General features: G+C 42.7%; 4 protein-coding genes across 4 annotated transcripts in view; all 4 read left to right on the forward strand.

Moving 5' to 3' along the window:
• Positions 1-22,849: 22,849 nt before the first annotated feature.
• LOC149275396 (plexin-B1-like) lies at positions 22,850-45,482 on the forward strand. The gene is made up of 35 exons (XM_089504802.1): positions 22,850-23,983; positions 24,071-24,253; positions 27,119-27,247; positions 27,342-27,442; positions 28,081-28,213; positions 29,961-30,117; positions 30,945-31,053; positions 31,361-31,469; positions 34,538-34,666; positions 35,088-35,210; positions 35,513-35,606; positions 35,690-35,856; positions 36,411-36,562; positions 36,879-36,984; positions 37,893-38,029; positions 38,255-38,431; positions 38,541-38,712; positions 38,827-39,069; positions 39,201-39,377; positions 39,581-39,729; positions 39,990-40,090; positions 40,281-40,498; positions 40,590-40,768; positions 41,191-41,257; positions 41,626-41,772; positions 41,913-42,090; positions 42,380-42,483; positions 42,737-42,821; positions 43,362-43,528; positions 43,835-43,995; positions 44,223-44,370; positions 44,652-44,716; positions 44,808-44,883; positions 45,212-45,286; positions 45,378-45,482. Exons 1-35 carry the CDS (start codon positions 22,850-22,852, stop codon positions 45,480-45,482), a joined length of 5,757 nt encoding a protein of 1,918 aa, XP_089360928.1.
• A 4,500-nt stretch (positions 45,483-49,982) lies between these two features.
• LOC149275397 (ankyrin repeat and SOCS box protein 5-like) lies at positions 49,983-51,652 on the forward strand. The gene is made up of 4 exons (XM_089504790.1): positions 49,983-50,142; positions 50,656-50,849; positions 51,063-51,191; positions 51,431-51,652. The coding sequence occupies exons 1-4, from the start codon at positions 49,983-49,985 to the stop codon at positions 51,650-51,652; spliced, it is 705 nt and encodes a 234-aa protein (XP_089360916.1).
• A 12,577-nt stretch (positions 51,653-64,229) lies between these two features.
• On the forward strand, positions 64,230-68,023 carry LOC149275398 (SRSF protein kinase 3-like). The gene is made up of 7 exons (XM_089504791.1): positions 64,230-64,259; positions 65,353-65,515; positions 65,876-65,970; positions 66,360-66,467; positions 66,725-66,794; positions 67,270-67,362; positions 67,839-68,023. Exons 1-7 carry the CDS (start codon positions 64,230-64,232, stop codon positions 68,021-68,023), a joined length of 744 nt encoding a protein of 247 aa, XP_089360917.1.
• Positions 68,024-69,833: 1,810 nt separating this feature from the next.
• The window catches only part of LOC149275399 (putative peptidyl-tRNA hydrolase 2), a 2,319-nt gene continuing 607 nt past the window's right edge, over positions 69,834-71,545 (forward strand). Inside the window, exons 1-4 of the mRNA XM_089504792.1 lie at positions 69,834-69,902; positions 69,996-70,077; positions 70,606-70,670; positions 71,152-71,249. Of these exons, the coding sequence (XP_089360918.1) occupies positions 69,834-69,902; positions 69,996-70,077; positions 70,606-70,670; positions 71,152-71,249 (314 nt within the window). The remainder of the gene's footprint in view (positions 69,903-69,995; positions 70,078-70,605; positions 70,671-71,151; positions 71,250-71,545) is intronic.

Below are 71,545 nucleotides of genomic sequence, written 5' to 3' on the forward strand. Positions count from 1 at the left end.
AATCAGGGACAGGATTTTTCAGTAAAAGAAATATAGACCGTCAGGACACGCTTAATCTCCTTTTCACTGCTCACTTTTAACCCATTAATGGCCAAAGGACACAAAGAAATCCGTTTCTATTCTTATTCTATGATCATTTTTTTTATTTCCCAATTTGCAGGAGTGATTTTTTATTTTATTTTTTTTTTTCCTGTTTTCTATTTTTTTTAATAGATTCTCAAACGTTGCACAACAATTATGTGCTTGTTACGTTTGTATGCCGGGCTCGTTTTGTTTAACAAGCGTCCATCGGTAACAACAACTTTGAGTAAATGTACACATCGTTTCAACTAATTCCTTATATTCTCTGGATTAGTGCGGAATTCCAAAGAATCCGATTGTATTTCTAGCTCAGTGGCATCTCATGGAATTATGAAGAATGTGTAGTTCCTTTGTTGTCTGCTATTTGTTTGGTGGCATCATCTTGTCTCCTCCATGGGCATGTTATGTGCTATCAGCAGGGTTGGGGTGGAAGGAGAGCAAATCATTATGAACAAGAGCTTGGGTGAAGGCTTGGCATGGGCTGAAGGAGCCTTGCAGATGTCTGGATTGGGGTGAGGAGAGGTCAGCGTTGAGCAGAATACAATGTCCTGGAAGCACAGAAGGAAGAAGTTCCCGTTCAGGAAGGGTGACAGCAGTAGTTCCAGCATCCCGGCTAGCAATGGTTCACTTTGTGTTAACATCGCAATGTTGTCATAGTGTGTCAATTTCAGAAGATCTGGCCCAGTTGGACTACTTTCCAGGTTGTTCACCCTACAGATATCCTTTGAAATAGAGCCTTTTGCGCTGGGAATGCGTCAGACAGACTCTGATCCAGATATGAGACTCCTCACACTTTTTTGGGGGGATGCTTGAGTCCTGTCCTGTCCAGTACAATATGGCTTCCACTCGGGTGCCGATGTAGTTTTGTGCTGAAAATAAAAGATATTAATCGATAGGACCTCAATTCTTTAAATTAAGTTGCCCCTCTCCATTTTCTACCCTCTTCTTCAAAAGGAAAGTATTAAGCTTGGCTGATGACTTAATGTCACCCCCTTTATGGAACAGACATAACAAAAGTCTAACTGACGTGGAGCCCCGCCCCCTATGATCCAATATCCTTATAAGGAAATGTCACCTCATTCTTCATCTGCCATAGAAGGGGTACAATTGGGGCAAAAAACACGGATTCTTCATCTGGTTATCATATTCTTTTACCTATAGTAACAAAGGCTGCCGAAGTGTGTATTGAAGGTAACAAAGTTTGGGTTTTTTTATTTTATTTTTTTGCACATTCTCTGCTTCTTGCGATTTTCATTACATATTTTAACACATTTATCATGAGTATAAAAAAACTGCTCCTTTTTTTTTTTTTCTATAATGTTGCATGAAATCGTCATGGCCACAAATGAAAGCAGGGAAAAATGAAGAGCCAAGGCACATAATTGTGTATTCCTTCCTTGTTACCTTCATACCCCTTCCCACACCCCTTCCTCTCACGCAAGCCCCCTTTTTTAAATAGGGCTTTTCTTTCAAGAGCCTGCTGTCTGTTTAAAAGCGACGGTCTCATGGACACAGTTTACCCTTCTGTGGTGCGGAGATGCAGTCCTCCTCTGTGTACTTTGGCTTTTGGTGCAGAAACGCCATTCCTGGTGATTTCTTCTGACACAGAGAGCTGTGTTTTTAGGACTCAAAATGACTCCTTTCTTCTGCTGCTCTGCATGGCGCACAATCCCACCCTTCCTCCTTGACCTTTCCAGTAAACCCAAAATAGGTAGAATACAGAATAACCGCTAAATGTCTGGAAATAGCGGCAAATCCCTTATTGGTTACCCTAGTGTTTATACAAAAGTATTAGGACTCATAAAATAGATACAATGTATAATAATTTGATATATTACAGCAAGGATCTGGGAAATAGTATGTGATATGTCCTTATTTTCTTAAAAAAATAAAGAATAAACCCACTTACCACGCTAAATAAAAAACTAGCCAATTATTAATCTCGCTCCGTTCTTCAATTTGACAAAATTCTCAAAATCCAGCTCTAGGTCCTGAAGAAAAAAACAAAAAACTAATAAATGAATAGTAACAATTTGTAAGAAATTTTATTCATCTTATGAGGATCTTATTATTATCCGTAATATAAATCCTATGTTCAGAATGTTCTGCTTAGAAAAAAATACATATATTAATGTAAACAGAGAGCATTAAAAAAAATAGTATATTAAAATGATTAAATTTGATATTAAATGCTTCTTAACGATCTCAATGGTGGGAAGTTATATGTAGAAATGGCTTCGTGAATTTGGGGGTCCTGTCCTTTCTGCAACCCACGACAACCCACACATCCACCATTATTTAAGATGAGGATATCTCGCAACAGAAAGAACGAATGTAGCAATAGCAGTCTTATGATTCTTGGATGTTTGGCTGGGATCCACCATAAGGTCCTCCATGTTCATTTATTTTTGTGCTCGTTCTGAGTTCACTTTGATGGCTTGAAGACCAGCTGTGACAATGAGGAGCTCAAAAAAAATAAACGTTTAAGGAGAACACAAGAAGTTCCAAAGCAGGAAAAGTTATTTTGGGGCGTGGATGGCTTTATTTAGACTTCTCGGCTCTCTTAGGGTAGATGTTTTTGAAATCCAACCAGCAATGATGTGCTGAAGAGTGCGATCTATACTGCAGCTTCTCCACTAAGACTCAGGGATAAGCAGAAGTCTTTGTAAAACAATGGATGAAAAACCTGGGGTCTGGCAAATCCCGTTGGCTGAACTACTCATCACAGCTGTGATGCCAAAGCACATAAAACATTCCATTACAGAAGCCAAGGTAATTGGGGGAGGAATGAGTGAATATTAGAGTTCTTTGACAAGCACCTTGATCCTTGGAGCTTAAGTTTGTCAGAAAGGCCTACATTGTATTAATATTTGTCATCTATATTCTAAAGAAGAAAAAACTTGACGTACGGACAAGATCTATAGGGAAGCTTCACTGAATATCTCCTAAAGTGTGTTTCACAGTTCTTCTTTGCCTTTTCTTGTGGCGTTACTGGTTGATAGATCGAAAAGTTTCTTATATGAACTTAGGTTGGATTTTTTTTCTTAGAGGAGCATTTATATCCCGTGGGTCATTTTCCCCATATGCCCAGCTGAAGAAGAACATGACAGGTAGAAACCCTACTTTGATAGGTACCCCTGGTCGTTTCTAACCAACAATGCAACCATGATGGGGCATTATTACATCCACAAAGCAGCTTTAGTGGTTACAAAAAGCTCTGTGATGAATCCAGGGCCAAGTACTTATGTTCCTCCTGTCTGTACGGCCAAATTTCCAATTCTCTAGGTTGCCAACTCGACTTATGATCTTTACAGCCTGTTGTATTGGTTTACTTATAGCTAGTTTTGTAAAACACAGGGAAAAAAATGTCACCAACGAATGTATATTACCTATTGATTGATCTATGGGGCAAGTAAAAAAATACATGCATGGTTCTACGTGGATGTTTGACTCTACCTGTGGATTACATGCACTTATTAAATTATCCTTTGACCTTGTCCTGGCTCCTTGAGTTCCACACACTTTAAATCATGCCCTTTTATACGCGGCAGCCTTCGACTATCACTGTCCATTTTGTAATTGAACCTGGCTTCCAACATAATGAAATTGGCATTTATTAAAGGCTGGAATCTCTCACATTCCCTCGCGACCTCAGTAATGATTTGCCGTTTTTTTTTTACAGATGTTGCGGGTTGATAAAGTACTCATCACTCTGATTAAAAACTAAGCTGATTTGACTTTTTAGGAGGATGAGCCAATTCTAGAGGGCAGAGAGTATTTAAAAGACGGCAGATATTAACCTTTTGATAAGAGATGGGGTGGTTTAGTTGAACTCCTTTTGGAAGCATCGTTGTAGGGAAGAAGATGTTCATGTTCAACATACCTCGGAATTCTAATAGTTTCATCTTGGGTCCTAAATGTTCTGGTCGAATTGTTTGATACATGGTCCATCCAGTTGGTTCTTGTCTACAAACCTGCCATACATAATCCCTGCTTGAATAAAGTTGACCTATTTGAGGACATCTTTCTTTGAAGTTTAGAACCTTTTGGCAGCCGTAATTTGCAAGTTCATTCATTCCATATGTTTGCTTTAACAATGAAAGCTTTATAGTTTTGGAGAGGCTCAGGTTCGGAAGGATCCATGGTATGGTGAAGGACACCTGGAAAAACCAACTCCGACTTCATAGAATCTTGCATCCTTCTAGGTTCTACAATTGTTCTTCTTGGCACATTAGAATAGCTTGAAAAGGGATTTTAAAAGGATTCTCGGGTGATATTACTTGTCAATCTGTGCTAACACCCATGCCACCAGCTAACTATGCGCAGCCCGGAGACTGAAGACTGAAGGACTTCAAAGGTCTTCTTCTAAAGCTGATAGGATCTACAAAGAAAACCCATGGGTACAAGTAATTTATATAAAAGGAAAAAAAAACCCGTAATATTGTACCCTCTAGAATACCAGCCACTTAGGAGGTCATCACATTCGATTTCCACTGCAGATAAGATTTCCATAAGCATGGAAGAGTTAAATTCACCCATAGATGTCAGCCAGTTAGTTCACATGGCGTTGAGATGAATTCACATGAATTGACGTTTCTATGGACATTAAAACGCAGAGTTTGTCTAATGATGTAGATTTTGTTAACAAAGAGAGATATTCAGTATTAAGAATGCGCTTTGGATATATTCAGTTTTTATCGCCATATTTCCTTTTCTTTTCCTATTTTAGCTCCGGGATTCCTTTGATCAAAGAGAAGGAATAAAAGCAGTTACCAGAAAAGACAAATGGTATGTGACGTTTTATCCTGATGATCCTCGTATATTATATATTAAAAATGGTCTCAAGGAACGGAAACCATAGGGTGCCCCTTTTTTTTTTTAGCATCTTTGAAGAATATCATTTTCTGATACTTATAACATCGTTGGTTACTTTCACTCATAGTGACAGTTCTGCATTGTGCGACCTGCTTCCCGCTGGGGCTTACAGACGGTTATAGAGATAATGAAATCTCCATTGGTGCAGAGGGTTTTTTCTCTTATATATAAGGGTATAGAGTATAGAAACCTTGTGTTTGATGCAGAGAAGGGGTTAATACGAACTCCTGTATTATTTAGGAATTTTCTTTCAGTACATGAAATTCCACCTTTTGTAGCTCCTTTCTTAGAACAAGATGTGATTGCTGTGTTCAGTTCCCCAGGTCTTGTCTGTAATTTTTATCCATTAGAAACCCACATCCGCCGGCTCTCTTTGCTCTGCTGGAGGCAGCTTGGTTTTCTCTCTCTCTCTCTCCTCCATTCATCGTCTGCCCATCTTACGGCGTAGAACAAAGAAGCGAAAGATAATACGTTATTTGACTTCATTTTGGGAGGGGGGGTGCACATTTTAGTGTTAAAAGTGGATTCTCTCTTAGACTTACAAGAACCTCATGAGTTCGTACAATTTGTGATTTGCAGGCGAGGACATGTTTTCCCAGCAGCCTGCATGGCGCGGGATGCGACTCTAAAGGGAAAGCCTGCAATAAGTTACATGGTTACACATCACAAATATCAGTGTTGTGTTTCTCTATACACTAAAACGCAGTTACAATGTTGCGACTGTTCACATTAATGATACATTTTGCCACAATGTGTTTTAACCCGCTAATAGCTGAGTCTCAGTCTCAGCCGTCCTTGATGGGCAACATTTTCTGCAAGTATCTTGCCTCCTGCGGAAATTCTCCCTTCCAAAAAATGCTTTTTTGTTTAAAGACCTCGCAATGCATTGTGAAGGGCCAATCCTGACGAGCTTCTTCTGTGAGGAGGGATGGGGTGGCCCTGTATAATGCATAGGTAATGTTTAAAGTTACCTCGCAAAGGGGTTTATTCACTAAAGAAGTACTCTGCAGGAGTTTGTTATAAGGGGCAGGGTTTTTTTTCCAGCAAGAAGGGCTGAGCTGGCCCCGTATAATGCATAATTTAATGTATTAAGAGGCTTTGAAGAAATCTCACTGATTTACCTATTCATTATACAGGGCCAGCCAAGCTATTCCTGCAGCAGAAACTCACTGGGGATGGACTTGCAGAACATATATTGAGCTGAAGCCAAAACACCGGATATCTCTCCCTTTAATGAATAAACCCCAATACATCAATACACTTTACGGCCCAGCTCAGCCCTTGCTGGAGACGTCCGCTGGGATCAGACATTTACTTTGCAAAATGTTATTAGGTTTAGGCAAATATCATGGATTGGGGGATTTTTCACAATCCTGCCCATCTAGTCTGCCCGTTTTTTTTTCTGCTATAAAGACTCAAACCTTAATCAGTCGTTGGTCTCGTCTTAGATTCAGGAGCCGTATGTCTGTCCCATGCATGTTTAATACCCTCACTGTATTACCCTCTACCATGTCTGCTGGGAGGCTGTTTCATTTATCTACCACTCTCTCACCCTAAGATTGCAACTAAACCCCTGACCCTCTAGTGTCAGATTCTGGACTCTTGTTCTAACATTTCTCCTCCTTTGAAACAAACTTCCCTCCTGTACTTTGTTAAACCCCTTTATACTGTAAGTTTCTATGCCTCTCTCTCATCCCCTCTCTCTCTCTTTTCTCTCCTCCAAGCCGGATATATTGAGATCCTTTAGTCTTTCCTGATACTTTTTTATCCTGCAAACCATTCACCATTTATAATCTTTTGTAGACAATAATCCACAAATTAATCTCTTGTGGAATTATTTCAAAATATACATTATTTTTGAGAAATAGAGACTCTGTTTTGTTTGGGGGTTTTTTTTGGGGGGGGGGTTGGAGCTCCCCGGGCAGCTGCCGCAGCACCATGGGAAATGTAGCCGCTGATACACACTTTTTTTTTTCCTCTTTTCTACTCACTTTTTGTTCCAAAGGCAGAGTTAAGCTACTCAGCTGGGATCCCAGATCCTCTTTACACTCTCATGCATACACACACACACTACTGCATGACACATTCCTGCACCCAGGGAAACAAGTGCTTTATATAGAGGAGTCTTCACGCCTGGTCGCTTCCCAGCCTACAAAACCTTTGACTTCTACACAAGGGAGAGAATTACATCTTAACAGCAACCCATTCAGCTCCCCAAAAAAGCTCATTTCTCTCCTTTCTCAGGACGTCTTAAAGGAGCAGCTCCGACTTTGCTAAGGAGATTTAGCTACAATTTTGTTTTAAAAATAAATATTTTTACTAAAAACAAACAAACAAAGATTTTGAATTGTATCTGTAACTCCGGGTGATAATAATTGTGCAGAATAATAAAAAAAAAGGGGGGGTTACGATGAACCCCCCCCCTTTTTATTATTAAAGGGAATTTTGGTCTGGATTTGTGATTTTGTGGCATGCTGTTCCTTTAAGGTGGAATCCAGAACGGATCCCGGTCTTTAGCTGGATAACAGATGTTCAAGAAGAAAGCAGAGGCCGCGCAGGTCTCCAGCTTCATTTCTCAGGGGGTCTCTAATAAGACATATTTTTAAAGCTCCTCCGTTTGGGAAGCAGGTGGGAAGCAGATCATCTGTCACCTGAAAGAAAGAAAAAAAAGTTACAGTTCAGCATTTTCATCAGAAACCTTTAATATCACATTTGTTCTTCTATTAGATGTCTGTTGTACTTAGTGAGGGTTATAAATAAGAAACCGTTTTTAGTTTCTGCTGATTCGACCGTTTCATGGCTTTGGTGATAAAAACACTTTTAATAACTTCTTTGTTTCCCATCATTCACCTGGTCACCTGCTCCTAATAGGCTTTTAATTCCGTATCTTTATATATATATATATATATATCAGCAGTTATAAAGGGGTAAGAAAGTAAAAGAGGAAAATTGTAACTAGTTTTTTTTTTTTATTAGTCTTATGCCAAACAGTGACATTTGGGTAAGAATATAAGAATATACATAATAATTATGCTTTATTCATGAAATATGTAGTAGTAGTGGTAATAATAATAATAGTTATAAACACTAATAATAATCATAATAACAATAGTAATAATACTAATAATAATAATAATAATAATAATAATGTTTATAAAGCAGAAGAAGAATGGTAATAATAATGTTTTTAGTATTAATAATAATAATAATAATAATAATATAAAACTGTATTTTGTACCATAAAATATATCTCTCATACTCCCGATCTGCCGCTCCGGAGCTCGCTCGGGTAATGTAGTGTTTAGCTGCCGGCAGCATGCTACATAAGCATAAAAATGTAACATGCTGCCTTTCATATCCAGCCGTCGGCCGCAGTTACATCATTAGGTGTCCTCTGGCCTTAAAGTGACGGAGCCGCCTGATTATGGACCGGATTACATCAATTATCGTCCTACAGAATCTGTAAATATGCGTTGCCTCCATCGTAGCCGAGGATTCTGGGAAATCGCACCCATCCACCCTCTCTGTATGTTAACGTTACGATATAGTTTAGCTTTCCTCCACTCATCAGACCAGATATACCCAGCCATATGAATCACTTGCCCCAGGATCCTCATTTTCATTCCTAAATCTCCAAACCCCTGGTAACATTGTTACTTTCCACTCATTTGTTTACACAACAAAAGATCTTGTCGAGTATAAAACAAACCAAAAAATGTCATTTTTTATTTTTTTAGTGATCTGACCCATTTTCACATCCTCGTGAGGAGGAATTAGTCGGCTGTTGTGAAGCCGCGAAAGAGTTACGAGAGAGCAGAGCTCTGCCAGAGCCTTTCAAAGAGATTCTGCTCGCCGTGGCTTGTAATCTTATGTTTAAACATCAGACAGTTATTCCCTAACGAGACATCTTTACAAGCCGAGAGACGAGATGCATTACCATTTCCAAGCTAAAGTGCCTGTAGTCCTAATATTGATGGGTGACTCTGACTCCAGCGAACAAGCGGTTTATTTTTATAGAAAAGGTGCCCTCTGCTAGAGATTACCGCAGGAAACCGCATTAGAACCCTGAGCGCGGAACGCCGCTCTAATCCGGATTGCTTTCAAGACACTCAGGTTACTAAACACAATATCCGACATTCCAGAGATATTCATTATTAACTAGATGTTTAGCGGTAATGTAAGGAAGTTTTACTTTACTAAGAGGGTGGTAGATAAATGGAACAGTCTCCCAGCAGAAGTGGTAGAGGGTAATAGAGTGAGGGGATTAAACATGCATGGGATAGACATACGGCTCCGAAATCTAAGACGAGACCAACGACCGATTAAGGTTGGAGTCTTAACAGTAGGAGAAACGGGCGACTAGACGGGGGCCGAATGGGGCCGACCTGGTGTAAATGCCAATGTAAAATGGATCTTCCATGTAACCGGGGCATTGTGCAGCAGCACACCGGCAGGCTTGATTGCCCATGAGGGTGATCTGCCCCCAATTTTTGCAGCTGGGTGATTTCTGCCCCCCTGGATCTGCCGCCCTAAGCCAGGAACCATTCCTGAACGTCACAAGTTGCCCCCGTTTCCGAAAAATAATGGCAAAATGGGATTGACCTGTCTAGGACCCATGCCGTACTTAAGTGTATGGCACTTAATTCATGGAGTTAATGGGAAGATATCGAAAAAGCGCTGGTATGGCAACCATATAAGCTGGTGTGTTAAATCATGGATAGAAAGCCGCTGCTGTATCTTCCCATAAATACAGCCGGGGGAAAAAAAAATCTGAGACTGAATGATGATCAGAAGGCTTTAGAAAAACGGAAAGGAGGGAACGCTGAAGGACGAGCGAGTACGGCCAACGAAACACGTCAATAGCTGAGAGGGAATAACTGGAAGCGACTTAATCCTGCGGCCGACCGAGGGGCTTTCCTGCCAGTAGCGCAGTTGGCTGCCACGGGCATTAAGGGGTTAATACCGGAGAGGGCTGCTGGGAATACAAGAAGAGCGTTAGGGGGGTCTCTGGGAAAAAAAAGAAAGAAAAAAAAAGCAGGAAGTCAGCTGGAATAGAGAGACCCATTTAGTGGGGCTGGAGATGAATAACCCCTTTTATATATATATGTATATTTTTATGAATCATTAACCCTTCAGTGCCAGGAACACAATCACTATTCTATATACAGCTGATGGAGGTCACCCTACTAAATTTAATCATATTCACTTTAAAAACTGGATTTAATCAAATTAAAATTCAACCTTGCAAAGAAAATCTACTGAAATTTTATCTGACTATAATTCTGTTTGGAATCAAAACTATTTTATAATATAAACATATGTATAAAATAAACCGGGCGGAACAATTTAAAGCCTGGATATCACAGGGTTAAATAGTGTAAATTATATATCTGAAAAGCCACCAGCGCTGGGGACTCATTCAGATCCAAATCCGATCACCTTTAGCCGCCTGCTAAAAAAAACCCCGCTAAAACTCAGCGGGGCGCTTTCTCCCATCACAAAAATCATGAGTCATTTCTAACTTCTAGGCAAACAAAAAATGATAGAATAAAAAAATACAATAACTCGACATTTTCTACAGAATAATCATTTCTCGTTCCACCTTTTCCCATAAAAAGGATAATAAAGTATTACAAGCCATTTACTGAAAGGGAGTCATTTTACCGTATTAACACTTTCTTAACCCCGGATCATGTAATGTCCTAAAAGGTGAATCAACTAATTCCTTGTAAAAGTAATACCTACTATTTAAAAAAAAAAAAAAAATATATATATATATATATATTTATATATAAAATAAAAATGAATAAATAAAAAAATATATTTATATATAATACAAAAAATGAATAAATAAAAAAATATATTTATATATAATATAAAAAATGAATAGATAAAAAAAAAAAAAAAAAAGCCCTTACAATCTCTACGACAATTTTAGAAAGAGGAGATTTCTGCAAATCATGGGGAAAAAATTCAATAAAATATATATTTAGGGTGGCCTTTTAAACGGGCGCTTTCATTATGCGTGGAAAGCTATGAGAATAAGTTTGTCCCTCACAGGCGTAACTGGAGACATTATTTTTATTTCTTTCCGATTACAGTTCCTGACATAATCTAGCATTTAATATGAGGTTTCTGCAGTTGCTCTTTACTAAAATCGGGATTTATTACCTTTTTTTCTGTTGCATTTTTTTTCTTTAGGAAAACACAAATAAAAGCAGTCTTGAGTCATAACTCGCTGAATTTAATGAACCTTTCCACCCTTTTGGCTCAAATTCCAGATATTTTGTTTCTATATAATTCTTTTACTTGATCCTTCCATGAATTCCTCTCCACGCCCGTTTAATTCACATTGTCATTTAAATCTCGTTACGCAACGACCATAATCCAAACAGGAATGACCCGTAAAGGGAGTCAGAAGACGAGCGCTTGCACATCATTACCCACAATCCTTTGCCGATGAGGGGCTACTGCATGTTGGGGTAATAAGGGAGAGCGGGGGGAATGTATAGAAAGTGATACTAGTGCAAGGTGTGAAATCTGGTCTTATCACTATAGCAACCGATTGACTGTTTCTGCTGATTGGACGATTCTATCAGTTGCTATGGCGATAACTCCCCTTTTTCAAACTTTGCAAAATAAGTCCCTTTTTATGCATAATATATTTTTCCCTGTGTCTGGAATGCGTTATACGGAAGTGTATTCTATGCTCTAGGTGTAACAGTATTAAAGGATCTATATGGCATATATTGCATAGAATGATATATCTTGTGTATCCAATGGGGTCTACACTCTGACTCTCCAAAATGCTGTAAAATGGCCCAATTTGAAATAGCTTGTGGCCGTTTCACTATAAATACTATAAAACGTGACCGGAACGACGTGGTATTCCACGTGGACACGCTAACACATGAAGGGGTATTTTAGTTTCCTTGATAATGTTACAATGTGTCCAGGGCTTGTTAAAGACATTAGATCAGCACTAAGGTTATCAATAGCACTTTTTATTATAATAAAATACAGAATCGTAGAATGTGCCGGCGGATCGGCCCCCGTCTAGTCGCCCATTTATCCTGCTGTAAAGACTCAAACCTTAATCAGTCGTCGGTCTCGTCTTAGATTCAGGAGCCGAATGCCTATCCCATACATGTTTAATACCCTCACTGTATTACCCTCTACCACTTCTGCTGGGAGGCTGTTCTACTTATCTACCACTCTCTCAGCAAAGCAAAAAGTAAAACATCTGATCAGACATTGCTTCGAGCTGTCTGTCTCGGTGTTGATCGCTGCGTCCGTCTCTCGGCATCCACGTCCTCGCAGACTCCTCGCACGTTCTTGTCTCCCGTTGCATCGGGGAGGTAATCGTGTATTTTTAGCACGCGCTGCCGGCAGCCTTGGAACGCGGATCTCTCCGTGATTTAATGTCAGCGTCTCATTCATTTTTATCTTTCATGGTCTCTTGGAGTCCCGGCCGATCCCGCTCTCCGAAGAGATCACTTTCCTCTAAAGAAGTCAAATCTCTTTGATTTAGCGTCTAAACGAAGCCGGACGATTACATTTGGATTTAGGGATCGTGTCGTTTGTGGTGATTACCTTAGTTTACCATCGAGCCTTTGTAGTGGGACAGGCAGCCGGAGATCAACGAAGCACAAAGGCTTAGGGCCGCTGCCGCTGAAGTGCCATTAGTTTGCCAGGACTCCAGCTGCAGCCGTATTTCTCATTATTGTCTTTATGCGGACGGCTTGCTTGGGATTATGGGAGTTGGTGGAAAGCGAGCCGACGGCTGCCTTTGATCTGGATAACGCTGGACTTTAGGTTTTTCCATCTAGCAGCAAGCCAGAAAACCGATCATTGTAGATAATAATCCCTCCATTAAAGCCAGACCACGGACGGCTTCTCGATTCCAGAAAGCCCCAGCGCCGGCTGACGAGATGAGAATTATGATCCTGATCTCTTTTTCGTGGCATAACACCTGGTAGACGCAATCCCCTAGACTGGCTTCTCTAGGCATTAAAGCTCGCTCCTTCTATATAACGCGGCCACGTTTGGCAGTAAACGGACCAAATCTTCAATTTTCCTCTAAAGTCCTCTTCTTTTATGGTTTCCACTTCAAAGCAAAAAAATCAAGTGTTTCCTGTGTGAAGTAGCGAGAAGTTTGAATCAGGTTGAGGGTCTGGATTCAGCTGCCGGTTACATCATAAAAAGCAAAGCCGTTCTCCAGATATGCGTACTTATTGGAGAATGTACCCCCGAGACCCCCCTAGATTTGCAAATGTATGTAATTCCTGGTATTTAGGATACGGCTGGAAATGACCCTGTGAGCACGGAGCCAAATCTATAAAACCAAAAATATGGTAAAGTTCTACATTTGAGTTCTAAGTTCTAAAAGTTGCCTTAAATCTACCTGGATGTAAGGTGACTCGGTACTTTAACTATTCATTAGCCATGTCCGTTGTGTGCATGACAGTCGGGTTATGTTGGCTATAGATATTTCAGAACTTCCTTCCATATTTGCAACTATTTCGACATACTCCGGCTACCTTAATATAGTTAACTTCGGCAGGTATTGGCCATATTGATGAAGCACAGAAAGGATCCAGGCATTTCAATAACTGGTACACACCACCCGCTTCTCTGAACTATTTGGAATGATATCACTGGGCTACTACAGAAGAAGGATAGACCCAAGCAATATATGAAGGGCTAGGTGAGCCAAATGTTTCAATAATATGGAAACATTTATGACAAAGAGCATGAAAGTTCGATGAACAGCCATTTCTGACGCTTCGTGACCCCGAAAACAGTTTGCATATCACTAAGGGATGGATCATAAAAAGGATCCGAAAGGATGGAAATTCTGTGCTCAACTCCACCCCCAGTGGCCGTAAGGGGAACTGCAAGTGAAACATCAGGCGCCTTCCAGCAGAGCACTTTATGTCTTTGTGATAAAACAGAATGCATCATGTGCATTAGTGAAATGTGGCTGCCGGGGAGTAATAAATGGCACGGTTCGCCCGCTGACTGCCATCTGTTTACTTCCATCCTCGGCTCCAGTTTAATGTAAATGGTTATTTATTTTTTTGTAACTGCAGTTATTCCTTAATGCAAACGCGAACTTTAAATTATCCTAGAAAAGGCTTCCTATCGATGCGGTCAACTCCCCCATCACCGAGCTTCAAAGATTCGATTTCTCGTACCACGGATGTGGGTTTTTTTTATGACTTTACCGATCTGCAAAATCCACCTCGATGAATAATGAAGGAGATGAAGGCAGAATATTCCCAAAGGGATGAAAACAGGAGATTAGTTACAAGTCAGGGCTGTCTCGACGGAACGTCTTTGGACTGCATCCAGCACTGATAATCGTGATGGCTTCATTAAAGAGCCCGGTGATTGTGTCTATCCGCTCTCCCCGCGCTCCTCTCATGCATATGATATGCATGGCGCTATACAGCTCGCCTCCACTAATCTCCATGAATGCCTTATTAACAGGGCTTTGCCGGAGGCCGTGTATATTCTAATCATTAACTGTACACAGAACTCTGCAGATAACCCCCCAACTTTCAGGTTCTGATCTCGGCAGCACCCTCAGGATTTCTCTATCACACCTCTAAATGGAGGCATTGCTAGTAGAAGTAGGTCTAATATAATGAAGGAGTTAATATCTGACGCAGGGGGTTAATCCTAAATTTGGTCATTTTAGGGTGTCAACATTGTGTTTTTTCCACATTTGAAAGAAACCTTCTTACATTGTATTAACGTTAAATCAATTTCCAATAAACCAGATTACAAAAATCTGATAAAAAATAAATAAATCAGGATTTGGCCCTTTCTGCAAGTTAAAAATATTCACTCCAAACAAAAGGTTTTTGAAACAAAGGCAATTTTATTTTGTTTTGTATTTTTAATTACAATGTAACAAAAATTATTGTTATTTGAGTTGCTACATTTTAAAATATATAGATATTTTTTTATTAGTGCTAAATAGATGTCATACGACATAAGTGAGGGTAAGGAACCAAGTCAGCGTCGGCCAAGAGCTCTCTTAACCCCTTAAAGGACAACGGGTTGTCCTGAAACCCATTAATGACATGTACGGGCTTTGTCGTGAAGGGGTTAAATCGTCACCTCTTCCCATTGACTCCCAGGGCATGAAGAGAAGGGACATGATTGATTTCAATGCCCAGTTCCCTTTAAAGCGCCAGCTGTCTGTTTAACATACCCCTGCAATTAGCGCTTCTCCATCCTAGGGGCATTTCCACCTTGCAGGCGTCTGGGGACGGAGAAAGATGCGGGGGGGGGGTGCTGTCCTGTTAATGAGCCCGGTGCCTGCCCCCCCCCGCCCCCCCCCAGTATGGAACCAATGGATTCAGTCTGTTCCCAAGATAAATAACTTTCCTTCAGCCAAAATTACTCCGCAGGAGAAAAAATTGGCAGCTTTCTGCATAAATTAACCCCAGGGGACGGAGGAGAGGCACGAGCCTGAAAGGAGAAGGGAAATCGGGCTTTCTTTTTTTCAGAGACTTTAAAAGTCTTGCATTTTGCTTTTCTTACCTATTTTAACCTGGTAGTTACATTTTAAAATGTATCTATTTAGGACTTGAGGGTGACCATATAACCATTTCTAACATCAAAGCGTGTTTCTTCTATGCAGATTCCATGGCTGCAGAAACACAATTTTCATGAATTACATGTAGCTCAATGATACACAAAGTTATGGCGCTGCAGCTTCCTTCCCCCTTAGTGATCCAGCGATTCTCATCACCGATTGGCTGCTTGAAGCCAATCAGTGGCAGGAAAATGCTCCTAGCGATCCATCAATTCTCATCACCGATTGGCTGCTTGAAGCCAATCAGTGGCAGGAAAATGCTCAATGTAAGCGTATCATGTGCATGGGATTCAGCAGATGCGTTTTATTTATAAGGGGGTCATCACGGAAATGTAAAGGGACCCCGATGCGTTAAAGTGCAGGCGATGGCTGTAGGGATTCTCCAGTTCTCCAGACTCTGGCTTCCATTACCTTCACGCCGATGGATTTGCAGTTGAACCTCTTTATGCTTTTGGTACAAGAAGGGACCTGTATGGCAGCAGCAGATAATGATGATAATTTCTTCCTCTGATGACCTCATTTTTATTCTATGCAAAGATTCTTTATTTAGGACAAAGAATGCTTCGCTTCATCATAGCCTCAGGGACCGTAAAGAACCCAATCGTCTCCTTCCTTGCACTTTCTCCCCACCCTCAGATTATTTCTAGATTAATGCCATAGAAATGAAGATGCTCAGAACTCGACGAGTCCATTGATCCTAATTTAGCATCGCTACCTGTCCTGGGTATACGGACAACAAAGACCTAAATTTCTGTCAAGGAAATTTCTGTCTGTAACATAATTACAAAAAGGGTTTCTAACATTTAATTAGCCTTTTAAACTTAAACTTAGATCAGCGAACACAACGTGCCATTGGAACACAGGAGTGATGGGAGTGATAAAGGGCCATTGGAACACAGGAGTGATGGGAGTGATAAAGGGCCATTGGAACCCAGGAGTGATGGGAGTGATAAAGGGCCATTGGAACCCAGGAGTGATGGGAGTGATAAAGGGCCATTGGAACACAGGAGTGATGGGAGTGATAAAGGGCCATTGGAACCCAGGAGTGATGGGAGTGATAAAGGGCCATTGGAACACAGGAGTGATGGGAGTGATAAAGGGCCTCTGCACGCCTATGAAGAGATGCCATTAAAAAGCAGCTGTTTCCAGCTACAATAGTCATTTACAACATTAACCCCGTCTGCGCTGGATTTCTGAACTATTTCATGTTGTTTTAATGGACAAAGTTTGATTTTCTTTCAAAAACAAGGAAATTACTAAGTAACCCCAAACTTTTGAATGGCTATGTGTATATATATATATATTTTATTTTTATTTTTTACTAATTTAATTGAAATAATTATAAAAAGTGATTGTTAAATCTGAAAATTTTAACAAAATTTCATTAATTTCTGAATATTTGTTCTAAACTTGACAGAAACAGATATTTTAATACATTACGTTCCGCAGTAGGAACGTATTTTACCGAACAAGCCTCTGTGTTTGGTCCCCAAATATTTATTTTTTTTTCTTACCGTCGTCTGATATTTTTTTCCATACATAAAAGTGCTTTTTTTTAAAAAAAAAAAAAAAAAAAAAAAAGGGGGAATTAGTGATTCTTTGTTTGCAGATGTTATTTTCCACCACTCCATCTAAAACATTAACTCAACAACCTTCGCACTTTTTTTAAATCAAGGGCAAGTTCCAGCATCTCGCTAAGTAAGCCTGAGGTTACAGGCAGGCATCGTAATTAAGAAAAGCAATGATTAGATCACACACAGTAGGACTAATTATTAGCTTGCAGACAAGTTGTAGCAGCGAGAGGAACCGGGAGTTTAAGATCTCTCGCTTTTCTGTTCCTGTCTACGGTGGGGTATTACCAGCAGCACGTACTGACTTGAGATCATGGAATGTTCAAAGATCACGCGGCGTCTTCGGAATTCTATTGCGGATTTGGTTCCATTTTTATTTAGTCCCCGGCAAATAAGCAAAATTGCATTTCTCTCCAGTTTAAGACCGGGAGGAAGCGCCGCCGCTCAACGAGGCTTCCTAATGGTTCGGAAATGGGAAGTTTGACCTATGTCGTAATGCACGTCGGGATGAAGAACGCCGATGGTGGTTCAATGTTGTTTTGACTGCAGATGCCGCCACCACCACTCCCAGCGCCAATGTCTAATAACCATCACGAAACATACAATGAATCAAATTCTTGAGTAGGGCGAGACAACAAAGCCATTTAGCCTACAGACACTAGAGAATTTTAATGACCTTCCAGGTGCTGGAGTGTAATTGACCAGGAGGTGGCCACCACACCACCATCTATGACCTTGACCATCCAGATCCTCTCACCGTCTTCCATATCTGAATCTCGTTAAAAGGTATTTTTTTTTGTCCACCCAGAACTTCAAGACATCAATAAATTTACTACCTGTGGCCGTTCGGTGACAATAACCTTGTTCTACGCGTCAATAATACATTGTTCTGCGCGGTAGCTTTATTAATTTACTTTGTGATCCATGGTGCTGTGACAGCAGAATACACCGCTGGCCGATAAATCATAATAACAGCATCTGTGCTTTGAAGTTGTGCGAGACGAATGATCAGAAGTGAACATCTCGGGGAATTCGATGCGATATTTCAGCCGCCAAAACCAGCTTTGGTTTTTTTTTTCTTGGTTCGGTCGCGGTTTGGAAGAGCGGCTGTAGAGGAACGACAGAGTAAGGATGGGGAGAAGATCCATTTCTGGTGGACACTGGAGGTCCGCACTGCCCTCCGACTTATAAAACGTGTTGGTGTGACTTTTTCACAACTAAGTCTTAAAAGCAGAAGGAAACAAAAAAAAATTCCTGTACGCCCAGGGTAGACATTGCCTGCAGGGGCACCATTGCAGTTACGTTATCTCTACCGTCGCACTTTTCTACCATTGAAATTTTAGAACTTGGAACTCAATGGAATTAACCCCCCCTCCCCCAAACCATACAATGGAACTTTATAGGAAATTATTATTATATATATTATTATAATATTTATTATTATATATATTATTTTTATTATATATATATATTTTATTATTTTTATTAGTATATTATTTTATAGTTATATTTGATTCTACCTGCATGTTAAAATTTCCTTACTGTTCATTTATATTTTTATCATATTTATTTTAGGATATAAAGTAGATGATGTAGAGGTGGTTCGGATTTAACCCTACGAATCACACAGGCATGTAATTAGGTTTCGGCGTCCTTTATTGAGTATTTGCTGGAGAAGACACAGAATATCGTGCTATGAATGGGTCATGGTAACCCGAAGCGTTCTCCCATAACACATTATGGGGTCACAGATGGTTAATTGCGGACATACATGGTTAATGACCAAGGCTGGTTTGCGCAGCACAGTGTATAGATCAAATATTTTTTTTATATATATTTTTACATTATTTTTGCTTGACAGGTGCATTGTGAGCGAATAATCTCTACGCTGAAAGCAATTCATTGTTCTTTAATGAGCCTCTGGCTTGTCCGGCAGCAGAGAGCGTTAAGCCGTAGGCTGCACGGCATTCTGGGTAATCTGCTTGCAGAGATTGCCATAAAGATAGGAAGCCGTTCGGTACCAGAAGGTGCCTGCTAAGTGCGGCTGTAATCACTCGCGCCATTAAGGTTACAGGGATGTATTCCGTTCTGGACGGTGTTACTAGGAATCGGGAGTTGTGTGATTTAAACCTTCATGCAAAAAAAAACCCAGCAACTTATTGGTTTCAGAGCATTTTGGAGCTCGGTCAAACAAATCAGGTCTGGAAACCAATCAGTTCACTGCAACTGCCTGTCCAGGGCAAGATGGGGCACTTCAACTCCTATCAGGCCCATGCCTGGTGTTTCTCTGGTGTTAAAATAAAAATGTGGCAACAACCTGGTTTAATCTCATTTTATTTCAATAAACTCCCTTTATCTACAGAGCTGGAGGCGCCATTATTGTCAGTCATGTGATATTTTTCGGTGACTCAAACACCACACTGAGCTGATGCTTTATGGCAGTGCTAATGATGTCCTTTCCTCCATAGACTTTCATTAGTCAGAGTGTCTGGCTGGGTGATTATGACTGAGGCATTCTATTGTTTCCCACAGGCAGTATGATAAGGAGTCGGGGGGTTTGTCTAGTAGATTGGGGTCAGATAACTGGATTATGGATCTTGCCCCCTTAGTTTTTGCAGGCTGCGTTCCCCGTTTGGAGTATTTGAAGTGCGCTGGTTCCATGAGGGCTGGTGTTACATGCGGTTACCATACGTGGTGGATCAGTGCATAGAATCTTTCTGAAAGGGTTTTAAATGGTTAATACACGACTTTCTCTTAGGGCAGTTTATTTATAACGACAGCAGCTGTGTTTATTCCCGGTAACCCAAAGCGCCATCTTGTTGGCCCCACCAAACTCAGCAACTTCTTCTTTTTGGTGACTGGTTACTGGCAGCGCTACACAGAGGCACCGGCGGTGTCCCGACACCCAACTTCTGACGCTCTTTGAAGTCTCTGGCACGGTTCCACGTGACCTTGTCTCGAGTCTCTTTTTATTAGTCTTTTTGCTGCAAACCGAAAATAATGTGTTACAGCAAAGAGTGCCAAAAATCTAATTAAACTAATACAAAAAAAGAACAGCTCTTTTAAATAATAACGAGTAACCCCTTCCATACCAGAAAGGGCAAAAGAACACCGAAGAAAAAATCCCTAAACGTTGGGTCTTAAGAAACCTGTCTTATTATTATTTATTGTTTAATATAGCGCCATCAAATTCCGTAGCGCTGTACAATGTCTTATAATCGAACAAATACGCTATTGACCCATGCAAAATGTGGGAGGGACTTAAAGAGCAGGTATATAGAGTACATGTCCAATAATGTTGGAGTTTGATAAACAAATGTTTGTGGTTTGGATCCGAGTGGGTGTGGCTGTCATTAGCCCCACCCCTGTTTCTGTTTTATGTTGCTTTACATTTGTCAGGAACGCAGATAAGTTAATAAAGTGACTTAAAACCAAGTTACACTATTGAGTTTATTGTTTTATTGACGCGATCCCTGCGATAAAACATTTTATTTTTTTGTTTTTGTTTTTTTTACTGTTGCTACTTTTGTAACAAGCAGTCGGTTATGCATCGCCATAGCGAAATTATAATTATATTATATAATATATTATTATATAAAGGAATAATCACCGAGAAGCCGCGAAGCGATCCTAACAATCCGGCAAACGCTGTAGCAATACCTTGATAAGCCCATTAAGAAAATGTAAGCGCGCCGCCCGTGCTCTCCGTCTTCGCTGCGCGGCAAATGGCTGAACGATGAGACCTGTTCAGCATTACAAATAAGCAAATAATTGCCGGGCTAATGGGCCGTGGTTAGCAGGAGCTTCTGCCTAAAAGAAGCCTCGCTGGGTTTTTTCGTCGTTATGAACGCGGCTGAATTGGAACATTTCCTAGGAGCGCAGGCCGCACATTCCGCAGGAAGCGCTAGCAGATGGGCGAGGGGTCATTAGGCGGGCTGGAGACCAGCGGTGAGATCCAGAAATGAGAGGACTGTCCGGGTTCTAGAAGCAGGTGCTTAGATTGGAACGCTCCACGTGTTATGGCTGCTACTGCTAACCTGCCGCATACCCCTTACGAAAAAATTACTGCAGTTTTTCTGAAGTAATACTGCAGTTTTTTGGACATGAAAAAACTGCAATACTGCACTTTTACTGCAGTATTACTGCACATTTACTGCAGTTTTACTGCATTTGTACTTCACTGTACTGCAGTTTTACTGCAGTTATTTTTGTACGGAAGTACAAATGCAATAAAGCTACAGTACTTTGAAGTACAACTGTAGGTTTGCAATATAAAAAAAAAAACTGCAGTAAATGTGCAGTAAAAATGCAGTATTGCAGTTTTTTCATGTCCAAAAAACTGCAGTATTACTTCAGAAAAACTGCAGTAATTTTTTGTAAGGGACGGCATCGTATGTTACATGTGTTACACGCATGTCCTGCCCGGCTGGCTAAACTTTTATTGGTAGGAGTTAAAGATGGAACAAAACAAAATTGAAGATTAAAATTACTCCTATGCTGTGTGTTCTTTAAGGGTTATTGTTCTGCGGAGAATTGGTTAAACAGTAATTTATAGAAAGCCAAGAATTTTGTCAAAAGGAGGCAGAGTTTATGTCTCTAAACAACGTCCGGTCCTGAAGTTCTCTTCCTTCTTCTTCCTCCACAAAGGCTGCCTGAGCCAATCAACAGCAATCAGCAACTTACTGCACGAGGCGCAGTCGGCGATAGTCTAGCCTCACCGCGAAAGAAGGAACTTTTCATATTAACATCGCAGCTCGGCCCTTGCAGCTCCCTGGGGGTCATGTGACGCGGAGTGATGTCACAGAGTTAGAATTGTCAGATCCCGGATACTCGAGCAAACTCGAGGGTGAGCAAATACTCCCCTGGGATATTCAGTTCACAAAACATCCATATTTTTATCAGTCTTTAGTGGAGCTTCATTTTCCAAACGCTCCCTCCGACGGACAAAGACCTTCGGGCAAAATCCTGTTTACTAAAACGCAAGAGGATAATTCCTTATTAGTTTGATTTGGCTCAGATAACCAAACAGCAGTGAAAAAAAACAGCGCTTACAAAAAACATAACTCTCAGAATATCAGAAGAAAAAAAGGGTTTCCCCTTCCTATTGATTTAGAATTTTTTTTTTTGGGTGAATGTGCTTTTCCATTACGGTGAAAAGCTGAGCTGTTTCCAGGCAAATTAAACCCAAATTCGGGAAAATTGACTTCTAAGGGCCAGTGTTTAATGTGTTTTTTTCCTTTGAAAGCCCATAAAGGCACCGCAGAACAGACAGCGCGTTCAATTAAGTCTATTTCTGGACAGCTCTGCTAAATGGGACATTAGTCTGGTAGAAACTGTAGAATAGTCTGCGCCGTGCAATGGGGGGGGGGGGGCAGACCTTATCTTGTGCTGTCAGAGGTAATTCAACCAATAGCATCACTAAGTAACTCCTACCCCTTCTTTGTGACAACAGATACTTTAATTGCTTTATAGGATGGTAGATAAGTGGAACAGCCTCCCAGCAGAAGTGGTAGAGGGTAATACAGTGAGGGTATTAAACATGCATGGGATAGACATACGGCTCCTGAATCTAAGACGAGACCAACGACTGATTAAGGTTTGAGTCTTTACAGCAGGAGAAATGGGCAGACTAGATGGGGGCCAATTGGGGACGATCTGCCGGCAGCTTCAGTTTCTATGTTTTTTCCTTATTTTTTTATGTGTTTCTTACAGAATGATCATCATGCCATCAGGAACTTTACTTCTCGCTGCCTTCTGCCTCCTGGGGACATCAGTCTCTGGAACGCGACCTCATGTTGTGTTTTCTCAGAACAACACAGTATTCAATCACCTCACACTGGACGCCAACACAGGGACCCTGTATCTCGGGGCCACGAACTACCTTTACCAACTCAACGAGGAATTAGAGGTTGAAAGTGTCGTAAAGACGGGACCTGTGTGGGATAGCAAGGAATGCTTACCCCCCGTGTCCACAGACTGCCCCCAAGCTCAAAATACAAATAACCATAACAAGCTGCTGCTGGTGGTGCCAAGTCAAGAAGAGGTCATCGTGTGTGGGAGCGTTTACCAAGGGATTTGCGAGAAAAGACGCCTGGGGTCTCTTAGTACCGTCCTATTCCGGCCAGAGAGGCCCGTGGACACGCAATATGTAGCCGCTAATGACCCTAATGTTACCACAGTTGGCTTGGTTGGACTCTCTAAAGTAGGGTCACCCCTTTTGTTTGTGGGACGCGGCTATACCAGCAAAGGAGCAGGTGGCATTCCACCAATCACCACTCGGAACCTGGAAGTGGGGGACACCGGTGAAATGGAATCCCACTCTGTCTTCTCCTACGAAGACACGGCCAAGTTAGCGGTGGTTGGACGGCTTTCCGAGTACAACCACCATTTCGTCAAAGTCTTCAACCACCAGTCTAGCGTTTACTTCCTATTTTATCGCCGAGACCTCAAATCACATTCCAGGGAGTACAAAACCTACATTTCCCGCATCTGTCCAGACGATTCGCACTACTATTCCTACGTGGAACTGCCTCTGAGCTGCGGTAGCAACAACAAAAACTACAACCTTCTTCAGGCTGCTTATGTCACCCAACCAGGAGAGATTTTGGCAAAAGGAGCCCTAAAAACTAGCGGGGATGTCCTGTTCGCCACGTTCTCCCAGTGGCAGGCTGCTTCTGGGAAGGTTAGCCAGGAGTCGGCTCTGTGTTTGTATTCTCTGGAGCTTATCGATCGCTTAATCAACCAGACAAGAGACATCTGCTACACCAAGGACGGCAAAGCGGAAGATGGGAGAGAGGTAGCTTACATTGAATATGACGTCAAGTCAAATTGCGTCCAACTGCCATCGGTAAGTACGATAACGCCTTGATCCATGTCTACATTCTGAATTATTCTTTGGATAACCATGTAGCTTTTCCATTCATTTCAATTTCAGGATACCCTTGACGCGTACCCATGTGGCTCCGATCATACCCCGAGCCCCATGGCGAGTCGGGACTCCTTGGTTGCTGCGCCTGTGTTTGAGAGTACGAGCGCTCGCCTCACCGCCATTGCCGTGAATGTGGAAGATGATCACACCATCGCCTTCATTGGGGACAGCAAAGGACAACTTAGCAAAGTAGGTGTCCTAGGGACAGAAACTTTACCTAGATATGGCTACCTCTAGAACATAAATCACCATCTCTGTAATTTAACCTGCTTTACTCCTGCTTTTTTTTATCTAACCAATGGAATGAATGATAGGGACAATCCAACCCATAGAGGAGACTCTTTTTTGTTGTCCATGAAGCCCTGGTTTTATCTTCTGTGAAACAAGGCTTGAGGGTCTCTGTTTATTTCAGGCTTGGGCGCCGAATTGTTGGACGACCCAGCGCTCTGTAGGTTTCCTCTTACTTCCTCGGCCACTTTCTTCTCACTATCTAGGGGAAGATATAATAGGTGGAAGACCAAGAGTCCTGAATTCTTCTTGTTGATCTTCTGCCACCGATTAGTCTCTCCCACCCTCGTCTAAGAATGCTGGAAGCCGTAATCGGGCATTTGGCAAAAAGTCTGCCGTTTTCAGCCGTGTAACTGGCTAATTTGCATCAAATCAAATTCCTGGTGCTCATCCACCTGAACCAAACGACTTTATTATCATAAAAAGTAGCCGTCCAAATTAACCATTAATGTTTTCATCAGTGGAATGCTTTAAATACGATAGCCGAGTGAGAGACATTTCAAACATCGATAAATACAATAAGCCTACTAACCTGAATAAAAGCATGATATATACAGTATATATATATCTCCTATATATATGTCACCTAAAAAGTCTCCGTAAAGCACCGCCCCCAGCGTCACCTCTAACCACCCCTAAAACAAAATTGCCCCTCTTTGGCCAATCGGGGATTTTTGTTCTGGGCTCGTCAGGGAAAGGCGGAAGCCGTCATGGCTGCTGCGGTGGCAGAGAAGCCGGCTCTGCTCCCTCTTACAGATTCAGGTCAGTTTATCTCCTATTAAAATTGCAAACGTCGTTCTGGCTCCGCACCGGGACACCTTCTACCGACTCGTGTCTGCTGCTGTTAGCTTGAAGTGTCTTTCCCCCTCGAGGGCCGACAGCGGACGAGGCGGTGTAGCTTTAGGTGCCATATACTTAATGTGGCTGTCGCAGCAAAAAATGTTACATTTTAAACATATTCACAGTAAATTGTATCCATTCTGGGGATTTGCATGAAACTGCGCTTCTGGATTCCAGAGATTTACATTTAAGAAAATAAATGACAAAAAATATAAACTCAGCGGAGACGTCAGCGGAGACGTTACTTTTGTTACCCAAACCCTCAGTTACTAAAATATAGGATGGATCCAAAGCAGGTGGTGAATTGGGGGCAACACAATTACAAAGGTGCCACTAACCCCCCCCCCCCCTTTCAGGGTAAATGGGCTGATTCTCTGGGTCACCTCCTTCATATTCTATGCTGACTTAATGATCCCAACTGGTGCTTTTCTCCCTGTTATATCACAGCTGGAATCCCTGCTTGAATACAGGTGACTTCATTCAGAATATCTTTACCTCCTAACAAGAGGTTTCCAGAAGAACCATTATTAGAGCCAGTTGGCTGCCGCCATAAGCGAAACCGCGTGAAAACGGCCAGCGGCCCTCAAAGAGTTATCGGACGTGCCGTGTTTGGGTCATTTATGCCAAATACCCACTTATTTCGGAATATTTAGACCCGATAGATATTAATGTGAAACCCGCTGCTGGTGTCGGTAAGGTGTCTAGGACGGCAGTCATCTCTTTGTAATGCTCGGCACGGCGGCGTTACGTGCAGTAAATTGATGAGTTTTTTCCCCGGCGGTTATGGCTTCCCAAAATCTAAACTTCATCCCCACCTGCTGGCCGGACTCACAAGTGAAGGTCAAGCTCAAGGTCAAGTGAAAAGTCCATTAAAAAGCCTAGGACAGCTTTTATCCTTCAGCACCTTATTGCCCATCAAAGAGATGGATCGCTCATTACTTGGGAGAAGGTCAATAGAAGGTCGAGAACTTGAAAATACTTAAGAGCAGATCGTCAAACATTCTTTTTTTTTTTAAAGACGCAGCGTGTCGGGTTCCACCAAAAAAAATCGCACAGACGCTAGCGATGTCATTACGGAGAGCAGGTTCTCGGGGACAGAAAATATCTGATTATCCATAAACCTTCCATTCAATGCTCAGAACTGGAACTTGGATAAATTGTGAATTCTAAAATTCCGGGCACTTTCTGGATGATTTTTTATGACTTTTTTTTTAGCACTGGCGGGTTATCAGCGTGTTGTCTGTAATGTGGCGCAGGCGCATGGTCCCACGGCTGCTGCGCTCTAACTAACCCAATCCGACCTCTTTGAAGTGACAGCAGCTTTGACTCCTCGTTACCCGACAGAGCGCAGAACTCCTCTCGGGTTCCATGAGGAACTGGATAATCCAACCCAAAATCTCTTCATTGTTCTTTACTCGACTCCTCCACCCTACCCCCGGCACCTTAATCCAAATTATTCTGCCGCAATCATTCTAAATCCTTGAAACCTTACCCAGGGTATTGTTAAAAGACGAGGTGTCTATTTTATTTGTATCTCCGGGTCTTTTTTTGTGTGTGGATAGGATTAAAATACCTTTTCTATTCTTCCCCACCCAAAAAGGATATCTTGGAGTATTTTTATTTAAGACAGAAAAAAAATCAATTTTTATTTTATTTATTTATTTATTTTTTAACCAGAGGCAAATGAAATATGTATGTATATATATATATATATTAATATATTAATATATATATGTGTATAAAATAAAATAAAAAAATCATGATCCCAGAACGTAGTGACGCATTGAGCTCAGATCAGTTTTAGGAGTCATTTCGGTGATTAATTTGTTTTGGCCCAGATGTAAAGGGGTTAAGAAGGGTGCAAATGACTTTAAGTGGTAAAGGTAGCGCTGGTTACTTTAATAGAATTTTTATGGTGATTTTTAGGTTTACCTGGGCGGAAACGGCGACTCCAACCTGTATTCGGTTTTACCCAACCAGTCAAACACAGCTGTGTCGGCCGACCTCCTGTTTGATCAGCAAGAGAAGCATTTATATATCATGACCCAGTCCATGGTAAGCGGCCCGATCGGGCGCCAAGTGCCGTCAGGGGCATGGCGGCTGATCCTGAAAACCCACGATTGCATTCTACATTCTGTATCCCTTGCAGGTGACCAAGGTTCCGCTCTCTGAATGCTCTCAGCACGCCGGCTGTGAGTCCTGCCTCTCCGCCGGGGATCCTTATTGCGGTTGGTGCGTTCTTGATGGCAAGTAAGTAACAGATTCCCACCCTCCAGCGACGTAACATGATCGTTCTTGTAACCTTAAAACTTTTGTGTTAAAAAGCAAAAATCACTTCCTTCTTAAAATGACATTTTGTTAGCATTTCTTCAGTTCTTTTCTTCTCTTTGAAGCTGCATAATGAGCCTGTGGTGTAAGACCGTACAGCGTGATCCAACACGCAGCTCAACAGATTTATTGTTGGACGCGCGCCAAGAAAGAGTTTACCAAAATACTACATTCAGCGGTATAAATAACCAGCGTGCCGTACGGCTTGGAATCTCGGATACTCTACTCCCTAATGACTTGCGGCGTCTGATATATGGGACGATCCGCCAGAGCACCACGAGGGTTAATATATACATCCATACATTAGAGAGACACACTGGGACTTATAGTTAGAAAGTCGTAAGAAAGTGGTTGGTCCGTATCAATTGTTTTATCTTCAGACAGCAAAATGATCTCTAGAACATTAACGATGATCGATTTACATTCACTGAACAAGATGCCAACGCATTTCGCTGGTCCCCTGCGTCTCTTCGTCCTGTTCCCTACTCATCTATTGATGTCTTTTTAACGTTAATGTTCCAATGACCATCCCGGCCCACTAATGCCTCTTTCACCCCCAGATGTAGCAGACGCCACGAGTGCTTGCGGTCGGGAAAGAAGAACCAATGGCTTTGGGCTCATGACCCAACCCAGCAGTGCCTAACCGTGCAGTCTCTGAGCCCAGCCAACATCAGCAAAGAAGAAAAGAGAAACGTGAGTTGATCTAGATGGGAAACCTGCGGGCTTCGTTATCTCCCCCAACTTCCAAGCGTCTGCTGGAAATTCCACGCAATGGAAACATCTAGCGGGTCCTGTGATGGAGCTCAGTAGATGGAGGCAGCCAGTTAGCACGCAAGCCAGAACCTGATACAGATCTTTGGTTTAGAACAAGTAGTTACAGGACCAGAAATGTAGGGTCAATGGCTTTTTAACTATTTTTCCCACCGTCACGTTTATTGGTTTCATCATTAAGCTCTCATTGTGAGTGTAATGATTTTTTTGTAGCGTTTTCTTAGGGCTACGATGAATGAATGTGTAACAGCGGGACATTTGGGAATGGGAGAGGGGCGTTGCGGCATTATGGCTTTATGGACAGGAATAATAGAATCTGGGGTTAATGGTGAAGTAGGGACAGAAAGGGGAATGTTGAGGAGTAGCTTGCGTTCTATGCCCAGAATTTGGAGCTTCGTTCAGTACACGTTCAGGGCATGGAAAATAAATTTGTTTGATACAGGGAAAAACAGCAAACTTTAGTTTTTGGTGTATAATGTTAATGAGTGTTTTAGCGCCATCTAGTGTTAGGTTACTATTACTGCCCAACTTGTAGTGGAAGCTTTCATACTTTCAATTCAAGAATTATTTGTAGTTTGAACAAATAAACCAAGTTTGGCTTCAGTATTATTTACAGTCATTTAATCTGTTTAAATTGTAAAATATGATTTGGGCTTAAAAGGAAAAATATAAAAATATTCTTCTCCTCGACCATAAACTCCAGCGCTGTATACAGTAATATACCCCCCCCAGCACTGTATACACTAATGTACCCCCCCAGCGCTGTATACAGTAATAACCCCCAGCGCTGTATACAGTAATATAACCCCCGGCGCTGTATACAGTAATATACCCCCCCAGCACTGTATACACTAATGTACCCCCCAGCGCTGTATACAGTAATATAACCCCCCAGCGCTGTATACAGTAATAACCCCCAGCGCTGTATACAGTAATATAACCCCCAGCACTGTATACAGTAATATAACCCCCCAATGCTGTATACAGTAATATAACCCCCCCAGCACTGTATACAGTAATAACCCCCAGCGCTGTATACAGTAATATACCCCCCCAATGCTATATACAATAATGTACCCCCCAGCGCTGTATACAGTAATAACCCCCAGCGCTGTATACAGTAATATAACCCCCAGCACTGTATACAGTAATATAACCCCCCAATGCTGTATACAATAATGTATGTCGGTCACAAAATCCTGGATTTATCTAATTTTGTCCCAATAAACTCCCTTTATCTGCAGATCTCAAGGCGGCCATTGTTGTCAGTCGTGATATTTTGTATGACTTTCCCGGATCAGTCACCACACTGATCTGATACTTTATGGTAATGCTAATGAAGTCCGTTCCTCCATAGACGTCATTAGTCAGAGTGTCCGGCTGGGTGATTAAGACTGAGCCACTCTATTGTTTCCCACGGGCATTATGATAAGAAGTGTTTGTCTAGTAGATTAGGGATCAGATAACTAACAGAGCGAGAACGGCTAATATGCAGCTGCCAGAAAACATTATATTATGGGGCAAAAATATGACTGTTTTTAAAAACTTTAAAAACTGATGCTAGGAATAAAAAAGTAATTGGAAGCCCCCCCCTTTAACGTGTTCCGTGTAACAGTACTATAGGAAAGGCTTTGCTTTCTCAGTGTCCGCTCCTGCGTTTGGTTCACAGATCTTCCTGGCTATTCCCGACCTGCCTTCTCTGGAACACGACGAGTCGTACTCCTGTTTCTTTGAGGATTTCGAAAGCCGTGCTGTGAGGACCGAAGCTGGAGTCGTTTGTCCTTCTCCGGATCCAAGCAAAGCTCCCGCCATCAGGCCGGGAATAGGTTAGCGTTTAGAGCCGCATGAACACTTTGTACCGAGCTGTGAACGCGCTCCGTGCTGCCAGACACAAGAAATCAATTTCAGGCTGATCTGAAAAAAAAGTCAATGCTGGAACATAAAGGGCACGAAGGATAAGAGGAATGACCTACATTACTTAATATTGACCAGAAAAGGGGGCCGCGGGGGCGCGGAAATAAAATGTAACGCAAAACAATCTATACGAATATTAAAAAGGGCACATTAACTTGTTTACTAGAATTTTAATGCCTTCCATTATCTGTTACTCTTAACCATTTCAGCGAAGGTTAGACGGTCAACATAATTCTAGTCAATACTGATTCCCGATGTTGGCAGTGAAAGGGTGCCGGCCACTTCTAATAGCGGCTGCCAATTTGTCAATGCCTATTGGCCAAATTGGGAGTCCAATAGTCCTCATTGCCACAAATGGGATTCTTAGGTCGCTGGTGGCCGGTCTTCCGTCTACGGGCATCAAGACCAGATCATACAAAGTTCTGTATCTTCTCTATATGCCTCAAAAATACATTTATTTGGTCAAAAATTTGACTTTAAAGAAGTATTTTTCCTTAATAGCTGTTCTACTATGAAAATTACTGCTTTCTCGCCCGGTTCTGATAGCCTTTAGTTACTATGTTACTATGTATAAAAAGTGACTTTGATTCAAAGTTCGAAGAGTGATCTTATCACCATGACAACCAATTCTCCTGCTTATCAGTCCATTCTGTTGGTTGCTAGGGGACAAGACCACTTTTCAGCCTTTACACAAAATGTAGGCTAAAAAAAGATTAACCCGACACATGTTTTATCACAGATCACGTGCAGGTAAAGCTGCTTCTTCGCTTTGGCGACGTGGTCATTTCCACCGCAGCGTTCACCTTCTACGACTGCACGGCCGTGGCCCAGCTCTTCAAGACGGCACCGTGAGTATTGTGACTGAGCAGATTCCGCATGCATAGCCTCCTAAAAATAAAGAACTAGACCAAACAGTACGTGCTGGGAATACTCTATGAAATGCATTTCTTCATTGATATCAGTAAAGTCTTCAGTAAAGTCCGATCTCCGTGTGTGAAGTGTTCTCCGTAGCACCATGTCTTGTGTTCCCCTTTGTTGTTGTGTCTGTCTTGCGTGCTCTTGAGTTGACCTCTCCGCTTCGTTCTGTGATTGAGTTGCGGGTATGTCGTCTGTTCCATTCTGAATGTTGTTTGCGTGTTTCTGTGGGAACTCCAGGTGCCGTGGATGCGTGAGCAGCGACTGGGGGTGTAACTGGTGCATTCAGCAACACCTCTGCACACACAAGGCTACCTGCGAGGAGGGGACAATCATCTACAATAAGCTGGTAAGCCTTCTCTTACCCGTCCTCCACTTTCTATTTCCTCTTCCTTCCATACATCCTTATTCCCTCCGGCTTTCCCTAACCCTGCGTCTTTCATTCCAACGTAACATTCCCTTTTTGTATTCTTTATATTTCTTTTATTTCTTCATTCCACGTTTTGTTCTATCTTTAATTCCATACAGTGACCTGTATCTACACGGTATGTCTTCTCAAAATCAAAAAAAAATAGGTCTTCCATACCCAAGCAGCTGTGTTATAAAAATATTCATTGATGTTTTCTGCCTTCTCTTCGTCAGACACAGATTCCAGTTCCAGAACCTTCCCAGCCTCCTGTATTTCCCTCGGAACCATTGTCAACTATCCCTCCAACCACAGAATCTCAACGAACGAGCCCCAGCGCTATTCCTGAGATCACTACAACTACAACCACAACCACAACCACAACGGAGAGCACTCCACTGGTTGTCACTGACGCTTCTACTACACATGTGCCTACAACTGTGCCAACCACATCTCTTCTAACTACCACGGTAACGACTCAGGAAACATCTACCGCTCCTCAGTCCCAGCCAACCACACTTGAACCTACCACTGAGGACACAACACCGATTTTAACAACGCAACTTCCTACAGAAGAACCAACCAGCCTCCCTACAGTGAACCCCACCACCCTCTCTATAACTGTTTTTACAAGCCCTCCCATCACAGAAGATGAGACTCTTCCCGTCTCCACTGACATAGATGTACTCTTCGAGGAATGGACCACTCAAAGCACAACCACGTCTAATATTGTATCAGTGCCACCACCTGTCCCTGTACCAACAGTGTCTGATAATGATCAGAAAGTGACGTGGACTCCCACCACCGTCATTCCACAGCAAGAGGAGTTCACATCCGCTGTCCATCCCATTCCAACAACCAGCAAGCCAACCCAAGGTGCTCCTACTTTGCCCGATTTTCCTGGTGATCTAGGGAGTGAAATTCCATATTCCGAAGAGCCTCCAACTATCACAATGGAGGGGGCCGAGGAAGAAAGCTTGGATCACACCGAGGCAGACGGTTGGGTGGATTCTACTGTCGTGGAAAATGAGACATCATCCTTCTCAGCTTCTACCATCCTTTCGGGAGATGGAGACATCGATGGCGTTTCACCCAGTTTCCCTGGTATTATAGAACAAGGAATGGATTATCAATTTGATTCTCCGGGATTTTTTGAGTTGGTAAGAATCGTGGCCGTGTTTAGTCTGGCCCAATTTATTTTTAAGCTATATTATTATTGTGGAAAACATTTCCCAAATTAGGCAACTTCATAGGCATATAATGCAAATGTTGTTGCCACTGGGAACCCATTTTTAAAATTACCCCCGGGAATTCTTTACTACCCCATCTTCAGCACCATAACCAACACCAGGTCCCATGTAGACCCAAACATTTTACAGAATCTCAAAACATTTGTCTTAACAATGTCATATAAAGATGTAAAAAAAAAGAGTAAAGCCAGTGAATAATAAATCAAATTTTTGGTGGATTTCGGAAATCCCCTGGAAACAATACCTTTTTTAACAGTTTTACCAAATATTCAACATATTGAGAGTCTTCAGTCCTGTTTATGGCCACATTATTTTCATACACAGTCTAAAACCACATGCTGGTAGCGGATGATAGGATTTGTAGTCCAATAACGGCTGAGGAGCAGCAGGTGGCCTGCCTCTGATCTTAATAAGGGACTTCTGGGGATTTGGAAGCAATTAATTGTAAGCATTGCAGGAGATTTTTTCCTAGTAAAACGCCCTTATTAGAAATATCTAACCTCCATTGCTTAGAAAGGAGCATCATATTTTATTTTCTTGTTTAAATATATTTTTTTCTTATTTCCATTAAAAAAAGGTAATAAACCTCTAACCACAAGACACCCCATTGGGTCTCCATTGATTAAAATATTGAGATTCTGAGCCTCAAATTCCGCAGGGATTTCAAGATAAATGAACAAAATCGACAGGAGGGTTCAAGTCCAGGGCCGCATGTCACCGCGATCCACAGCCAATCCAGAAGCTATTATCTTCCCAATAAGGGGGGGGGGCAATCTCTGAAATAAAGCCAGAAAGTGTAAAAACTAACACAAATACATTTTGACAAACATCACGTTTGTTTTTTGGGTCATAAATAGAGATAATGATGTCATCAGCCTTTTTACAGCAGTGCCTCCCCACCGTAGACCTTAGGCTGCCTTTCCCTTCATAGTTGCCCCTGCACCTGCCACAGCACCTTCAGCTGCCTCCGATCCCTTGCAGAGCCTGTTGCCCCCTCCACCTACCGAACCCACCATGGCTTCTTTGCTGTCAATTTCCCCTTGTAGAACCTTGTAGACATCTTCCTTACCTAAGGGGTTAACATAAACTTGTGGTTTAGAGACCCCTAGAGATGTTCTAAAGACGGAGAGTCCTCCTCAATAGTTAAATAACTCTCAAGAACATTCTCACTTTGGCTCGAAGGTCGAGAACTTTAGATTTATTGGGGGAGTTTGGTAAAAGGCCTTTTTTTCAAATAGACTCGTAGTTCAATTGGTAATAAAATTACGTAAAATCCTCCTTCTCCAGCTTGGCAGAATTTCTAGTAAGAATCGTTAATGGTTGAAGGCTTTGCATCCGAGCCAGCTGGCTCACGCAGGGTGCAATTATGAGCAGGGACACATTATTTGAGATCTCGCTGGCATTCACAAGTGACTGCTGTGAAACCTCCTGGCTCGTCAGCTGCCAGCTGGCATTGAGCAGATCTGGCTGTGACAAGAGATGTCCCTTTGTGTTCAAGGACAATACCATTCATGCTACTTTTCTTCTTCTCCTTCAGCAAGAGACCCTATTAACTATGAAGTCTTTAAAGATGAAACAGCATATTTAAACCCGGTGGTGGAAAACATCATTATTTTTAACACTTTCCATGACGGTTCGGCTGAATATTTCTGTGTACTAAAGCCTAGACTTGTCTTCTAATAATAATAATTAATGAGGTTCTTCATCAAACGTTACGCAGCCTCTGGCAATGTTTTGTTCCCCCTTTTTATTTTTCCGCAGAACGACGAAAAATTATTCTGGGGTCCCGACGCTTGCCCGTGTGTGGAAAGCATCCAGAGCTCCTCGTTGTTGCCAGTTAACGTGGAAAGAAAAATAACTTTACTGGGAAAGAATTTTCATCATTATCAGGTATCTGATATTTTAAACCCCACAGTTACTAATTTTAACCATTTTTGGATTTTTAACCAGCGTATGTGTCGGGACAGAGTGTAGTAAAGTCATGGTATGACTCCTATGGGGTAATTTTAACTTTCTGGTAGTCCCTGTGCCCATCTTTGCTCCCCTGATGCCCCTCTTTTCTAGGAGCTCGGATTGTTAGCTGGGTATGAGGGTATCGCAGGGTTCTACAGCCCTAAAAGCCCCGATGATGTGTAACTAGAACATATGTAATATAACAGCTGGTAGAAGAGTTAATTGTTTTAGTGTTGGTGTTGTCTATGTAAACATGTCATATCTGTTGTCTGTTTGTTGTGAGAGAGCTCATCCTTTCGGAGATCTGTCAGAGGTCAGATCCGCGCCGACAACCCAACCATCTGTTTATCTCATCCAGGAGCAAGACTGGGACTACGAGTGCGTCCTCGTCCTAGAGGGCAATATGCTGGTGACCGACGCGTTGGTGGAACAAGATCCAACGGACGACTCCAAGTATTACATTACGTGTCAGCTGCACCAGGTAATAATTGCAAGCACTGGCGGGAAAGACTTCAGTGAGGATTATTTCCGTCCTTCTTACCCATGGTTGTACTCCATAAAACCCAAAATATGGAGAAAATGTGGATATGCCTGAGTACAGGTGGGCCATTGTTGAAAAGGGCAACTGAATGTGGCCATTTCCAAGCATATTTTGAGGTCGATGGGGACTAGATATCTCCAAACGCAGACTAATAATCTGGGCATTGGGGTCTCTTGCTGATTATCACGTATTTTCACTTATTTTATTTAAGCATGCCTCATAACACGTTGGTCTTGTTTCAGTACAGTTACTCGGCTCCCCAGCCAGAGTTCAACGCTTTGGTGTTTGTGCAGAGACAGGATGATCTACGAGTCGACAGCTCAGAGGATCTCCATGGTACGTGAGCCGCAGAATGCATCGATCTAGAGGTTCCTCGTTCTCCTGATCAAGTTACATGATTGTCTGCCTTCACTCCGCAGTAACTCTGTATAACTGCTCCGTCGGACACTCGGATTGCAGCCGCTGCCAAACCGCTGATCCCAAGTATCATTGCGTGTGGTGTGGAGGAGAATATCCAAGCTGCTTGTTTCATGAATCCTGCAAGGAACAAGTGGAAGGAACCTGCCCTGCGCCTCTCATTCACTCTGTAAGTCGACATCATACAAGCACCTCCGATCGTGTCCATGATGCGTCAATCAAAGTTTGCATATATACTCGTAAAGGGACATCACTTTTGATCAGAAACAAAGTTTGATATAAAATTGAAGACACCCAAAGAAGTATCAAAGATACCCGAAATACCCGAAAAAAGGTGTTTATGATGCATTTTGTTCGGATTCAATGTTTCCGAGGTTGAAGTTGAAGATCCCAGGCCTTTATAGGAATCTGGTATCAGAAACCTCAGCACATTATAACCATAACATTCTTACTATTTGAGTCTATGCAATGGCTGTTGGATCAGCTAGAACCTTGTAGATTAGTCCAGAGTCTTTCAGACCTCGTAAATAAATTACTATGATGAACAGTAATGTGTTGGGTTCAAGGCAGGTCGCAGAAAGGTCAGAACAGAAGGGCAAACAGGTTCTGATACGATGTTACAATCAGTGCTTTCATTAAGGTTCCAATCATTCCTTTCCAATCCATTTATTCAATCTGTAGTGAGTTTCAGATTCTAAAATGTATTGTTTTTTTCCCCCCCAGATTGAACCTCTTTCCGGCCCCATAGAGGGTGGAACGAAAATCACCATAACTGGTTCCAACCTGGGTCAGAAACTTGAGGACATTGCAGACACGGTGACTGTGGCTGATATCCCGTGCCAGGTGGACTCTATAAAATATGAGATTTCCAGCAGGTAATCCACACTTTTCCGCATTGTTCAATTTCATAGAAACAAGAAATGTATATAATATTTATAAATGGAAATTCCCTCCTTAACAATAATTGTAATAGGCGTATATATGCAGCCATTCACATGTTTCTAACTTTGCCCCATGACTGTTGGAATCTGGAGAAAAGTTTATCTCCCTCCTACAGTAGAAAGCCCTATAGTTGCACACCGCCATTAAACTCTCCATTCCCTCGATGAGATACCAATTTTTTTGATCTATACATTTATTCCATTTTTTTTTTATAACAAGTCTCATTGTGGTCTGTTTTCTTCCTGACAGCATTGTTTGTGTGACCGGCAAGAGCTGGTCTGAGACATCTGGCCATGTGTCTGTCAGAGTCCCCGGAGGATTACATGGTGTTTCCAGCCAAGTGTTTACCTACCAGGTAATGGACTATATCCTGGACGTTAATGCCTAGCAGCGGGCAGGACGAGCGATGGCTCAGACAATTGTTGGGAGAAACCCGTCTTTTGATGTGAATGAAGCATTTCGAAGATTTCGATTTCTAACTAACACTGGCTGGGCTGAAGGCCCGTAAATAAAAATAAAGATGTGAAGGGTTAAAAAACTGATTTGGGTTGAAAAGCTTCTACTATGTGTGTTCAGTTCGTGGTCTGGCTCTTAGACGCACTTAGCTCTGGATATGCAGGAAAGATTTAGTACGGCAACTACAGAAATGACACTACAATTCCCATCATCCATACCAGCCAATATTACATACTTATCATTATAACATTATTACATTTGAGAAGGGATCCAAATATGTTAAATTCAACCTTTCTGATTTTCCGGTAATTGTTGATCCGGAAGAAGCCATAAAAATGTCTGATTAATGTGTTGGAAAAGAAGCCAATTTCTCTGGGTTTTGATGCACAGAGTTTTATGTACTTTTTAGCCAGAAGCGAAAGGTTTTGGTGAAGTCCCAATTCTATGTCATAGAGAGGACGTTCTTCTCATTTACCGCATCGCCTGGGAGATAGTAAATTATGACTTTTTTTTTAGTGTCTGTACAACTGAGAATGAAATGAAATTATCTGCAGTATAGCCTCCCGCTGATGTCACAACGTATCGGTATCGAAATGTTGTCACACGACTAAGGTTTATATCATTCTCAGTTTTACAGACACAACTTGTATATATTATTTGTAGACTCCGGGCCATCCTCACCATTTGTTTCTGCAAGTGACAGTTGTTATGTGATGTCATGTTTGCCCATTGTACATCGCCACGGAACATGATGGCGCTGTATAAATGAATAAATAATAATTTATCCGGATGCGTTTCTATTTTCAGAATCCAATACTAACTACTTTTTCTCCGTCTCGGGGACCTAAATCTGGAGGCACGAGAGTCACTTTGCTGGGAACCAAACTTCTCACCGGCCGTCTGAGTGAAATCCGAGTATTGATTGGCAACATTCCCTGCCTGATGTACGTTACAGCGTTATTTTCTGTCCATTAATCAAATATTTTCTCCCCGAAGGGCAGGATTTAAAGGGGGGTCCTGCCCCAAAAGGCTTACTTACCTTAGCTGACCATATCATGCTGATGTTAAGAAGGTCACGAAGAAGAAATGACGTGTTTGTTAGATTTAGATCTGGTAACAATCTTCAGAACCAGTAACAGTTTCTTTTTTTTTTCCTCCTTTATCTACAGTTTTTCAGAAATTCAGGAGAACCAGCTGGAGTGTTTAACTGGTTCCAGTAACAGCACAGCAGAATTTCCAGTAACCATCCGCTACGGCGACCGGGAACTGAGGGCTTACGACTCGCTTTTCACGTACACCCCGGATCCCAACATTACGTCAGCCAGTCCAGCCAAGAGCTTCATCAGGTACCCAATACTACCAAACAATGGACAAGAACTTATTATCTAGGACAGTGATGTTAACCCAAAAACAACAAAAAAGAAGCGGTTCTTACTCCCTGTGATTCCTTTCTAGCGGAGGTCGTGTGATATTGGTGTTTGGCCAGAATCTGGATGTGGTACAAGCTCCAAAAATCCGAGTGACGGTTTCTCCAGTTGAAAGACGAAAGAGGCGTAGTCTTGTTAGGAACCGCCGTATTGTCCCCGAGACAGAATGTCCAGAGAACGTTCTTTGCCGTGTAGAACAGGTAATTGATCCGTGGTTATTGGTAATAATAATATTTGCATTGTCTGTTGTTTTCTTTTGTCTTTGTTACTCAAGTAACCTTTCATTCTTTTGTTTCTTTCATTCTTTCGTGCAGTTTGAAGAGGTCTGCCTGATAAATTCGTCTTCCCTGCTCCTTTGCAAGACTCCAGCCATTAACCCCCTGCACTGTAACAGCCGTATAGATATGGAGTTTATTCTGGATAATCTGCACTTTAACTTCAGTGTAATAAATACTGCTTCATTCACATACGAGCCAGACCCAGTGCTGAAACAGTTGAATACAGAGGATCCTGCTAAGCCGTATCGACACAAGCCGGGCAGTGTTATCTCCGTAGAGGTGAGAGGAAGAATTCTCTACGTCTAAATAAATCCAAATGACCAGCTCTTCAAACAGATCCCCTCGATCGGTGTACAGCATACATTTAGATCCAAGGTCAAATAACTCAAAAGCTGTTACTCTGTCCTCAGGGAGAAAACCTGGACTTGGCTATTACCAAAGAAGAGATGGTAGCAATGGTTGGGGACGGCGTCTGCATGGTGAAGACGCTAACGAGAAACCATCTGTACTGTGAACCTCCAGAGAAACAGCCATCTCCTCGTTATCCGTCCAAGAGAGAGGGAGTGGATTCTCTTCCCGAATTTACAGTAAGAACCTGAAATTAGTATAATTGTTTATTTCCTCCGTGGTCCATATACCCAACTGCAACATTTCCACGGTACCAGTGGGTGACCACCATCACTATACGAGAAGAAAGCTTGATTATGCTCTGTTAATGTTCTGTATTTTCACAAATGCCTGGGCATTCATTCGTTAAAATGTAATCTTTGTGTTTTATTCATTCATCCAGGTGCAGATAGGAAGAATTCATCTAGTCCTTGGGAAAGTGCAATATGACACAGATAGCCAGCTTACCTTCCCCCTCGAGGCTCAGATCGGACTTGGAGTAGGAGCTTCATTTGTGGTTCTGATTGTCCTCATCATTGTCTTGATTTATAGGTATGTGATACTTCAATCTCTGTAGAAAGCGAGCCACAGGCTATTCAGAAGTCTAAAAAAGAGTAATGAATGAATGCGCTCGGAATCTTCCTGAATGAAGTGTGGGGGGGTTATAGAAATGAGAAGTTGTTGGCCAAATGTCAAAACTAGGAGCATTCAGTGTAGAAACCAAAGGGAAAGAATTTCCTGATTGCTCCAATTCTGTAGAGCATGGAATTGGTTCTTATCATATAAACACAAATTGTTCAATTTTGTTCTAGGAGAAAAAGCAAACAGGCTTTGCGAGATTACAAAAAGGTCCAGATTCAGCTGGAGAACTTGGAAACCAGTGTCCGAGATCGGTGCAAGAAGGAATTCACAGGTAGATGTGTTGAAACTAGCGGATATGCCCTGCAGTCATCAATAATGACCAAATGGCCAAATAATCTGATATATCCTGGGGCTTTTAAAATAATGTGCATTTTAAAGACCTTCTTGGTTTCTGCTGTGGAATCTCTCTCTCCGAAGAACAGAATGGAATTTCCTCAGTGTTGTGTTTTCTCATGCCATAGATCTGATGACCGAAATGATGGACCTCACCAGTGACTTAGTCGGAACGGGCATCCCTTTTCTGGACTACAAGTCTTACGCAGAGAGGATTTTCTTCCCCGGCCACAGAGAGTCTCCCTTGAAACGAGATCTGGATGTACCAGAAGGTCGTCGCCAGACGGTAGAACAGGGTTTGGTTCAGCTGTCAAACCTTCTCAACAGCAAACTGTTCCTCACCAAGGTACAAACCCAGGAATTCTTTTATGAAATGGCGGCTGTTGGGATGGCACCTTTCTTATAATTGTCTCGCATCCTCTCTTGGCCCTTTCCAGTTTATCCACACTCTGGAAAGCCAACGGACGTTCTCCGCAAGGGACCGCGCATATGTGGCCTCTCTCCTTACTGTATCCTTGCACGGGAAGCTTGAATACTTCACGGACATCTTGAAGACCCTCCTCAATGATCTAGTGGAACAGTATGTGGCCAAGAACCCAAAGCTGATGCTCAGAAGGTAAGGGTTATCCCTGACTTTGCTTGCCTTCTGTCTGAATTCTGCAGTTTGTTGATAAGAAGGGATTACAAATAATTTCTTAAGAGTGAGTATGAAAAAAAATGACACCAAATCCAACAAGTTCAGAAGTCTCTGAGGTCCTTGCGATCTATTACAGTAGGTTATAGTTCTATAGTGATATCAGATCAGGATTTAAGATCTGAAAGTATTGAAAGCTATCAGAAATCAGTCCAATGAAACAAAAAAGTTGAGCAACATTTCACTTTACTACCATGGACAAATGCAAGCCTCCTGGTAATGTTCCTGTTGACATAAAGGATCTCTATTCCATGAGCTTGAAAATATGGGTGCTTTTTAAAGTCAGTGATCGTTGTAATTCGGCTGCAGAGGTGATTTCTCTTCTTCTGGCTCCATTTCTGTAGGACAGAGACGGTGGTGGAGAAGCTGCTGACAAACTGGATGTCCATCTGTCTGTATTCCTTTGTCAGGGTACGTCTGTGCATTGCCAGGGGACGATACCCTCCCTGCCCTGCCCATTCTACCTACTTCTCCATTTTGGACCCTGGCACCTCCATCTTCTTGATCTAATTATCTTCTCTCCTCCTTCCATGCGCTTACCTCCCGTGCGGTGACCGTTCTCAGTTACTTCTCCTTCTCTCTTTAGTCCTACTCACTTTCCTGTATTCTCTTATAACCTCTTTTCCCTACATCTTCACCTTTTCTATCTGTTGTTCTCCTCCATCCTGTATCGAAACCAAATGTTTTGCTCATTTTCCAGTTACACATTCAGAGTCCTTTTGGCTTAAGATCTTTGTATAAAATATTTTGTCGGTGATACTTTGATTTCTGCGTTTCAGGACTCAGTTGGGGAGCCTCTTTACATGCTTTTCCGAGGCATAAAGCATCAGGTGGACAAAGGACCGGTTGATTGTGTGACCGGCAAAGCCAAGTACACGTTAAATGATAACCGGTTACTTCGGGATGACGTGGAATACAAAACTTTGGTGGGAACCAACTCTTATTAATCAACCATTGTTTTGTTTTCTTTGACTTCCATGTATATTGCACAATATCCCAGGTTTTTTTGCCCATTTTAAGCTTTTTTTTTTTGGACATTCTAATAATTTCTATATTACCTCCGCAGACACTGAATGCTGTAACTCAGACCAACTGTGGTGGTCCCGGAGAAGAGGAAGCTCAGGGGGTACCTGTGAAAGTCCTAGATTGCGATACCATCACTCAGGTGAAGGAGAAAATCTTGGACCAAATTTATAAGGCCACGCCATACTGTCTCCGGCCTAATCCTGAAACACTTGATCTTGGTGAGACCTACCAGAAAGTAAAAAAAAAAAAACACAAAAAAATCATTTGTTGTTGTTTTCTTCTAAATCTAGTTTAAATTACATTGTTACTAAGTCATTTTTACTGAAAAAAATGTAAATAAATAATGATGTTTCTATAGGAAAAGCACGATTTTAGGATAGTCTAATAAGAAAAAAATTGGCAATCTGAGAAATTAACTATTCTTTTCCCAGTCTGTAAAATGGGGAGAGACTTCTCCCACCGATAGAATTTTTGAATTGTTATCTCATTTTAATTTTTTTTTTGCAGAATGGAGATCGGGGCTGGCAGGACACCTCATCCTCTCCGATGAAGACCTGACTTCCGTGGTCCAAGGATCCTGGAAACGCATTAACACGTTACAGCACTACAAGGTGAGGCTTTGTTTCTTCTCCTACGGATCAAAGGCTCATCTTACCCGGGATTCTCTGCACAGGACCCTTAGTCTTTCTTCTTCTTATTATTATTTATTGTTTTATATAGCGCCATCAAATTCCGTAGCGCTGTACAACGGGTAGACAGGATATAACAAGTAGTATATAACAATATGACGTCCAGAGACAACAGGTGAGGAGGGCCCTGCTCAAAGGAGCTTACAATCTTATAGAAAATGTTGGTTTTTTGCAGGTTCCGGATACAGCAACGGTAGCTCTGGTTCCACGGCTGAGCAAACATATCCACCCCGAAAACCACGATTACATCCCCGGAGAGAGTGAGTAAAGTTTACCTTCTAGAACTTTGGGGGAAAAGATATTTCGTACCAACACTCAGCAAACGGCTCTACTTTATCCACCATGGACCCTAAAGGCCCTGAACCCCTTATTACATCTGTTCCTGGTGGTCTAAGGAAGTATTCCTCATTCTTTGGTATTTGTACCCCTTAGATACAGCACAGGGGATGCTTGAAATCCTTGCTTAATAAGAACTGCTAATATTTGGTAAAGACGGTACTTAGCCATTAACGAGGGTCCTTTGCTGACGAAATCCATACTACGTTTTTTCTCAGTTTAAAGTAACCTGGACCATTGGTGCGGAAAGTAGAATTTTCCATCACTTTTAGAATATGGGCGAATGTGCATGAAAGAGACGGACCCCTCTTTCTCTCCATAGCTGCTTATGGATCATGGATTGGGTTTTTTTCCATAAATTATAAAAAAAAAAAACAATAAAAAAAACACTGTTGGTATGCTTTGTCATCATTTTGCTAAAACTGTTCCGTTCCTTAAATATTCTTGCGTGCGTTCATTTACAGAAACGCCGATGCTGGAAGATGCGGACGAGGGAGGGATAAAGCTTTGGCATCTTGTGAAAGCTACAGAGGAGCCTGAGCTCCCCAAACACAGGAGAGGAAGTTTACGGGACAGAGAACGAGCTAAAGCCATCCCCGAAATCTACCTGACGCGCCTTCTGTCCATGAAGGTGAGAGACAAGTGGTCACAATGGATTCAAATTCACATTCCGCTTCTGGATAATTATTATTTTGGAACTAACCAATTACGATTACGCCCCAATTATTACCTTTTGGATACTTCGAGCCGAAAACTGGGGAAATAAATGTAATAATAAGGTTTGTTTTTATTACTGTGCATGTGTGATGAGCGTGCACAGTAGGGGCTCTCATGGCATGTTCAGAAATCCGTGGAGAACACACTCCAAGAGTGAATGCTGGGCGGTGAGTGCAGACTTCTTCACATCGGACTAACTTCGATCTCATTGCGCTCACAGGGGACTCTGCAGAAGTTTGTGGATGACCTGTTCCAGGTGATACTCAGCACCAGCCGCCCTGTGCCGCTCGCTGTGAAATACTTCTTTGACTTGTTAGATGAGCAAGCAGCTCACTACGGCATCTCAGACCCGGAGACTATCCACATCTGGAAAACCAACAGGTACTCAGACTAACCCACCCCATCCTACAAGGATGAGGTGAATGAATGCTCACATTCTTCTAATGCCAAGCCTGGATCTATTTCCCCTGTGTTTTTACATATGTGTTTTTGTCGTTGTAAAATACCCCTAAGCCCCAATCAGTTGGCATCGAGCCGCTCTCGGTAATGTCTGATTTCAGAAGGACTTGTCTCCTTCATTCCTGTTGACCAATTCCCGTTGTGTGCAGTTTGCCCTTAAGGTTCTGGATCAACATCATCAAAAACCCGCAGTTTGTGTTTGACGTGCAGACTTCGGACAGCGTCGACGCCGTCCTCTCGGTTATCGCACAGACCTTCATGGACTCCTGCACCATCGCTGATCACAAGCTGGGAAGGGTAAGAGATCTCTGAAGATACATAATAAAGCATTTAAACGTAGCTGAGGACCTTCCGTTCTGCAGTTGACTTTGAGCAGAGACTATTGGACCTGGGGGGGCCAGAGATTGGTCTCCTGGGACATTGTAGCCAACTAAGGCACATCCACCAAGGACCTGATACTGATTACCTTCCCTAACACTCCATGGAAGCAGCTTGTTTCCTCAGATGTTACTTTTAGATACTCACATCTTGCGGGGTTTGCACCTACGCTGAGCTGGGTTTTCTTGTCTTTTTTTCAGGATTCTCCCATAAACAAACTGCTTTATGCCAGAGATATCCCGCGTTACAAGCAGATGGTAGAGAGGTAAGACGGCGCACGATGTTCCGTTGAGACCATTCTCTTTCAAACATATTGAATATATAAACAAACGTTTCATCTCCGTTTGCTGCTCCAGGTATTACGCCGACATCCGGCAGACCATCTCGGCAAGTGACCAGGAGATGAATTCTGCCCTCGCCGAGCTGTCCAGGGTAAGTCGGCCTCGTAAGACTCTCTACTCATCTATTCATATTTTGGATTAATGACCTTCCTGGCCATGTAGTGCCCCAGTGGTACATTGCTGTGGTCTTCGTTCCGAGCAGGGGCAGGTTGTACTCAGACATGCTAAATTGTTGATTTTGAAGATGCTCGTGAGGATGAAACTAGTTCAGATTTCGTTGATACAATTTATATTAAAGTCTGTTCTGGGGGGTAACATTTCTATTATCTCCGTACAAGAGAGAGCCATGGTCAGCACCATAACTGTCCCTTCGACGCTCTGCTTCCTACCGTACCCAACACTTTGTTTCTTTCTTCCAGAACTGCTCGGGTGAACTTAACTGCTTGGTGGCTCTCCATGAACTCTACAAATATATTAACAAATACTACGATCAGGTGGGTAGCCTTTTTTTTCCCCCACCCCCCAGTCCATTCGCTAATATCACTAAAAGATCACTGTCACATCGCCTCCTTTTGTGTTTTCCAGATTATCACAGCACTGGAGGAGGACACCACGGCCCAGAAGATGCAGCTCGGATACCGATTGCAGCAGATAGCGGCCGCCGTGGAAAACAAAGTCACGGATTTGTGACGCGGGAACTCGTTACGGCTCTCTGTGGAAGATTTTTATAAAATCGCAGAAGGTATAGCTGCCTCTGAGAAGCAGAAACCCTCGCACAATGAACCGGTCGAGCGGAACGTAGAGGGGCAGGTGCTTACGTGGAAGTCAAATAAAGATATTTTTATAGGTATCCGTTTTTTTGTTTTTTTACAAAAGAAAAAAGGACTTTAATAATGGATTTTTATCCCCAGAATGGGGTACAAGGTCCTCCTAGACGTTCTCATGTGCCAAGTCTATGTTTTAAGCTTAAAGACAGCGAGCCCCGTTGATGCCGCGGCATAGCGGAGAGGATCCCTGGCACCAGCCTTCTGAGAAGGGATTGGTGATCTCGCTGATCCCCCCCACCACCACCACCTTGGAACAACCAACAGTTTATGGAGCGACTGATCTTACGAACATTACTTCTTTAATGCCCTGGGAGTCGTCTCGCCGGTGGTTGCTGTAGCTTCATTGGCTAAAGAGAAGGAGCATCGACCCCGAACTGCACCTATTCCCCGGAAACATCAACTCAACAATCAACCAAGTTCCGTAGGATTAATTCTTGCCTTTTCCCTCGTGGGGGTTTTATTCTGGACAAAAAAAAATATAAAATATATTAAAAAAAAAACTGAATTATTATTTTATATAAATTTTAGCTGCCCTATTTTTAATTTACATCCATATTTTCTGGGGGAGGGGGGGTCTTCCTTTTTCCACTGGCCGCGTGAAACGCGTTGGAACAAATAGCGAGAGAAGAAGATGCTCCATCAACGCCGTGTCTCTCCGTTAAAGAAATCTAGATGTTAATTTATTAGCCTGATGGACCTAACCTAGCACTGACTTGAAATATGGATTTATTTTAGAGTAAGACGCAGCCCCCCCCCCGCCGTACAAGTCCACGTCTCGTGCGGCCATCTTGCTCCTCCGAACCAGACGTGTGTATATATATATATATATAAATATATATATATAGTAGTCTTGAAAAGATGATATTTAAATGCTAAAGGAGAATTGTAATTTATTTTCAAAGACAGCACATTCATTTGTTTTTTTTTGGGGGGGGGGGTTTCTCTCCGGCTCCCGAGTTCTCTTTGTTTTATTTTTCGGCAATTCCGGAATGTCGTCTGTGCCGTCTTTACGAATGGAATTAGAATTCACGGCTAACGTAAATATAAAGACAAATAAAACTTGAAGGTGAATCTAATGACATAGCGTGATAACCGTTTCTAGAACCAGGAAGCTACAAATCTGTGAATTGAGATGTTGTTTTTTGTCAGCGTGTAAAAAGAATGTAAAATGCATCACATTGAAGAAGAAAAAAAAATGACATTTAATAAAACAAATAGTCTTTACACAGATTACTCAATAAATTTTACAAATGTCCAAAGCCCGGTGGATTTTGTGCGAGATTACGTGTTATGTCCTCATTCCTGTCTCATTCATGCACTCGGATCGGTACGAATTGTAATGGTAACAAATTTTGTTAAACTCGTTAATTTGTATAAATGTCTGAAAATGAGGAGAGGGGCCCAAATTTTCATTTGAGATTCATTGTTTCTTTTCCTCAGTCTCTCCCTACCCTCTCTGACAAGCGCTTCCCTGTCTCCACTTCTCTGTCTTCATTCTTCTCTTGGTCAATCTTCAGGTTACTACAGGGGGTGAGGGACTCTATATAAGTCATTCTATATGAACAGAATGACCACCTAAATACCATAAAAAACGGTAATAAACAAGTAAATTTTACTTCTCGTGGCTTAGAAACACAGAATATGTCGGCCCCATCTAGTCTGCCTGTTTTTCCTGATTGAAACCATGATCCGTCCTCGGTCTTCTCTCAGATTCGGGAGACAAACGCCTATCCCGCAAACTCACTACCATACAGTAGTTACACACACATTGTAACATATCAACAACATACTTACACACATAGTAACACACACAGACACCTCTGGCTGAGGAAGGGGGAGCCCGGGAGCATACTTACACACACTCTCCATACTCATACCCACACACACACTCCATACTCATACACACACACACTCCATACTCATTTTAACACACACACACACTAATATCACTTGCAAAATGACATCATATTCCAGCACCCAGACTGTCACTGTGCTGGGACTGAGTCGATGTGGCCCACGGGCCAAAAGGTATGCCTGGACTGGGCGGGGGAGGGGGGGGGGTGCTTGGTGCCACTGCTTACAGGGTCCCCAATGCAGAGCCTCCATTATACCAGGGGATCCCATGCATGTTTAAATTCCCTTACTAGATTAGCCTTTACCACTTCTGATGGAAGACTGTTCTGCTTATCTACTACCCCCTCCCTAAAAGTAAAAACTTCCTTACACTGTCAAAAAAAAAAAGGAGAAAGGAAAAAAAAGTAAGCAAAAATATAATTTAAAAAGCATCTCTATACAATAAGAAATGCATCATATAACAATTTTGACTTTCAGAAACGTCATAGTGACCTCATCACTCGTCACTGCCCTAAATCCACATTCTGTGATACTCTGTCCTATTTCCCCATTGTACAACACCATGGACTATGTTGGCTCTATTAAAACTAATAAACAATAAATAACAATGATTTATATGAATAGAGACCATAGTGAGAGTTGATTTAAATGCCAGTGCACGCACCTTCTTGCACGCATGCGCAGTAGCAGCTCCTTGCCAACGCTGCGTTTCACCCATGCACTTGCTTTCCCTGGCACAGGCAGGCAGTGCCGCGCATGCGCAGCCCGAGCTGTTTTCAGCACCCTGGAGAGCGGCCGCCGACTGCACCCACCGCCCGGGCAATAGCGCAGGAGCCGCTGGGGCAGGAGAGACTCGCACGGACACGGGGGCTGGGGAGGAATAACGCTGCATTCGGACTGACGCAGGAGCCACGCAAGGACTGTGAAGAGGAGGGATGGGGGCAGTTATTGCGCCTTAGGGGGTCTGCACAGAGTCCATTGATCCCGGAGGAGGGTCACTTACCCCACCGGGCCCCCACAGGCAGCTGGGATCTGCCACAATCTGCCCCCTGCAGACCCCCCTCACAGCAGCCGGAGACCCCCAGGATGGTGAGATTCTGCTCTCTTTATGTTAAGGGGAGGGGGGTAGATGGTGGGTGCGATCAGAGACCCTTTCAGTGCCAGAGGGGGCTGCAGCACATTGCAAAGGGCTTGCTCACCATTACTCTGGCACTCACAGGGTTAAGGGCTACAGAATGAAAAGTAGCCGCTCTGTATACTGTATTCCAGCCAAGAAAATTATTATTATTATTATTATTATTATTATTATTATCTTGAGAATTTGGCATACATTTGTGGCACAGAATTTGTATTATTATTATTATTATTAATAATAAATAATTATATAGCGCCATCATATTCCGCAGCGCTGTACAATGGGCAAACGGGACACAACAAGCATCACAATCTAGAATGTATCCCAGTCCAGGCCATTCGACTTGCAGCGACGTAGCCAACGACTGCTGATTATTCGAAGGTGCCGGTACTTGTTTGGTAACGGTTATTGCAGCCATCAGCATGCAGATTATTTGGCCACTCGGTACATTATTATTACCGTCCAAATATTGGATCACCCGCATCATCCCACAAAGCCCAGAAACTCGCTTCTCCTCTGATCTTATTCTTATGATGCGAACAAACCGCCATACGAGGTCATACACGAAGTCTAATCGGTTGTAGTTTTGTCGGACCCTTTGAATGTAGGGACTTAACAAGCGCTGCGGAGATTGTTGGCGCTATATAAATAATGATACCAATAATAATAACAACAACAATAACAATTATAATGACAAGAACAACCACAATAATAATAATGATAATAATAATAACGATAACAATAATGATAATAATAATAATAATAATAATGTTACATTGTATCAGTCAGTAAGAACTATAGATATAAAAACCCATTGTGGAAGAAGCTGTGAAGGATCAGCGGCGATTACAGGAGTTCACGGGAATTATATAGGGTCACACGGATCATCCTACATGATGTAAAGTAAGTTGGTCGGGCGCCTTCTGGAAAGTTCTGTCGCGGATTAGACGGTGCGTTATGCGACGCTGGGTCCGGCCTTCTTGCGTCTTTTGACCTATCTTAAAACACAGACGTTCTAATCTTCTGCTGTCCTACAGACTCCAGGGGGTTGTAATTGAGTTGAGAAGGAGGACTATGAATGGCCACCATTATGGGCAGTCATTGGCATGTTTTAACTCATGGTTTAGTGAATAAACACCCCTGGCTCCAGGCTGGGGCTCTATAGAGCGAAGCTCGTATATCCAAAGAGCTGGAAAATCCTCGTTACTGGCAGGTGGCGGCACCAAAATGATAGGTTTTAGTCACTTGGGAGTCGACGTTCCAAACAAGATGTGGTTATTTTTAGTCGTTGTGCCCGTTGGGTGCTGTCTGTTTAATATTATTATCTTCCACAAGCCAGATGCTGGAACTTGAAGATCTCTCCCCATGAAACAGATGGGTTTCTATATCAGCTCCTTGTCCCGGGCCCCCTGCACCAAGAGCCAGGTGAGGCATTACCAAGTGGCCCCCAGCTACAACTACAAATGGACAGACATCCACTATGAGGCCAGCAGAGGCAACGTGGAGAAGCTTCGCCAGTTGCTGACCACCTCAGGTGCGTTCGCATCGCGACGCATTTTGGGAAACGTAACACCGAGACCAAGTTCTTCATAAAAGCCATTCCTGTTCCATGAGCTAAATAAGAACCAGCGAGCAGGAACATTTCGTGGGTTTCCATGGCGATTGTTGCACATTTAGAACTTTGCCGTAGAATGTCTATTTATAAATAGTGGCAAAATGTCTCTTGTTTCGTTTATCACAATAAAAACCTTTAATGAGCCAATCAGAACAAAGGAGGTGCATGTTGGGAAATACTATACTGTAGTCATTCATAAAAGAGGTTAAATGTTCGTTAAAATAGTTTCTAAAACATAAACATTCTAGAAAAAGAACCATAGAACCGCTAAAAAATGTAGCAAAGATTGAGAGTAAACAGAAGCTGTGGAGCTACAATCCCTATGATGCTCAGGCTTTGGTTTTACAAATACTGGGGGATCATGGGAATTGTAGTTCAGTAGTGGTTTCGCTTAGCTGGAGTTCTAAAACTGGTCTTCTCAATGTGTTTTAGACAGAGAGCTGGTTGATCGGAAGGATTACTATGGTAAGACCCCATTGTACTGGGCAGCCTATAAAGGACAAAGGACGTCCATGGAGCTGCTGCTGCAACACGGTGCAAACGTGAATAGCTGTTGTAAACATGGCGGAACCCCGTTACACGCCGCCATCGGGCTATTCCCAGATTGTGCTCTCCTATTGATACAGGTGAGGGTAACGTGAAGTTCTAATTTCTTACGATTTCAAAGGTATTTGAGCAGGTGGTGGAAGATGGAATCTGCTCCTACTCGTGTCGCGCCCAAGTCAGCAGGATGCGGGTCTGGAGTGGAACACACGCAGCCACAAGAGGTGTTTCTGCGACTTTTCTTTCGTTGGTGGCTGCTAGAACATAATAAGATTCTTGATTTTGTTTTCCCAAAGTATGGAGCCGACGTTAACCTCCAGGACAACTGGGGAGTCACGCCAATGTACCTGGCGGCATGCAGCGGCCAACTGGAGTGTATTCGGCTCTTGGTGCAAGCAGGAGCTGCCATCACATACAAGAACAAGGTACGGTATGGTTCTGTTCTAGCGAGCACACCACGTAATGAGGCATATTCCAGTATAATGAGGAATTTACCAGTTTTTTCTTGAATGATCAAGTCTTGGACAAAGTTGTGGTTCCTCCCAGTCCATAAAGTCGTTCTCCAATAATCTTTTTTATTATTATTTGGTACTCCAGCATTAGTATGAAGAAATTCTAGGTTCTTGTATGTAGAATTGTAACCAATTATGCATCTACATTGCAGAAAACAGGATTACCACCCAAGTGCCTTGCTTCCCAAGTTGCGTTTATTGGCTGGATCGAGTCCAACATCCATCAGCCTCACTCGCTGAAGCATCTCAGCCGCCTGAGGATACGTTCAAGTTTGGGACCCCAGAGGCTCAAAGCCATTAGGACCTTTAACTTGCCGCAATCACTGAAGTGCTATCTCATGTTTGAGGATCTAGTTCTGCAGGAAAACCTCTAGCGTTTAATGCGACTGACTGTGTGCATATGACTGCTCTACAATCTGCGTCCCAGAAATGAACCCCCCTTTGCAGCTATGCAGGAACTTTGCACATCTCCGTACGATGGATACTGGATCATTTTAACCAGAAAAAAACTGAAACCTACACAGCTACACAAGAACAAAACAAAAACCTCAAGAACAAACAGAACGAAATTCCGAGCAAACGTTACTTCCGCTGAGCTTCCATTATCGGCAGTTAAGAGCAGTCAGTGCCAAGGGCGCGGGGTTAAATGCACCCAAGTTAAAGGGACTTTGGGTAACTTAAGTCATCTTGCAATCCACATATCTGTAAATACCCCCAGCTGGTACAGAACACCTCGAAGGGCAGGGCTATTCCTTGCACTTTCTTACAGGTCCTGTGCCCAGACTCTGCCACTCGTGGCTCGTGCCGTGCCTCGTTTTCCATTCTCTTTCCACATAGCTTTTCATTATTAGCTATTTATGTAGCGTTACGTATAGGCAGGGCTGGGTACATCTAGTATGCAAATATGGCCCTGAAGATCGATCAGGTAATCAATTTTACCACTTTTAGGGATAAATCTATCCAGAGTTGGAAGTTTGGCTGGGTTTCACTTGGAGTCTCCGGGTGAAATGCTGCTTCCCGGGGTCTCTGGGTTAATGTCTTCACTCCCTGGCAGGAGAGCAGCGTCCCCCCATCTCTCTCATGTTCTGCCCGCTCCCCACCAACCTCCCAGCCTTTTAAAGTCTATCCCACCCCCTGTGCATGGCTAGCCACGCCCCTTTATCACAGCCACAACCCCTCCCTGCCTCCTGTTATTACATGAATCCTTAGTATGCAGCGCCATATAATAACGGAGCACAAATAACCGGCGGGTCGCTGCTCAATCCACCAGAAGTCTCAATAAGCAAAAGTCCAATTGGGAATTCTGAGAGTTGAACTGGAGAGCTTCCTGATGGCTTCTTCTGGTATAGATGTTTCCGCTAGCGACTCGTCAGCACTTTTATTCACTTTTATTTATATTTAGTGCCAACAGTGCTTTGTACCCTCCCCACAAACGTAACCATCTGAGTTGGAACCATCACAAGAGGTTATGAAGAACGTGTGGCCATTTTTGCCCAACCTCATCTATTAATCAATCGCATCCCATACTTAAAGCCATCAACACGTCTGCAAAGATCAGGGTGTTTGAATGCAGTTGCAGATATACATGATGTGTCATCGCGGTGAGTTGTTTTTGTGACCCTCGAAGGGTTGGTTGCCCCCTGATAAACTCATACAAACTCTTATTGTCTGCGTTGATACTTTGTTGTAGCGAGAAACACGTTGACTTCTGATACTGTTCTCTCTAGACTCACGATCTCCACCGATTGTTGCTAACAGGCTCTGGATGTTATTATTTCATAGGAACTACTTAAAGAGGTGGAAAAGTCCCCATAACTGGTTTTACAAGCCAGGGTAGATACAACTCGTGATTCTGACTGTAAAGAATTAACAAGATCCCAAAATGTTACCAACCAAACTTTTTAAGAGCTTTTTAGGCTCCAAGCCTACAAGGTAGAATGAGATGGACATCTTCACCGAATGTCCTACCGAGACGCTGACCCCGTCTTGTAAAGTTCATTTTATCAGGCAGGAGGACTTACACGTCCGCACCGTCCTCCCTGTAACTGTAGCAGCGTTTTAGCACATGATACTGAACCCATTACCATGTTATTACGCTCACAGGAGAGTTTGGACGCGTGTTGTGCGCACCCGTGAGTTATATCCCAGGTAACCGATCTCTGGATGAAGCTCTCGGGATTAAAGCATCCTTCCCTCGGTTGTAAATTTTAGCTTCGTAGAGGCAGCTGGTGCCCACGTCAGTAAAACCCGAGCAGAAAGCTGAAGACTATTTAGAACGTGGACGTTGTGTGCTTAAGGAAAGCAGAAGTTTTCAGTTGGGCTCAAAGGGGGACGTTGACAATTATTCTATTACTGGTATCAGATTAAAAATACATTTTCAGAACAGTTTTAGTTTTTGCCCCATAATATAATGTTTAAGTCAGCGGTGTATCAGCAATTTGTATGAGTTCCCCCCTCTGTTATCTGATCCCTAAATCTACTAGACAAACACCCCGACTCCTTATCATACTGCCTGTGGGAAACAATAGAATGGCTTGGTCTTAATCACAGTCGGACTCGCTGACTAATGAAAGTCTATGGAGGAACAGACTTTATTAACATTGCCATAAATGATCAGCTCAGTGTGGTGTTCGAGCCGGGAAATTCACCCAAAACATCACATATCTGACAGCAACGGCGCACTGGGGGTTATATTAACATATACAGCGCTGGGGGTTATTACTGTATACAGCGCTGGGGGTTATATTACTGTATACAGTGCTGGGGGGTTATATTACTGTATACAGCGCTGGGGGTTATATTACTGTATACAGCGCTGGGGGGTTATATTACTGCATACAGCGCTGGGGGGTTATATTACTGTATACAGCGCTGGGGGGTTATATTACTGTATACAGCGCGGGGGGGTTATTACTGTATACAGTGCTGGGGGTTATTACTGTATACAGCGCTGGGGGTTATTACTGTATACAGCGCTGGGGGGGGTTATTACTGTATACAGTGCTGGGGGGTTATTACTGTATACAGCGCGGGGGGGGTTATTACTGTATACAGTGCTGGGGGGTTATTACTGTATACAGCGCTGGGGGTTATTACTGTATACAGTGCTGGGGCTATTCACGTCGAGATACTAAAACTTAAAGAAAACAATAAAACCCAGAGGGACTGGGGGTATACGGTGAACGCAAAAACAACATATTATGAAAACCGATCAATCTATTATTAAGCACAATAATAATAATTATTCAAATAAATGCACTGGCATACATGTTAATTCCATAGTTTCATTACAGTTACAAAAATCTTAAAAATAGGGTGTAATTATTTATATATCTTCCAGAGGAGTCTATAAGGAGGCAAAGGGGCATCTACTCCGGACACAGCTGAGACAGACAAAGAATGAAGGAGGTGGTTAAATCTTTCACAATGCAGGTAAAAATCTGAAAAAGAATCCAAAAGATTTCCCGACTTGCCTGGTTCTCGTTAGCAGTCTCTTTATTTTAGGAGCTGTAACTATTCTTAGCCGGGCAGGAGGTGAGCAGAAGACCATCTGGCCTGGCGGAGGAACCTTCTACGTATCGCAGCTAATTCCATCCCTAAAATCTGCTTCAAGGATCGGCTCTAATTTCAGGCGCTAATGGGAGCCCCCGGGGGGCTGAAAGTGGAGAAATGATGATTAATTGGGTTTCCAAGCAGGTAGCGGACGGTTTATCTAACGAAGCCCAATCCGATCTGTGCTTGGCCATCGCTGGCTTATCCTCCGATGGATTTGGTCACTTTAGTATTTAAGAAGACGTTACTAACCCTTCTTATCAATGGCTACAAGCAGGATCACATTAACAATTACCTCTTCAACGGCAGATTAACCCTTAGCTGCTCATTTGGCTGGATCTCCAAGGAAGGGGGGGTTATTTTTCTGACTGTCAAATTCATTTTCCATATGAATTAATGTTGTACTCATTTTTTATAAGGGTGGGGGGTTCTGATTGCACTGTTGTCAGTGTCACGACTTCACTGACCATTCCTCGGTCATTCTAGTCCCATCACTCTCTTAAATCTTAATGTAAAAAAAACTACCCAGGGAATCAGTCCTTCTGAGTTTGGGGAAGGTTATGGAAGAGATGATCGCCTCTAATGGTCATGTTAAAAGTAAAAAAACAGTTATATAGGATTATAGGCTCCAAAAGAAGGTACACGGAGAGGAGGGCACATGGAGAGGAGGGCACATGGAGAGGAGAATACATGGAGAAGAGGGTATATGGAGAGGAGGGCACATGGAGAGGAGGGCACATGGAGAGGAGGGCACATGGAGAGGAGGATATATGGAGAGGAGACCCCTTGATGCGGCTTAAAGAAGGGCCCCAATGTTTTGTGCTACGCTACTGCCTCTCCTCCCTGACCCCCAAAAGTTTAAGCTCCGCCATTAAAAATAAAGTAATCTTTACTCAAGTTCTACAGATAATTCTTGGCACCTCAGCTTTCCTTCTCCCCGTCCAGCACCTTCGTTGTACATCCAGGGTCTTAATGCAACACGAGATGTATGTAATGTCCATGACACCGCACACATGCAGGAACGTATACCAGGTGAAAGGTCAGGAGACGCCGAGATTACTGCTAGAAATCCGCTAAAAGCATCAGGATAGCCTATAAAAAATTAAATTGGAGGAACTTTATACTGGGGTGGGAGTGGGTATACTGGGATGGGAGTGGGTATACTGGGGTGGGAGTGGGTATACTGGGATGGGAGTGGGTATACTGGGAGGAGAGTGGGTATACTGGGAGGAGAGTGGGTATACTGGGAGGGGAGTGGGTATACTGGGAGGGGAGTGGGTATACTTGGATGAGAGTGGGTGTACTGGGATGGGAGTGGGTGTACCGGGATGGGAGTGGGTATACTGGGAGGGGAGTGGGTATACTGGGATGGGAGTGGGTATACTGGGATGGGAGTGGGTATACTGGGAGGAGAGTGGGTATACTGGGAGGGGAGTGGGTATACTGGGAGGGGAGTGGGTATACTGGGAGGGGAGTGGGTATACTGGGATGGGAGTGGGTATACTGGGAGGGGAGTGGGTATACTGGGAGGGGAGTGGGTGTACTGGGTGGGAAGGCTTGGTTCCATCTCTTGATACATCGCTGTAACAATGGCAACTGACTCTGGAACCATCTTTAAGGCGCCCTCACATTGTTCCATGACATTGTAGTAATAGAGCACCGGCCGCTATTACAAAAAGCGAGAGCGAAAATTAACAATAACATTAAAAACGGACCATATAGAAAATCGACAATAAGGTTCCCGCGCGTTGAGACGAACCGGTACAGGAGGAGAAGAGGGTCCGGTTCTTGACTACTTACGATGTTCTGTGCAAAAATAAAAGTAACGTTAATGTTTTCTCCGGAATAAGCTAACAACGCTGGAATAATAAAAAACGTTCCAAGGGAGGATAAGTACTTGCGTGCAATTGTCTTCCATTTTTGGCTATCCCGAGGCTATATATATACAGTTTTGTTTCTGTCGGCCCTTCCTTGATGGACAGGGGCCATACGTTCTCCTCGGCGGCGTATGGAAAGCTGCTGGCGGCTCTCCAGCGCGTATAACTGTCATTCTCACATGATAAGGAAAGTGGAGCTCCTTCAAAACATCTCGGCCACCCTGGTCATCTAATCCCACCGTAACAGCTTCATCACGCACCATGCGCGGGAGACAACTCAACGGGCCATCCGGTGGAAGGGGAGACATTTAACCCGATGGAGAGAGATTAGAGATTCTCAACGATCTGAAGCTTAATCAATAATAAAAAAACTTTGTTATATTTATATGAAGCGAAATTTTGTTGCAATAAAACTCGTGTTGGATTTTATTTAAAAAAAATAGCTTGTAACTCCTAATAACTATTTTCTTGCAAAAGTACATAAAATGAGATTTATATAAAATGTTATTATTTTTTCATTTATTTTTAGACATTTTTAAAAATTGTGTTTTTGTGAAAAGTTTTTTAAATAATTCTCTATATTTAATTGGATTTTATTTTATTTTTTTTAAATAGTGCGTTTGTAAAATGTATTAAACCTGGAGATGCTCAGGTGGCCTGAGCTCTCTTCACTCCTCCTTTACCCGTTTGCTTTCGAACCTCCATCTGCGAGCGCGGACGGAGCTCTGCCATCGTGTATCGCATACAGTTTTGGAGCCCTTATCTACGGAAGGATGTTGACATTCTAAAGAGAGTAAGAACATGAGGTCATGATCTAAAATTAGAGGGTCAGAGATACAATGTAAGGATGTTTTACATTACAAGGATGGTGGTAGATAAGTGGAACAGCCTTCCAGCATAGTTGGTGGAGGATAATACACTGAGGGTATTAAACATACATAGGATAGGCATACGGCTCCTGAATCTAAGACGAGACCAACGACTGATGAAGGTTTGAGTCTTTACAGCAGGGGAAACGGGCGACTAGATGGGGGCCAAATGGGGCCAGATTCAATGTTTCTATGTTTACCGCTTCTGGTTATAAAATATAATTTTGCCACCAAGGAAGGAGGGGAGAAGACAGCGCACTGTGCGTTTATATCTTAATCAACTGCTAGAAAAAAAAAATATATTCTCCCCGCTTTAATGATTTTATCATGAAAAGAAAAAAAATCCGTAAATATCGCTACCTTGTATCAATATTTTTGACACATTTTGAAATGAATAATAATGAATCAGAATATATATTTTTTGTTATAATCGGTGCAAAAATCAGGAAAGTGTTAAAACAGGTGCAATGAGAAGACGGGGTAACCGGATCGCCGCTCAGCTGTTGGGAGTTTATGAGCAGCTCTCCCCCCCGTCCAATTTCCAAAGGACCAAACATGATTTGAAACTGAAGCCTCCTCCTTTTCCTCGACGCATTCCTCCTGCCGGGTTCAGACGGATTCTCCGCACTTCTGTGAATCCCAGCCTGATCTGCCCTCCAGCTCCGGGACTTTGGGAAAAAAAGAAAATTAAAGGGCGACCCAAGAAATCGTGGCCGCCGTTCACAAGGGGATGGAGTGAACTTTGCAACTTTCAACCTGCGATTTCAAGGCAAGTACAGAAAATTCCACCGTTTGCAGGTTTTGTGATTTTTCTTAAGATTTGAAGCCTAGTTTTGCACTTTTGGGTCTTGTTCAAGAGACCGTATCCGAGGTGCGCCAGCCAATGAGCTTCTTCTGTGTCAGCTTATCAAGAAATTACAGATGTTTGTGTTTTTATTGCGTTATAAAATTGAGGATTTAAGAGGATTTAACAGATTAGGACAGTTTTCCGTACGCCTCGCCGTGCGCCGTGTCCCAAACTCACCCCCCCTCTCATTCATCTGTAGCACGAGGACGCACCGGCCCCATCATACACGGGAATAAAAAATACAGAGATCGCTGCTGTGTCCGCATACCTGGGACCTTTCTAATTGTGCGTACCCCGAGACCCGTGAAATATTAACCCTTTAATCGCCTATTGGGAAGATTCTCTGTAGCGACTCACCAAATGTGTTCCCCAAATGGCTCTAATACCGGCCCTCATGGAAACATTGACTTGTCATTATTTAAAGATATACTTAATTGGGTCACCTGCATTCAAGGAGGGATATCAACCATAACATACTGGGAGCAAAAGCACCAACTGTGAGTCTTATATATGATCACAGCGGGGGGGAGAATAGGAAGGGGTCGGCTCCAGGCTGTGTGACCCGGAGAATCTGCCCCTTCCCTCTTAGATTGGGGTAAAAGTACTAAGAACTGCCTTTTCCACCCTGAGAGACGTAAACATTTCCCTAATCCCAGCTTTTTGAGATGAACCCGAAGCCCACGCGGAATTACGGAACATGAGCGATACGTTACTTCATGAGGAATAACGCTTCTGCTGGTGTTTCATATTCTCCTTGGAAGAATATGGGGTTAGCCTTTGAATGTAGGGACTGTAAGAAGCGCTGCGTGAATCGTTGGCGCTATATGAACAAAATATATTAATAATAAACGTAGTTATACTGCAAGGATAGCTTTCTCATTGTTGAATTTCCATCCCCATGATTATCGGCCAACAGTGACCATCTGGAGCAAGCTGAGTAGCTCCAATATTCCGAGCCGTGCGGATGGGTTTACGGTTACATTGTCTCATAAACCCATAGCTGTTTCCTTCACACCCCAACCTGATGACAGCTCGGGTATAACTCGGTTATGGAAAAGGTTACCTTGTTTCAGATAAGGGTCTCGCATGACTTTGGCGTTGAGAGCAGGTTATCACATATTAACTTGTTAATGGGAATGAAACACTTTTGAGGGTCCGAGGCTTCGGCGTCCCGGTACATATAGACAAAATTATGTTTCAAGTAAAGTCTTGTTGGTAAATTACAAATAGACATGATAGAAGTGTTGTGCTTTGGAAGAAATGATTACATTGTTACAGAGTTTTGAGTTAGCCATTGACTCGTTGGTCCATTCATGCCTTAGATTAGAAGATGGTGTGGAAAAGTAACTCAATGAATGCTGGCAATGAATGCTCCTCAACTTTAGTCTCACCATAAATTGAGACACAAAAAATCTACAGAGAGTCAGTGACCTCCAGGACTTGATGAGTTAAAGTTGAGAACGACAGAACTAAACAAGGTTTGACGATAATCACTGATTATCCAATATAGAACCAAACACCTCAGAAGCACAAGACGTTTTTATCTTGTCGTAGGTACAAGGAAGCTGTTCTTACAATGTAGCAAAAGAAAGGACCAACTGTTCTATTAGGAATCTTTGGGACATACCTTGAGGCATCTTGGAATCAGGGGCATAACTAGAAACCACAGGGCCCCGGTGTGAAAATTCACCAATCAACACTTCCCACAGTGCCACCTTTGTCCCAAACAGCTTGTGAGTGCCTTTGCCCCAAGCAGCTTATCTGTGCCATCCTAACCCCAAACAGCCTTTCTGTGCTATCATTGCCCTCAAACAGCTTGCTTGTGCATTCTTTGCCCATTGTCCCCCACCCTTTTCCAACATACAATCTGGCACACATATGTAAACACACTTACACAAATTACACACACTCACTCATACTGACTAAGACATATGTGCATATTCATTCTTACACACACATTCCACTTCACTCCACTCATGCTAACACACACTCCATCTCAACCCACTTACACATCAATGCACACACACAGTAACACATTCATGCTCACATACACCTATGCATGCACATTCATGCTCACATACATATATATATATACAAACAAACATTCATACATAAGCTTTCGTAACGTCAGAGGTCTTTTCCAGAGGGGCCCCCTAGGTCCTGAATGTAATATAACTTTTCTATGTTGGCCCAATACAATTCAACTTTGACTAAAGACTCCATATTCTCATGGGCTAACGCAGCAATACCCATTTATCTTTTCTACAGTCAAATTCTGTGTTTCTATAAAACGTAGAAGAGCTGTGAGTCCTTGGCTTGGATATTATAAAGTTTTGTGAAATACTGGCCCGCAGAAGAGTCCCCCCTGCCAGCTCGGAGCTCTCCAATACATACTAATGACTGTCCTTACGAGACAAGGTCAGACAACTGGTCTTTTGTGAACTGCAGCACCGTGCGTGATTTTAGCATCAAGGTGAATGCAAATTCTCCAAACATAATTGCTTTCTGGAGCGTAATCCATACGCGTAAAGACTTTTCTGGGGGATAGTTCCATAGACGTATGAAATAATGCCGATGAACTAGCCAATAAGCAATTATAATAAATTACTAATCGGATTTTTTTTTTTTAAATGTGCAAATAGCTACAAAGAGGGAGACGTAGTTCTTAACCCTTTAATGTCATTAAACAGATTTATTTAGGGTTCTCAACTAAAAAAAATATTGAAAAAAAAGTGGCCGATCCAGAATTTGGGCTGAGGGGCTATACTGAGACCATTATTAGTACCCCTCTCATAACCGAATAAAATAGTCCATGAAGTAGAAAGGCTTGGAAGCGATTCGATCAATTATTCCATATAGAAAGGGTTTTGTTACAATGAGACAGCTACATTGTAACATTAGATTCTGCTCCGGACTTGTGATGAGACCTTTTTATATCATAGGTGGATTTACAAGATACTAGATTGCTCCGTTGATCTCTTGGGATTACATGTAATATTTGCGATTAACCTAGCACAACACGGGCAGCTTTAAGTCATTTAAAGATTATACCGCAATCCGCCCTGTCCTATCTGATAACATATGGAAAAAGACAGAAATAAATCCTGATGGGTTCTAAAACTAATCTTGGAGCATAAAGGCTTAATTACATTTAACCTTTCCATCTCCAGAGAGAGGTGTATATTATGCATTCATGCGCATTTGTAGAAAGATGCTTTAAATGGTCCGTGATCTAGATTTATTTATGAAGCGTTTTTCAGGAGATGATGTCATATTGTAGCCTTCTTCTCCCTCAAAGGGTCCAGGGACTGCTGCATTTATGCTTCTGCGCTCAAGCCCCAAATTCCATATCCCTCAGTCGCTGGAGGAGTTAAAGCGCCAGATTCTCCTTTTCAGAACTTGAGGGTGTCAAGTGTATCTGAGGTTTGAGTCGGAGCCACGATTTCAGTTATGCTGGGTAAGTGTTTCAGTAAATCCCTTCTAATTCCTCTAGAAGACTGCGATACCAAGCATGGAACAGACCTCCCGCTCCCTCGTTCCCGCAGCTCATGATCAACAATGAGGGCATTAGATTTGGGATCTGCTCCAGCGCAAGATGACCACCCAATTGTCATCACCACGCGCTCCATTAGCACTTAGTTTAAAATCCGTGCCAGGGGGAAAGGTCAGACTTCTGCGGTATTGGCATGAAGGACCTGGAGGGCAATTAGACTGATATTAGAAAGGAATATTAATATCGGTGCATCCGTATCTCCTGTACAATTAGAAATGTATCTGGTTTATTTCAGAGCTTTGATTCCTGTTTAGGCAAAAAAACTTTGATGTTGAACATGGCTGATAAAGATGGATGGGTGGAGAACCCTGCGGAGTATTGTCCAGGTAAGAGCCAGGTCAAGGTGTGTGGACATCGTCCATGTTGTAGGGTTAAGCTGCCAACTATGTTGTGTCCTGTAGGTGGATATCATCCAGTTCAGATCGGTGAGATGCTCAATAGACGATATCAAGTCATACACAAGGTTGGATGGGGATATTTCTCCACCGTGTGGCTGTGCCGTGACCTCCAGTAAGTACCCTTGGCTTGGGGGGGTACATGTTGTAGGAATCCCTATTTTGTAGCTATAAAATTGGCAAACCCCCAGTATTTACAATCTGATTAGAGATCGTCGGATTTTATTGTAGCTGAATTCCTGAATTTCAGGACAGAGTTCCCAACTTCCCATTATGTTTTTACCGTGACATTAGTGGCGTCCAATTATCAATCATTGCCTACCATTTTTTCCCCCAGAAAAGCTTCAAATGACCTTACTTTTTGGTCATCTAAGCATCTAGGCTCTTCGGTGGTGTATATGGAGTGCTTAGCCCAGCCTAATCTGTTCGTTTGGCTTCAGCCGTGCCTAGCTGCCAAGGAACTTAGACACCGAGGTGCCCTGCTTGGCCATAAAGTTACTCTGCCTATGCACCAAGGTGTGCCCTGCTTGACCGTAAAGGTGCATTGCTTACCTGCCTTCTTGCGCTTCCTACACATTGCGGTGCCCTGCCTGAATGAGTAGTCAGCTCAGGTGTTCCCCGGCCAACTCAGTCGTCAGTGAATAAACCAACAAGTCGTAGTTTATGGACATATCAGTATTTCCTGAAAATTATGATCAATGCGTATCTGGTCAATCTTAACAGAAATGTTTTGGGGGGTTTCTTGTAAATTTATCTATTTCTATAAACTTTATTTCCAGAAAGAAGAAGTGCGTTGCAGTGAAAATAACGAAAAGTGGAAGAAAGTTTAGCGAGACGGCTCAGGATGAAATTTCACTGCTGAATTGTGTAAGAATATTTGATACATATGTTACCCTGTGCATCTAACAATGCATTGACCCTCCGGCATTATTGCTATTCATAATAAAATCTCGCTCTTCAAGGTGACTACGGGGACCTCCACATCTAAATGTAACCCTTTCTCTGACTAGGTTAATGGTGCTCGTAAGAACGAGCCCCAAGGAGAAAATATCATCCGCTTTCTGGACGACTTTAAACTGATTGGAGAAAATGGGCTTCATATCCACTCTATGGCTGGAAAGACTAAGGACCGGAACAACTCCGGGGTCTAAATCTGGAGCATTCCATGGAACGTTTCTTCTTATTGTTCCAGAGCTGGACCAGGTTTCTCCAGTTTTGACTTAAAATACCGGGTTCTTTAATCTTCTGGGTGGTGTTTCTAGAACGTCTTACCTAGTACACCAAACACCATGACTGTAGAATATTTTATATTATTATGTGCTTTAGAAATGGTTCTATAGATTTATCCTAAACCTTTAAGTGTCTTGTGCCTAAGAAGTCATGACGGAATTCTTGGGTATACAAGATTCTGTCGTGGATGGGTTGCTTCTACTTAACATGTAAACCGTGAATTAACTTGACTCAGTAAATTATTTATCATTGATTTCAGGTGCTGAATACCTGCCCATTCGGCAACAATAATAGCTGTTATTAACAAAGTACTTTTGATCTAGAACATTTGTCCAGACTTGGGTTCTAGATCCATCTTGCACTCCCCCAAATTAACATTTCAGTGGTCCAGACTGCAACGTATTTTTGCTTGGGTAAAATGTGGCCTTTAAAATCAAATCTTCCCAAGCCCTGGTGATATATTTCAGATGTTTACAGTCCTTTCTAAGTGGAACGTAGGTGTCAGGGCCAGGCGGAGATGTAGTAGGAATTAATCCTTAACTCGGTTCTACATGCATGTCTGGTGTTTGAACTGCTGGGACCGTCTCTGCTGCATCTGATGAGGAATCATGGATCGGATGGGCTTCCCATGACGTGTGTGAAGCGGATCCTGCAGCAGGTGAGAGGAGAGGCTACAGGTTGGCCGAATGCAATCATTTTGTACTAGACTGGAGTCCGAGGCCAGTCCACCGGAGACTTGATGGGATTCCATGCCTTTTGGGTCAAGTCCATTAACAAACACAAGACCTAGACAAGCGCATGGTCAACGGTCTTGCATTGGCTTTGGTTTTTGCCCGGCTAACGTGAAGTCCTGTGAAACAAGATAGAACCAGTTCCTTGCGATATGCCCCCGTTTGTGATGATATTAACAAAAAAAAAAAAGGAAAATGTACAGTTTTTACATTCGGTGATGGCCGCTATGATATTTAAGCAGCTGATTGGACCCAGGGGTCTCTGTCCAGCTGTAAATGTTTGATAATTATTATTACTTATGTACAACATAAATGGCAAATCATAATTATACCAAAATATTTTATATATATATTGTGGTAAAGTGTATGGGAAAGTGGTTGATGGGATATATATCTCACCTGGTTTCCTCAGCCAGGCACGGTAGCAAACCCAGGAGCTCTCAGGTGAGGCTTCCTAAGCTCATTAATGGGGAGGAAACCTTAAAAGAGAGGGCTGTTGGGTTTGCAGGGGGGAGGAGGGACTGGGGCAGGGAGCAGCTTCAGCCAGCGCTGCAGCCCACCAGGTATGAAGCTTTATCTATGGAAAACCTCTTACTTTGCTTTGTGCCAGACCGTAGGCTTGTAGAGAGGGATCCGGATGTTTAGTTAGAGCCGGACAGGCTTAGAGTTTGTTTTATTTGCAAGGTGCTCTGTGCCTACAGCATCCAAATAAACACGCTTGACTTTTGAAGCCTGTGTGAATACAGTCATTGCCGCCCCATGCGTGAGCTGTTCCCTACAATATATATATATATATATATATATATATATATATATATATATATATATATATATATATCAGAGAAAACTGCTAAAATGTAGCAATCATCAGAATACTCATAGATTTTCAGAACTCTTTTCATAGAACGTAGAACCATCATTAAGTGATTTTAATTGTGTTCTTAGTGTTTGTTGAAAAACATACTATTTTTGTGTATTACTCCCTTATTTGAAACAATTCTTAATGTTTGATTGTAAAAGGTGCTCCAAGGTCTGAACTTCTTGCACAAGAAATGTCGTATAATCCACACAGACATTAAACCAGAAAACATCCTGGTGTGTGTGAACACTGACAACCTGCAGCAATACATGTCTGCGGCAGCGGCCTGGACCCAAAACAGAACGCAGGAGGCCAAAATGCAAGGTAATGGCCACGTTACTCGGCAAAATCTTCCCCTTGTTTAAAAAAAACAACAAAACAACAATTTGGCTACAATGATGTCATCACCAGCGGAATAAGAAAAGTTGAGGACTCTTTGGGTAACTTACCGCCATTGACTCTTTAGCGTTTAACCCCTTAAACAAAACATACATCTGCCAAAATGTGGAGTGATCCCTACCCCAAAAAATATTTTTAATAAATAAATGCCAGGCAATGTGGCGGTAACGCAAAATTCTGTCATTTTGACCACCAGACGCCCTTTATATGCTCGGAATAGAATACGTGAAAGAACATCACATCTAATAATCTAATCGGTTGGCACTGTTTTGTTTTCATTTTTAGGAGTAGATGTAAACTTCTTAACTCATCTGTTCGAAACTGGGAACGTCGACATGTTGGGAGTCAAAATCGCAGATCTAGGCAGCGCATGTTGGACCGTAAGCACCCTGACCCTCTGTAACATTCAGTCATCGTTCTAAACTCATAAATAAAAGTAACCAGTAAGACACTGGAATCCGGAACACGATGTCGGACAACAAATCCAGCAATTCTTCACTAATGCTAATGAGAGGACGATTATGTCCCATTCTCTCATCCATTGACCAGTAAACATGTCCCTGATTTCATACAGAGAGGACTAACGCTGTCTGCAAGGCGGTTGCCTCTAGAAGACTCTCCAGTTATCACTGGATAACCCATTGAGTTCTGAGGAGCTTCTCGGGAGCCCTTTGGCCCTTAACGAACCCAAGTTATTGTTGACTTTCTCGGACAGATATCCTGAAGATATTTAGAACCTCTGATTGAGTATAACGTCTGTGTTTTTCAGTATAAACCCTTTTCGGATGAGATCCAGACCCAGCAGTACAGAGCCCTAGAAGTCCTGCTGGGTTCAGGATACAGCACCCCCGCAGATATATGGAGCACGGCATGCATGGTACTTATCCGCCGATTTATGTCTCAATGTCTAAGTATTTCAAGGCGATTTCACTTGTTACGTATGATTCAGACAATTTAATTGCGCCTCAAATTGTGATTAATACATTTCCAATCAGCATCATACAATCCATAGCCAGGGAAACACAGAGTTAATAATAACGAGATCAAATCCCAATACTCTAAACTGAGTAACAAGTCTCTGGATACTATGTTACATTTTACAAAGGAACACTAATAAACTCTTTGTTGCCGCAGGCCTTTGAAATGGCTACCTCGTTCTACCTGTTTGAGCCTCATGCCGGGGAAACATTCTCAAGAAATGACGGTATGAACCGATTTACTCTCTACTCGTGTTTTTGAGCAAAACGATAATACTAACGGCCAATTCAGGAGAAAGAGATGTCTAGAAATGTGTTTGGCCCTCTCCGATATCGTTATTCCACTCCATATTAATAATAATGTTTCAGTCTGAAGAAATATTTATTACTGGCGCTGAGATCAATAAAATATATTGTAAAGGTCAACACAGAAGATCAAACTTATTTTGTCTATATACTTGGACATAAATGAACAAAATTCTATATATTTTGGCTGTTATGTAACAGAATGGGGGATCGTTTTTAGTGCACGCACTTCACTTCCTGTTGTGGCTTGCAACTGTTCCTAACAGGAAGTGCAATGGAAAATGTTTCCCCCTGTTTATAAAGTTTAAAAAATTTATATATAGGAATATATTGTGGGTTAAGCACAGATTCTCTTTGCAAACATCCAATTCACTGAATAATTTCCCCCTATAACAGATCACATTGCTTGTATTATCGAACGTCTTGGTCGCATTCCACCAAAAATTGCTTCCTCTGGGAAGAATTCGTCAGCCTTTTTCAACAAGCAAGGTAAGAGTCGAGTGAAGGCAAACTCGTGGGTTACAGGGGTAGAGCCAGATGCGAGGCTATAATTTACTTGCAATATTCAATTGCAGTCATTAGAGCCCCGACATATCGCTGTGAAGTGGGACATTTCCCCTTCACATCACATTAACCAAAGCGCCAGTGAAGGTCATAGAATTAAATGTACATAATTGGGGCTCATTCCATGCCACAATAGAAATCACATGGATTTAACTATACATTATGCAGGGCCAGCTCAGCTTTGCTTGCAGGAGATGCTCAATGGCGTTGACCATTTTTTATGCTTGGTGAAGCCACCATCGTGTGCCTAGGGGGTAAAAGGAGTGCCATTTGGCCATCTCTTTGACATACCAAGAGGAAGATCTTGGAAATGCTGAGCTACAGTAACTGTTGGATGGTCAATCTCTGTCTTAGAGCTAAATCTGCCGCCGTTGGCCCGTCTGTTGATTTGTGTCTCACAGGTGACCTCCTGAGGATCCCTTATCTGCTCCCTTGTGGTCTTTATGACACGTTGGTGCACAGGCACAAGTGGCAGAAGAACGAGGCTCTTATTTTTGCCGGTTTCCTCCTTCCGATGCTGGAATACGCGCCTCAGAAACGAGCCACCGCTGAAAAATGTCTACAGCATCCGTGGCTGCAACCCTGAAGAAGACCTCACACTATTCCCTGAACATTCAGATTTTTTTTTTGTACATGTAGATTATGTCCGAGTCTTTAAATAAACCTTTTGTCACTATAATATGACTGCGATTGGAACGTGTTATTCTCTGGTTAATAGACGATGATGGTGGGTGAGAAAGAATAATGGATATAGACGGTCACGGGTTGAACATGGCATGCTCTACACAGCAGTGTAACTAAAACGCAGGTCCCATGCTCTAAGATATTTGCAATTAAACTATTCCCCCCCCCCCTTCGGGGGTACTTTATTCTGTGGATTGAGTGCGTAGTGAGGCAGGGATATTTGTGTATCTGGTTGGGTGGCACATTCTGGTGGAATATGATCACACCTAGGAACTCTCTGGCACCAGTTCTCCGGGTCAACACCAGAATCCTGCAGGTCTCGGGAGTGGGGTCCTGACATGCCCCACTTCCTGCCCATTTCCCCATTAAATGGGGGTGTTTCCTGCAATGCCATCTTGAACGCCCACTGACATCAGAGCGACTGCATACTAATGTCTGCAGGCAGTCCTGGCCGCATCCAGCAAGGGTGGGTTCCAGGTAGCGGAAGCCCACAAGTTCCCAGGTATGAATATGCTATATAAATCAATAAATAACAATAATAAATAAATAATAATTTACACAGCATTAAATGTTACCGGTGAAAAGGTTGTCTTTACTTAGATTGACTTGCAGTTTTCGCATCTAGCAGAGAGCGGTACCACCACCAGCCACCAGACGGCGCAGCTCTGTAGAGCCTGTGGCTGTGAGATTAGCTGCTTCCGATGCCACTCTGTACTCTTTTCCGGTCATCTGACGTCCATCGTTTCTGCTTGTTCCCGGCGTTAGCAGAGAAAGGAGAGCGCGGCTCCGCGGTGCGCGTGAGCTGCGGGTGCACGGAGAGCCTGTTACTTGGTGTTAAAAAAAAGGGGTAAGATGTGGGTCTGGCGTTAAACAGAGCAGGGCGTAGTAAATTGGGCCATAAGATGCCCGCAGGTGATAAAGAGGGGGCGGTACAGGAGGGAACTGCGGCAACTTGGCACATGGGGCTTGAGTGAGATGCGTGCTGCAGGGCTGAGAGGCATGTGGGCAGAGGGTGCGGGCTTGGTGATGGGCATGAGGGCACATTCACTGCAGGAGTGCGTGCATGGAGGGGTGGCACTGGGTGCAGGAGTCTGGGCATGGTGGCACTGGGTGCAGGAGTGCGGGCATGGTGGGGTGGCACTGGGTGCAGGAGTCTGGGCATGGTGGCACTGGGTGCAGGAGTGCTGGCATGGTGGGGTGGCACTGGGTGCAGGAGTGCTGGCATGGTGGGGTGGCACTGGGGGCAGGAGTGTGGGCATGGTGGGGTGGCTTAATGCAGAAGTGATGAGGTGGGCAATGCATGGTGGCATATTTGTTGTAGGAGAGATGGGCAAAGTGGCATGTTGGGTGCTGCAGTGGGAGGGTATGTGTCAGGGTAGAGTGGCATGTTAGGATGCCAGACAGAGGGACAGTGTGACGTGTCAAAGGTAGAGGGGTATAAACAGTGCTGGAGACGGGGATAAAGTGGCACGTGTGGTTCAGGATTCATGGAAACCATCAATGCATGTATGAAGAGGGTATGTACGGGGCCACCTGGGGTGAGGGGAATAGTTGATAAGCTTGGATTTAACACACGCGTGTTACCCGCTATTATCAGCGTGGAAATGTTACCTGTCTGCATAAAGCGCACCTGTGGATTTATTATGTTTTCTTTTGTTGCCAGTCTAATGGAGACGCATGAACAGGAGAGCTCTAATACAGAGCCGGGCGCCATGGAGGTCAATGCCGGTTACCTCCAGCAGTTAAAAGATCTGGATATCCCAGAAGAAGAAGCCAAAAAGGTGAATATTCTTAATGACGGTTTAAGTTGGGATTGTGGTTTTTGTGCACGTGCGTTTATCTTAAATGCATCCTTTTTTTCCTTCTTCCCTTAGGCTCTAATCCTAACTGGAAATATCTCGGCAGAAGAGGCTGCAATATTTTATTTCGACAGTTTAGAAGATCAGAACCCAGTAAGTAACGTGACGTGTGTGCAAATGACATACATGCCTCTTCGTAATTGAGTTGTCTTATTGTGGTGAAAGTGTAGTTTCCGTGCTTGCTCCGGGCTCTAAGATACGGAATATGGAGAGAAGCACAGAAATCTCCAGCCGGGACGGAGGAGAGATGGATGAATTTTCTGCTCTGAATAGTATTTTGTTGATATTGGATGAATTATTCCAACTAGTCTGTGATTTGGCAATTTTGGTTGATACCACCCTATCCTGTTGCCAAGCAGTTCCCATTGAATTAATGGAATTAAGTGGTTATGCCGGCCCTTATAGCCCGGATTTCTTCATACCACGGTACCTTTCTGATATTTTTGCTTAATTTCTTCCCAGTAACGCACATTTCGGTGTTTGTTCACGTTTCTGTTTAAAAGGAAATGAATGCTTTTAAAACAAACATTGCAAAATCACCTTTATGCAAAGATTGAAAAAAATAAATGTTTATCTTCATAATTGTTTTCTGTTTTCTAATTTTTTTTTCTCAAGGAAGGGGAAGAGGAGCAAAATTATTACAAAATGGTGTTTGTGGTAAATACGGAGCTGCCAATGGGCGTGGGAAAGGTATTTGTTTCCAGTGGAATAACCTTTCTATCTAAGATAATTCTTTGATATTGTCGTAAAAGCCAGAGATGCAGAGATCCAGACGTAGGTCTGCCCCATACTAAGAAACAGGGTAGCGTAGGGGCTTATTCTGCTGTGGTCTATGTTTCCGTTACCCTAGAGCATTATGGGGCACCACTTTGTGTAAAACGAACATAACCGACTCTACTCCAGTTCTTGGAACTTTAGTCAGTGGATCAGTGGAACTTCCACACTAACTTCTTGTTCTATAGCCTGTCACAGAACAGTGTGACGCGGCGTGGGATATTTTGGGTGTCTTGTCACACATCTGTCATATGTTTATTACCTGCGGCTTTAAATATCTAAGGGGTTTATTGCTTCACTTTGTACTTGCTTTTTATGCCATTAAGGGATCTCCTTCCAGCGGTAGAATCGATAATTTGTAACGTGGTGGAGAAACGCTGTATTTCTCTGTATTAAGGTGGCTGCGCAGGTTGGGCACGCAGCACTCGGCTTGTATCAGCTCCTGCTAAAGGACTCAACGACCCGGGACATCGCCTGTAAATGGGATGAATATGGGTATGTTTATAACATTGTTCGAGAGAATGAGTGTAGCCACTGGGCAAAAAGTTTTGTGGGGGGGGCTATTTTTGGGCTTGTTTAGCAGGCGGATGGGGGCATTGAGATACAATTTTGAATTGCGTTACTTGCCCGCCTTGCAAGTGATCACTAACGGCACATCTATGTCTCTTGCTAGCATACAAAGTACGTCCATCCGTTTTTTTTGTGGGTCCTAAAAGAAGGCAGCACTCTGTGCCCAGTCTTTATACCGTTCACTTTTATTCTTTTATTTCCCGTGACGTTGTAGTAATACT

Source organism: Sceloporus occidentalis, unplaced genomic scaffold (genome assembly GCF_023333645.1).
Source record: "Sceloporus occidentalis isolate IW3139 unplaced genomic scaffold, rSceOcc1.0.p SCAF_291, whole genome shotgun sequence".
In the NCBI taxonomy this organism is placed as follows: Eukaryota; Metazoa; Chordata; class Lepidosauria; order Squamata; family Phrynosomatidae; genus Sceloporus; species Sceloporus occidentalis.

Bases quoted from the DNA above. Each gene is read 5' to 3' on its own strand.
- LOC149275396 (XM_089504802.1), top strand. From the start codon at position 22,850: ATGATCATCATGCCATCAGGAACTTTACTTCTCGCTGCCTTCTGCCTC. The intron at 36,985-37,892 runs GTAATGGACTAT...TTCTATTTTCAG, and splicing joins GCCAAGTGTTTACCTACCAG to AATCCAATACTAACTACTTT. The intron at 45,287-45,377 runs GTGGGTAGCCTT...TGTGTTTTCCAG, and splicing joins TTAACAAATACTACGATCAG to ATTATCACAGCACTGGAGGA.
- LOC149275397 (XM_089504790.1), top strand. From the start codon at position 49,983: ATGGGTTTCTATATCAGCTCCTTGTCCCGGGCCCCCTGCACCAAGAGC. The intron at 50,143-50,655 runs GTGCGTTCGCAT...AATGTGTTTTAG, and splicing joins CCAGTTGCTGACCACCTCAG to ACAGAGAGCTGGTTGATCGG. The intron at 50,850-51,062 runs GTGAGGGTAACG...GTTTTCCCAAAG, and splicing joins GTGCTCTCCTATTGATACAG to TATGGAGCCGACGTTAACCT.
- LOC149275398 (XM_089504791.1), top strand. From the start codon at position 64,230: ATGACGTGTGTGAAGCGGATCCTGCAGCAG. The intron at 64,260-65,352 runs GTGAGAGGAGAG...TGATTGTAAAAG, and splicing joins TGAAGCGGATCCTGCAGCAG to GTGCTCCAAGGTCTGAACTT. The intron at 66,795-67,269 runs GTATGAACCGAT...CCCCTATAACAG, and splicing joins AACATTCTCAAGAAATGACG to ATCACATTGCTTGTATTATC.